At 39.4% G+C, this 66940-nt stretch overlaps 2 protein-coding genes across 2 annotated transcripts; both read left to right on the plus strand.

Annotated features, from left to right (window-relative positions):
* Positions 1 to 19536: 19536 nt before the first annotated feature.
* Positions 19537 to 20408, plus strand: LOC122914259 (olfactory receptor 2D3-like). Its single transcript, XM_044260891.1, is given in 2 exon segments — positions 19537 to 20355; positions 20358 to 20408. Coding segments are annotated over 2 exon segments (870 nt in total).
* A 5566-nt stretch (positions 20409 to 25974) lies between these two features.
* On the plus strand, positions 25975 to 60074 carry ZNF215 (zinc finger protein 215). The gene is made up of 6 exons (XM_044258740.1): positions 25975 to 26200; positions 41015 to 41583; positions 48727 to 48809; positions 50167 to 50299; positions 50613 to 50708; positions 58223 to 60074. Exons 2-6 carry the CDS (start codon positions 41205 to 41207, stop codon positions 59128 to 59130), a joined length of 1599 nt encoding a protein of 532 aa, XP_044114675.1. The 5' UTR covers positions 25975 to 26200; positions 41015 to 41204; the 3' UTR covers positions 59131 to 60074.
* The last annotated feature ends 6866 nt before the right edge of the window (positions 60075 to 66940 follow it).

Here is a 66940-nt window from a genome sequence, read left to right on the forward strand (position 1 = left end):
CTACAAATAAGAAAAGTCAGTAATATCCAATTTTTAAAATGGGCGAAGACTAGAACATAGACTTACAGCGTAGGAAATACAAATAGTTAATAAGAATATAAAAAGTATATTACATAATTAGCCACCAGAATACGTAAATTAAAATCACAGTGAGGGGCGCCTTGGTGGCTCAGCTGGGTAGATGTCTGACTTGATTTTGGTTCAGGTCATCATCTCAGGTTTATGGGATCAAGCCCCATGTGGGGCTTCATGTTCAGGGCAGAGTCTGCTTGTCCCTTTCTTTCTCCTCCTCCCTGTGCTTGTTTTGTCTCTCTCTCTCTTAAATAAAAAAAAAAAACACCTTAAAAAAATAAAACCACAATGAAATACCACTAAGCTTTGTAAAACTGGATTAAAACAACTGAAGATGTGGAGCAATATTCACTGCTCACAGGAGCATAGTTGGTACAATCAATATAAGAAGTCCATTTGGAAGCAACTTTGAAAACTAACCTTAAATATATGCCTACTCATGTGGTCCATATACACTATGGAGTATTATGCCTCCATCAGAAAGGATGAATACCCAACTTTTGTAGCAACATGGACGGGACTGGAAGAGATTATGCTGAGTGAAATAAGTCAAGCAGAGAGAGTCAATTATCATATGGTTTCACTTATTTGTGGAGCATAACAAATAGCATGGAGGACAAGGGGCGTTAGAGAGGAGTAGGGAATTTGGGTAAATTGGAAGGGGAGGTGAACCATGAGAGACTATGGACTCTGAAAAACAATCTGAGGGGTTTGAAGTGGCGGGGGGGGTGGGAGGTTGGGGTACCAGGTGGTGGGTATTATAGAGGGCACGGCTTGCATGGAGCACTGGGTGTGGTGAAAAAATAATGAATAATGTTTTTCTGAAAATAAATAAATTGAAAAAAAATATATGCCTACTCTCCTACAGTCCATTTGTTTCACCTCTCTGTGGTATACACGCCTTATGGAAATAAGTGTTTACTTCCACCACAAGTACATACAAGTATTTTTTTAAACAGCCATACTCAAAATAACCAGAAATGGCAACAATATAAATTCAGATGGACAAGATAAAAGATAAATTGAATGAAGTGGGATACTATTGTTTATTTTTAAAAGAATGAACTACTGCTACTTGCAAACACAGAGACAGAAAATGTCTAGTAAAAGAAGCTACACATATAATAAGTATATTCTATAGGATTCCATTTCTTTGAAGCTCCAGAACAAGCAAGACTAATTTATATTTTTAAAATTCCAAATAATGGTTATCTTTGAGAGACTGATTTGGAGTTGACTGGGAGTATTTTGATGGTTGTGAGGGTTCTGCTTTCTGATCTGTATAATAGTTACACAGACATATACATACATAAGACTTGTTGAGCTGTACTGAAGATTGGTGTACATTCTGTATGCAAGTAATACCTCATTTAAAGAGAAGGAGAGGGCAGGGCGCCTGGGTGGCTCAGTGGGTTAAGCCTCTGCCTTCGACTCAGGTCATGATCTCAGGGTACTGGGATCAAGCCCTGCATCGGGCTCTCTGCTCAGCAGGTATCCTGCTTCCCCCTCTCTCTCTACCTGTCTCTTTGCCTACTTGTGATCTCTTTCTCTATCAAATAAATAAAATCTTAAAAAAACAAAAATAAAAAAAAAATAAAGAGAAGGAGAGAGACTCCTGGGTAGCTCAGTTGGTTAAGTGTCTGCCTTCAGCTCAGGTCATGATCCCAGGGACCTGAGATGGAGTCCCACATCCAGCTCCTTGCTCAGAGGGGAGCCTGCTTGTTCCTCTACTTCTGCCTGCAGTTCCCCTTTTGTGTTCTCTCTCTCTCTCTCTCTGACAAGTAAATAAGTAAAATCTTTTTTAAAAATAGAAAGAGAGAGAAAAGAGGAAAAAAATGAAGTTAAGCATTTAATTCAAACTGCTGGGTCTTTCACAGGGGTGTGAAGTAGTGAAGCAAATCCAAAGGCACAAACAAGTAAATAATAGAAAAGAAGAAATCAGTGAAATAGAAAACAAAATATAAATATAAGATTAACAAAATCCCAAATTTTTCTTTATACTGATTACTAAGATAGCCTAAAGTCAAAAATTATTTGTTAGAGCAAAAATAGTAAAGTAGGGAACTCAAGTGGCCCTCCCTCCAAAGAAATACAAAAAATATCCCAAATGCTGTCAGAGTACACTTTATCGGCTTCTAGAATATAGAAGTTTACAGCACTCAATTGAATGTTTAATCAGGAAAAAGACAACTAAAACCATGTTGGTGTTGTTTAACTTAGTCCAACCATGAAAGTGAAATGACATCTCACAGAATAGGGAAAAATAATTGCAAATCAAATATCTGAGGAGGGTCTAGTATGCAGAATATTTAAGGAACTCATGCAACTCAAAATCAAAACAGATGAACAACACAATTTAAAAATGGATAAAGGACTTGAAAAGGTATATCTCCAAAGGAGATATAGAAATGACTGACAAAAACATGAAAGGATACTGCATATCCCTAGGCAGGCATTTGGGAATTGCAAATTAAAACCACAGTTAGAAATGGAACCTCTCTAGATGTCTGTCATAATCCCTGAGGGAGAAGGGCAAGCATATATTGTCCCAGTTTGGGAAGGGAAGAGGATTTGCAGCATTACCTCCTATTTGCCACATTCTCTTCCTTGTATCAGGAGAACTCTAGCTCACCATCTCTGCCCATTCATCCTATACTCAAATTCAGAAGCACTCTTTGAGTATGTTTTCTAAATTCCGAGCCCCGGATGGTGAGTTTGCCCCCTGCATGCTGGAGGAAAGCTTTTGATTGACGTGTGGTGTTATGAAGCTACTAAGACTACTTGGAGACTTGATGGTGTCCAAGACTAAAGGAGAACACTGATCACCTTTCTCCTTAATCCTTGCCCAGCTAACTCAACAATGGAGGTTGGCTAGAGGTTGGTTAGAAGTGAAGGCATTTAAAAAAAAAAAAAAGAACAAGTGAAGGCATTTAGAAAATACTTGCAACATCAGGTGCTAGAGGAATGGATATGATGTCACTTTTGGTTTAATAGAAAGCTCTCAGATCAGTAAATGAGGCTAGAGGCAATAGCCTTAAGGTATGGATTAGTAGGGTCCAGGGACTGGAGTCTCACCATGGTTCCTCTTCCTTGTCCGACGACTAGACACACCGAGGACAATGTGGCTATAGCAGACAGTCATGGCAGTCAGTGGCAGCAGAAAGAGGTAGTAGAAGGTTAAGAGGTTGTAGGTGATCTTTTGCCATCGAGCCTTGAAACTGCCTTCGGTGACACCCTGAGTGAAGGGGACTGGGCCAGCATGGCAGATGGTATGGAACAGGAACAGCTGGAGAAGTTTGAGGACTGTTAGAGGTGGTCTCCCTTCACCTTCCCACCAGTCACACTATCTCAGTTCATCTTTAATTCTCTGCAGAGCTGCGTATTGCTGAGTTCATCCATAGGACCATATTTAAAAGCTTAAAAACTTGAGAATCCCTATTTTCCCCTTATGCTACAGAGCTAATCATTAAGTTTGTTAAATCCTGGAACTTAAGGAATCTTGCTTTCTCAAGTACTATTCTAATATAGCATTTTATAAAAGGATATTTCTAACACCTCACGAAAATTTTTAGCTGAAATGATTTTTCTGAAGTGTCTAATTCTGAGGTAAAAGAAATTTTGCATAAAATGGTTGCTGCTAAATTTTCAGGCCATTTTGCAATCACTCTGTGAAGTGAGCTTTAGAAAGAGTCTTATGCACAATAATTATAACAGTGAAACAATGTTAAGTAATAAAACTTAACTTTAAAATTAAAAACTTTTTACAAAAAAAAAGAAATAGAACCTTTTCCTTTTCCACTGGTAATATTGTCAAGCCACAAAAATAAAAGCCAGGTTACACTGTGGGGCGGGGGGGAAGGACTACAAAGTGAAACAGAATTGAGAGCTCATATACTGGGTGTTATAGGCAGCTGATGAATTATTGAACCTTGCACTAGAAACTAGTGATGTTCTGTATGCTGGCTAATTGTATTTATATTTAAAAAAAGAATTGAGAGCTCCTAGATAGACATATGTAAAATTGAATGTACAACAGGGTTATAACAAAAATCATTCGGAAGATAACAAATAGTGCAGTAAAAAGTATTGATAAATACTAGTTTGATACTGAGAGAAAATAAAACAGGATTTCTCCCTAACATGACACAAGAAGGTAGACTCTAAATGGGCTAAATAACTAAGTTCAAATAGAACAATGATGTTATAGGAGAAAACATAACAGAATATCTTTTGACCTATAGGAAGGACCCTTCAAAACACAGAGCATAATGAAAAACTTGATGAATTTGATTTCCTCAAAATCTGGAATTTGTCTTCAATGAAGAACATGATGAGTAAAGTTAAAATGTTGAGAGATCACAGACCTGTACTCCTGGGCCTAAAAATACATTATATGTTTATTAAAAAATTAAAATTTTTTTTTAAAAAACCACAGAATGGGAGAAGATATTTGCAAATGACAGTACAGACAAAAGGTTGATATCCAGGATCTATAAAGAACTCCTGAAACTCAACACACACAAAACAGACAATCATATCAAAAAATGGGCAGAAAATATGAACAGACACTTCTCCAAAGAAAACATACAAATGGCTATCAGACACATGAAAAAATGTTCATCATCACTAGCCATCAGGGAGATTCAAATTAAAACTACATTGAAATATCACCTTACACCAGTTAGAATGGCCAAAATTAGCAAGACAGGAAACAACATGTGTTGGAGGGGATGTGGAGAAAGGGGAACCCTCTTCCACTGTTGGTGGGAATGCAAGTTGGTGCAGTCACTTTGGAAAACACTGTGGAGATTCCTCAAGAAATTAAAAATAGAACTTCCCTATGACCCTGCCATTGCACTACTGGGTATTTACCCCAAAGATACAGATGTCGTGAAAAGAAGGGCCATCTGTACCCCAATGTTTATAGCACCAATGGCCACAGTTGCCAAACTGTGGAAAGAACCAAGATGCCCTTCAACAGACGAATGGATAAGGAAGACTCCATATACACTATGGAGTATTATGCCTCCATCAGAAAGGACGAATACCCAACTTTTGTAGCAACATGGACGGGACTGGAAGAGATTATGCTGAGTGAAGTAAGTCAAACAGAGAGAGTCAATTATCATATGGTTTCACTTATTTGTGGAGCATAACAAATAGCATGGAGGACAAGGGGAGATGGAGAGGAGAAGGGAGTTGAGGGAAATTGGAAGGGGAGGTGAACCATGAGAGACTATGGACTATGAACCATAGTCTCTCATGGTTTACCACCCCTTCCAATTTCTGAAAAACAATCTGAGGGTTTTGAAGGGGCGGGGAATGGGAGGTTGGGGGAACCAGGTGGTGAGTATTAGAGAGGGCACAGATTGCATGGAGCACTGGGTGTGGTGCAAAAACAATGAATACTGTTACGCTGAAAAGAAATTTTAAAAAATACCAAAAAAACGTTGATGAGAAAATGGATGAGATATTTGTGCTATGTAAAACAAATAAGAATAAGAACTTAATATCAGGAATTTATAATAAATTCTAAAGATCAAGAAGAAAAGGAAGAAACCCCCAATAAGAAAAACAAAACAAAACAAACAAAAAGAGGATATACAAGGGAATTCACAGAAATTAACTTCTAAGGGTTGCAAAAACAGAAAGCAATACTCAAATTCATTAGTACTGAAAGGTATACAAACTAAAACAACAAAGAGATATCTGTTTACCCCTATTAGGCATGCAGAAATTAGAAAGTCAGATATTATAAAATATTGGCAGATGTAGAAAAGAGAGGAACACACACTTACATTTGGGAAAATGTAGAGAGATACAGCCAGTCTGGGAAGAAACCTGGTATTATTGGGCCACCTTTTGCCTATGCAAAGGATATAGTCATGTCACAGAAAAAGGAAATGAAAATGATCAATAAACATATAAAATTATGCTCATCCTCAAGCATAATTAAAATATCCTATAATAAATTAACAGAGATACCATTTTTTAACCTAATGCATTAACAAAATTGAAGAGTTTCATAATACCAAATGTTAGTAATTGTGTGACTAAATAGGAAATTTTTGTTAATTAAATGCAACTTTTCAATAAGACAGTTGGCAATATATATTGACATTTATCTAAAGGAATGTACTTTTATTTTTTTATTTTTCATTTTTTTCCAATTTATTTATTTTCAGAAAAACATTATTCATTATTTTTTCACCACACCCAGTGCTCCATGCAAGCCGTGCCCTCTATAATACCCACCACCTGGTACCCCAACCTCCCACCCCCCCGCCACTTCAGACCCCTCAGATTGTTTTTCAGAGTCCATAGTCTCTCGTGGTTCACCTCCTCTTCCAATTTACCATACATTTTTATTGAATTTGCTATAAACTCTGGAGGCAGACAGACATGAATTTGAATACCAACTCTTCGCTCTTATTAGATGTGCCACTTTGGACAAACTTTAAGATCCTGCAGTTAAACCTCAGAAAGTTATCCATCAAATATATTTGACAAGGACTCAAAGATATATGTTCCAAGAAGTTCACTGTGGCATTGTTTCAATGTCTAAAGAGTAGAAAAAATCCTTATGTCCATTAATATGGATATGGTTAAGTAAATTACAGCATATTTATTCCTTGGAACATAATCATTTATTTTTAATGAGTTATATTTATAGGTGCTATGAAATCAAAACTAAACTATAAATAATGTGCAGGTAGAACCACAAAAAAAAAGTAAAACAATAAAATTCAAACTACTAGCATATCCTTAAGGTGATAAATGACATTTTGCAGAAACTAAATTACCACCTGAAATATGATTGGGAAATTAACAACTTCAGGCATTTTCTAGAATCCCACATGGCTACACTATCATATAACAGCCTTCCACCTGCTTTTGCTTACATTCTTCGAACCTTAGCTCATATGAATGCACCATTTGGATCTAAAATTTATCTTTGAAAACATGTTTTCACTAGCTTGAGAGAGCTGTGGGAGAAGATCCATTTTCATGTGGTCAAACCAAAGTCTTAATACCTTAAAAATTAATAGGTTAAAAGTCTCCTTCTAGACTGTCCTTTGTGAATTATTTCCACAAAAGAAAAGCTTGGACTTTATGTCCAGTAATTAACAACTTTAATGTAAGAAGCCACCCAGAACCCCTGCTATCATGCTGATATAAAGACCATGCTAACCAAGTTCAGCTCCACCACTTCAGGTGATCATATGGCACCAAAATAATCACAAACCAAAATGAAGGTACAAGGCCTGGAATGCAGCTGTAGTAGAAAGTTGGCATCCAGATAATCCAATATCTGCTTACTTTCACCTCTATTTCATTACTATATAAATGAAAACACATGTTTGATAACTAGTAAACCCCTGAGAAGATAACTGCTGAGCTGTTTGGAATGACATGGGCATAAGGTTTGGAACAGGGATATTAGTGTGGATTGGAAACTTTAGTCTGTGACCTCATGTAGAGCACCGAGTGCCCTAGGATGTCTCAGAGGATGCAAAGGTAATAAAGCTGAGGGCTTTTCAAGCTCCGGGGAATGCCCTGTTTACATACTGTCAGGACCTCACCTCTAAATATATCCTTGAAGGAAAAATGCTCTGTTCAGAACTGGGACCTAGGAGAATTGGCATTTGTACCTTGAAAGAAGAAAGGCAGAAAGGCTGGGGGTGGAGTCAGACTCCTAGGGATGACTCTTGTGCAGGCCCTGGGAGGTATTACTTAGGAGCCAACCCACAACCAGTGCTGTCTTTAGAGACTGATCTGCAGGCTGCAGAAATCATTGCCTCTCCCACTTGATCCTCCATTCCTTCACCAGTGACCCTGCAGCTCTGTTCCTGCCTCCTCTCTGTCCTCAGGTGAGAGTGGACAAGTTGTTGATGAGTCTCAGTCTGGAATCTTCAGTACCATTTGGGGGGTGGGAGGTGATCATGGCATTGAGAAAGGTAAATTTGGTCATTTACTTCTTGCACATCAATATTGTTCCTTGCTAGACTCCCAGAGACAACAATTGTATTCCCACTCTTCTCCAGAATCCCAGCTCCAAAATGCTTTTCATCATCAGGGATGGGGCTCCTTCCAGAGAGATCACAGAGGCTGTGCCTCTTGCTATTGAAAAGCAACTGCCTGATTTTCCCTTTCCTTCCTGTTTTAGCCCTTCAGTCTTCATTGTTTCTCTCCGCTTATATGTGTTCTTCCATGACCCATTGAACAGACAGGTGCTGGAGGGAAAACAGGACTCTTGCTTTGTGGAACCCCATGAAGAACTCCATGCTTTTGAGTGTTCTCTGGTTCTGGGAGATGTGAAGGAATCAGGACTGCATGGTATGCTGTTCTAGGAAGCCCGGCTCTGCTACCCAACCCCCTGGTGAGTTACAACAGACAGCAGAGTGTGGGTCCCATTACAATCAATGTTGGCCTTCTGGTCCCAAAGAAGATACTAGCCCCCACTGCTTGTGCCCACACACACACACTCATATCCTTCACATCCAACTCAGGCATGGTGGGTTCCCAAAACACCCAGCCTTGGCCAGTATCCAATTGGCTCAGTAGATACTCTGTGGCATCTTTTGTTATTGTGAAAGATTTGGTGGTCATGAGGGTACATTTAAGAGAATATGGAATACTCCAGTGAGTATATCTGTGGTGTGTGGATTTCTGTGTGCTTATATAAGATACTATGAAGCTGAGAGCGAGTAGGTATATGCAGCATGTGGCATGTGTCTATGACAAAGAATAACACCATGCATGCAATTGTGTGTGTGTGAGACATGGTAATGAGGAAAGTCCATAGTAGTTACAAAGTTATTAGGGCCTCGAGAATAAAAGATGCATTGCCTGTCCCTTTGCTTGGGGACAGCCAGACTTACAGATCTCTTCATGTCTTCCTTCTTCTACTTTTTCTCCATATCTCTAGATTCCCTCTAACTTGTTTCCATTCCCTGATTTCTTCTAATTTCTACTCTCTCTTCTAATTTCTACTTCTTTCTACTCTCTTTATTGTATTTTCCCACTCTGATTTCTCTTCCTCATTTTTTCTCTGAATTAGATAAAGATACGTCATTGCTTGATTAATTAGTAAACTTGACAGAATCATATGAAATCTTTAGAACATGGAAGAGCTTTTATCCCTGACCTTCTTTGGAATACAAATGATACCACATTTCATCTTATTTACCTCCTTTTTCACAGATTTTTATTATTCTCCTGTTTGGCAGTCTTCCCAGTCAACATATACACATACATATGTAAATGTACAAATCCTACATTTTAGGAATAGATAGTCATTTTTAAAATATAATGTGCAGTCTCTCCCTGGATGTTAAGTTTTTATTGTGCATTAAGAGTTTATCAGTGAGAGTACCTGGGTGGCTCAGTGGGTTAAGCCTCTGTCTTTGGCTCTGGTCATGATCTCCAGGTCTTGGGACCAAGATCAGCATCTGTATTGGGCTCTCTGCTCAGCAGGGAGCCTGCTTCCCCCTCTCTCTCTGCCTGCCTTTCTGCCTACTTATGATCTCTCACTCTCTCTCTCTGTCAAATAAATAAGTAATTTTTAAAAAAGTTTATCAATGACTGTGGACTCTGAGAAACAAACTGAAGGCTTTGGAGGGGTGGGGCCTGGGGGTTAGGTGAGCCTGGTGGTGGGTATTAAGGAGGGCACATATTGCATGGAGCACTAGGTATGGTGCATAAGCTGTGAATCTTGGAACATTGAAAAAATAAAATAATTTGAAAAGAAGACTTTATCAATGAGATAAGGGTATTATTTTTTTATTTTTTTCCATTTATTTATTTTCAGCATAACAGTATCATTATTTTTTTTCACCTCACCCAGTGCTCCATGCAATCCATGCCCTCTATAATACCCCCACCTGGTACCCCGACCTCCCACCCCCCCGCCACTTCAAACCCCTCAGATTGTTTTTCAGAGTCCATAGTCTCTCATGATTCACCTCCCCTTCCAATTTACCCCAACCCCCTTCTCTCTAACTCCCCATGTCCTCCATGCCTTTTGTTATGCTCCACAAATAAGTGAAACCATATGATAATTGACTCTCTCTGCTTGACTGATTTCACTCAGCATCATCTCTTCCAGTCCCATCCATGTTGCTACAAAAGTTGGGTATTCGTCCTTTCTGTTGGAGGCATAATACTCCATAGTGTATATGGACCACATCTTCCTTATCCATTCATCCGTTGAAGGGCATCTTGGTTCTTTCCACAGTTTGGCGACGGTGGCCATTGCTGCTATAAACATTGGGGTACAGATGGCCCTTCTTTTCACGACATCTGTATCTTTGGGGTAAATACCCAGTAGTGCAATGGCAGGGTCATAGGGAAGTTCCGTTTTTAATTTCTTGAGGAATCTCCACACTGTTCTCCAAAGAGTCTGCACCAACTTGCATTCCCACCAACAGTGGAAGAGGGTTCCCCTTTCTCCACATCCCCTCCAACACATGTTGTTTCCTGTCTTGCTAATTTTGGCCATTCTAACTGGTGTAAGGTGATATTTCAATGTAGTTTTAATTTGAATCTCCCTGATGGCTAGTGATGATGAACATTTTTTCATGTGTCTGATAGCCATTTGTATGTCTTTATTGGAGAAGTGTCTGTCCATATCTTCTGCCCATTTTTTGATATGATTGTCTGTTTTGTGTGTGTTGAGTTTCAGGAGTTCATTATAGATCCTGGATAGTGGCTCAGTGGGTTAAGCCGCTGCCTTCGGCTCGGGTCATGATCTCGGGGTCCTGGGATCGAGTCCCGCATCGGGCTCTCTGCTCAGCGGGGAGCCTGCTTCCCTCTCTCTCTCTCTGCCTGCCTCTCTGTCTACTTGTGATCTCTCTCTGTCAAATAAATAAATAAATAAAAATCTTTAAAAAAAAAACAAAGAGGCAACCCACGGAATGGGAGAAGATATTTGCAAATGACAGTACAGACAAGAAATAAGGGTATTATATAATGGACTCATCTCTAGAGAGAAAGATACACAACAATGCATACACACACACACACACACACACGATCTGTAGGAATCATACCCATTCATGTTATTTCGCAACCCTCTTTTGAAACTCAACAGTGTGAGCAACATCTTTCCACAGAAAATACGGATCTACTTCCATTTAATGGCTTAAGGTTAGTACATCATGATCACAGCGGCCATTTCTTGAAATGGAGCTGTCAACATTGTGCAAACTACTTTCCATTAAGTTCTTAATTTAATCTTTACATCCATACTATGAATTTGTGGTTTATATCCATTTCACACAAGGAAACTGAGGCATAAAGGAACTGAATCATAGGCAAAGGCCACAGAGCTAAGAAATAAGAAGAAAGGATTCAATCCATGCTGTATGATTCACACATCTCTACTCTTACCCTTTTCTCTATGTGGTATAGATTATATTATATTGGAAAACAATGTGTTTAACACATCACCAATTGTTAGGCTGTAAGCTGTTTTATTTTGGAAACAATCCTATATGTGAATATCCTTTGAAACCAAGTTTTATGGCTACCCATAATTATTTCCAAAAGTAAAGTCCTAAAAATAGCTTTATTCAGGAAAAAAAAAGCAAACCCATTTTTTAACTTTATATTTTTTATCACGTTCCAGGGAGATTTTATAAATGTTACATGCCTACATTTTTCATATCTGTTTGCCCCATTCTCAAAAATACAGTTGGACATTTCAATCTATTTCAACTTTGCTAATCTAATGAGAGAGAAACATTACGTACTATTTTATTTTCTGTTTCTCTAAGTGAGTGTGAATATTCTTGACATAGGTTTTGGGCATTTGCATTTCTTCTCTGAATTGCCTATATAATGTCCTCTTTGCATCATTTTAACTGGTATTCTTTTTGCTCTTTTTAAATGCTCTTTGATGTCCTAGTTTTCTATTTGTTGTTTATATATTTAAGTGTATCTGTTCTTGTGGTTTGATTTGTAAATTCCTGTTGATTAGTCATATTGAGCATCGTTTTATGTGTCTGTTGGCCATCTGTCTTCTTTGGAGAACTGTCTGTTCAGGTTTTCCACCCATTTTTTTTTTATTGGGTACATTGGGTTTACAGTGTTGAGTTGTATACATTTGTCATATATTTAGATACTTACCTTTTATTGACTATGTCATTTGTAAATATCTTCTCCCATTCAGTAGGTAGTCTTTAGTGTTGTTGTTTCCTTTGCTGTGCAGAAAGCTTTTATTTTGAAGTAGTCCCAATAGTTTATTTTTGCTTCTGTTTCCCTTGCCCCTGGAGATATATCTAGAAAGATGTTCCTAGGGCCAACAGGAGAGACATTCCTGCCTGTGTTCTCTTCTAGTATTTTTATGGTTTGAGGTCTCATATTGAGACCCTTAACACATTTTGAGTTTACTTTTGCATATGGTGTAAGAAAGTCATCTGGTTTCATTCTTTTGCACGCAGCTGTCCAATTTTCCCAACACCGTCTGTGAAAAGACTGTCTTTTTCCCATTGCATATGTTTGTCTCCTCTGTTAAAGATTAATCCACCATATAATGATGGGTTTATTTCTGGGATCTCTGTTCCAATCTATACCTCTGTGCATCGTTTGTTGTGCCAATACTATATTGCTTTGATTACGACAGTTTTGCAGTATATCTGGAAATCTGCAACTGTGGTATCTACAGTTTTTGTTCTTTCTCAGGATTGCTTTGGCTCTTCAGTTTCTTTTGTGGTTAGTTCCATACAAATTTTAGGATTGTTTGAATTAGTCCTGTAAAAAATGATGTTGGTGTTTTGATAAGGATTGCATTGAATCTGTAGAGTGCTTTGGGCACTATGGATATTTTAACAGTATTTTTTTCTTCCAACCCATGAGCATTTGTGTCATCTTTGATTTCTTTCATCAGTGTTTTACAGTATTCACAGTACAAGGCTTTCACCTCCTTGGTTAAGGTAACGCCTAGCTATCCTGTTCTTGTTGGTGCAGTCATAAATGGGATTGTTTCTTAATTTCCCTTTCTGCTGCTTCAGTTATTAGTGTATAGATATGCAACATGTTTCTCCATATTGATTTTGTATCCTGTGACCTTACAGAATTCACTCATCAGATTCTAGCAGTTTTTTTTGGTGGAGTTTTTAGGATTTTCTATACATAGTATCATGTCATCTGCATATAGTCAAAGTTTTACTACTTTGTTACTAATTAGGATGCCTTTATTTCTTTTTCTTATCTGACTGCTGCTGGCTGGGCCTAAGGGGAATAAATGTGGTGAGAGTGACCATCCCCATCTTGCTCCTGATCTTAGGGGAAAACTTTTGGTTTTTCACCATTGAGTGTGATGTTAGCTGTGAGTTTTTCATGGAGGGCCCTTATTAGGTTGAGGTATATTCCCTCTGCACCTACTTTGAGGAGAGTTTTTAATCATGAATCATTGTTATATTTTCTCAAATGCTTTTTCTGCATCGATTGAAACAATCATATGCGTTTTATTCTTTCTCTTGTTGATGTGATGTTTCCTGTATCATGTTGATTGATCACAGTGAAAGATTTTTTTAATGCATTGTTGGCTTCAATTTGCTAGTATTTTATTGAGGATTTGTGCATTTATATTCATCAGAGATACTGGCCTATAGTTCTCTCTCTTTTTGTAGTATCTTTATCTGGTTTTTGTATCTCTGTAATGCTGGCCTCATACAATGAATTTGAAAGCTTTCCTTCCTCTTCTGTTTTTTGGAATAGTTTGAGAAGAATAGGTATTAACTCTCCTTTAAATGTTTGGTAGCATTCACCTGTGAATCCTTCTGGTCCTGGACTTCTGTTTGCTGGGAGTTTTTGATTACTGATTCAGTTTCATGGCTGGTAATCAGTCTGTTCAAATTTTCCATTTATTCCTGACTCAGGTTTGGGAGATGATATGTTTCTAGGAATTTTTCCATTTCTTCTAGGTTGTGTGTAACTCATTGGCATATAATATTCTTTCATAATTGTTTGTATTTCTGTGGTGTTGTTTGTAATTGCTCTTCTCTCATTTGTAATTTTATGTATTTGGGTCCTTTCTCTTTTCTTTTGATAAGCCTGGCTAGGAGTTTATTAATTTTATTAATTTTTTCAAAGAACCAGCTCCTCATTCATTGATCTGTTCTATTTTTTTTGTTTCATTATCATTTATTTCCACATTAATCTTTATTATTTCCCTTCTTCAGCTGGTTTTAAGCCTTGTTTGGTGTTCTTTTTCTAGCTTCTATAGGGGTCAGGTTCGGTTGTTTATTTGATATTTCTCTTGCTTCTTGAGGTAGGCCTATATTGCAGTAGACTTCCCTCTTAGAAAAGCTTTTCTTGCATCCCAAGGATTTTTGACCTTTGTGTGCTCATTTTCATTTGTCTCCATGTATTTTTTATTTCCTCTTTGATAGCTTTCTTTCTTTCTTCCTTTCTTCCTTCCTTCCTCCCCCACTCCCCCCTCCCTTCCTTTCTTCCTTCCTTTCTTTCTCTCCTTCTTTCATATTTTTTGGAGAGAAAGTGCATGGGCTTGAGGAGAGGGGCAGAGAGAGAGGAAGAGAATCTTTTTTTTTTTTTTTTTTTGACAGAGAGAGATCACAAGTAGGCAGAGAGAGAGAGAGGAGGAAACAAGCTCCTGCTGAACAGAGAGCCCGATGTGGGACTCGATCCCAGGACCCTGAGATCATGACCTGAGCCGAAGGCAGCGGCTTAACCCACTGAGCCACCCAGGCGCCCAGGAAGTGAATCTTAAGCAAAATCAAGAGTCAGATGCTAAACCAACTGACCCACCCAGGTGCCCCACATTCCTCTTTCATTTCTTGATTGACCCATTCATTGTTTAGTAGCATGTTCTTTAGCCTCCATGGATTTGTGCTCTTTCTAGATATTTTCTTTTGTTTGATTTCTAGTTTCATAGTATTGTGGTTGGAAGGATTCATGGTATGACTTCAATGTTTTTTAATTTGTTAAGACTTATTTTGTGGCCTAATACTGGATTTATTCTGGAGACTGTTTTATATGACTTGAAAAAACTGTATAGTCTTCTGTTTTAGGATGGATGTTTCTGGCTATATTAGTTAGATCCATCTGGTCCAATGTGTCAATCAAGGCCACTGTATCCTAGTTGAGTTTATGTTTGGATGATCTATCCAATGATCTATCCTTTTTTGATCTCTTGTTACAGTGTTTGTTTTTAAGTCTATTTTGTCTAATGGAAGTATTGCTACCCCAGGTTTCTTTGCCCTTCTATTTGCATATAAGTGTTTTTCTATCTATTCACCTTTGTTTTTTTAAGATTTTATTTGTTTGAGAAAGAAGGAGAAAGCACGTGTGCAAGAGAGCACAAGTTGCAGGGGGGAGGGGCAGGGTAGAGGAAGACACAAGCTCCTGCTGATCAGGGAGCCCAATGCGGGGCTTGATCCCAGGAACCTGGGATCATAACCTGAGCCAAAGGCAGACTTTAACCGACTGGAGCCACCCAGGCATCCCTATTTATGCACTTTCAATCTGCATATATCTTTAGGTCTAAACTGAGTCCCTTGTAGTCAGCATATAGATGAGTATGTTTTCTTTATCCGTTCTGTCACCCTGTGTCCTTTGATCAGAGCGTTTAGTCCATTTACATTCAAAGTAGCTATTGATATATATGTGTTTTGCCATTTTATTACTGGTTTTGTGGTTGTTTTTGTAGTTTTTCTTTGATCCTTCTCTTGCTCACTTTCATGGCTCTTTGCTTTTCTTTAGTGATATACTCAGATTCCTTTCTCTTTATTCTTTGCATATCTATTACTAGTTTTTGATTTATGGTTACCATTCTGTTTATATAATACGTCTTCTGCATACAGCAGTCTATATGAAGTTGATGATTGTTTAAAATTGAACCCATTCTTTACTCCTATCTCCACACCCTCCCCCCACATTCACACATGTTTTAGGTATATGGTGTTATATTTTACATCCTTTTATTTTGTGAATCTCTTGACTAATTTTACAGATATATTTATTTTGACTAGTTTTGTGTTTCCTACTGAATTCTCACTATGGTCTTTCCTTAACACTTAGAGTCTCTTAATGTTTCTTGCAAGAGTGGTTCAGCAGTCATGAACTCATAGGTTTTGTTTGTCTGAGAAAGTTTTTATCTCTCCTTCTATTCTGAATGATGAACTTGCTGGATAAAGTATTCTTGGCTGTGCATTTATCACTTTCAGCACTTTGACTGTATCACTGGCTCCTTTCTGGGCCTGCAAAGTTTCTGTTGATCTGCTGCTGGCCTTATGGGTTTCCCTTATATGTAACTGTCTTTTTCTTCTCTTGCTGTTTAATTTTTTTTTCTTTACTACTACTTTTGTCATTTTAATTACTATGTGTCTTGTTGTGGACATGCTTTGGTTGATTTTATTGGGGGATCTCTGTGCCTCCTGTATCTGGATTTCTGTTTCATTCCCAGATATAGGAAGTTTTCAGATATTACTTCTTCAATAAATACTCTGCCCCCTTTTCTGTCTTTTCTCCTTCTGGAATCCTCACAGTATAAATGTTATTAGACTTGGAGTCGCTGAGTTCCCTATGCCTATTCTCTTTTTGTATAATTCTTTTTTCTCTCATTTGCTCAGCTTGATTACTTTCCATTACTGTGTCTTATGGGTGATTAAATCATTCCATTCCTCCTCTAGCTTGCTATTTATTCCATGAAGTGTATTTTTTTTAAAGATTTTATTTATTTGTTTGACAGACAGAGATCAAAAGCAGGCAGAAAGGCAGGGGCGGGGGAAGCAGGCTCCCTGCTGAGCAGAGAGCCCAATGCGGGGCTCAATCCCAGGACCCTGGGATCATAACTTGAGCCAAAGACAGAGGTTTAACCCACTGAGCCATCCAGACACTCCCATCAACTGTATTTTTTACTTCATTTATTGTGATCTTCCTCTGTGATGGGTTCTTTTCTACCTCTTTCTCAAGGGTCTCACTGATGTCCTCCACTCTTTTCTCAAGTCCAGTGAGTATTTATATGATCATTACTTTAAATTCTCTATCTCTATCAGATAATTAATATCTGTTTTGCTTAGGTCCCTTGCTGTGGTTTGTCTTGTTCTTTCATTTGGAACACATTCTTCTGTCTCTTCATTTTGTCTTACTCTCTGTGTGTGTCTGTGCGTTAGGAATGCCAGTTATATCTCCTGCTCTTAAAAGTAATGGTTTTATGAAAAAGAGGCCCTGTATGTCCTGCAGTACAGTGTCTCCTATTCTTCAGGACTTGGTGCTTCAGGAAGTGCCTTCTATGTTTGTTGCACATGCCTTGCTGTTGAGTTCTGGCCACTTTTTCCTTCAGTCCAGTAGTCTGCAGAGGCTCTCTTTTCATGTTGTGTGCACTGTTTGGTCCCAGATAAGTGGGGCACATTTTAATAAGGTGTGCAGTGGTCTGCTTGTGTAATGAGACCTGCTCCTGCTGCTGCCAGAACTGAGATCCTACAAAATGCATGGGTCGGGAGATGATGTGTTAGTCACACAAGTTCAGAACTCTGATAAGCCTGAGTTGGAGTACTTGCTCTAGTCCAAAGTCTTTCAAAGTCTTTCTTAGAGCTTGACTGGAATTTTACCCAATTTATCAGTCCAGTTCTATGAAGAACTGGGGAAGTAGAACATTCATGACCATTTTTTTAAAGATGTTATTTATTTGTTTGACAGAGAGGTAGAGATTACAAGTAAATAGAGAGGCAGATGGAGGAAGAGGGAGAAGCAGGCTCCCTGGTGTGCAAGGAGCCCAATGCAGAGCTCGATCCCAGGACCCTGATACCATGACCTGAGCTGAAGGCAGAGGCTTAACCCCTGAGCCACCCAGTCACCCCTGTGCATGACCTTTTAAATCGCAGTAACTCTAGAGAGCAGTTATATGGACCATGCAACATCCTAGAATGTCAAAAATCAGATTCTTCCTCACAGGGAAGAAAGGACTGGTAAAAACAGAATCTCTCCCTCCCCCATATTATTGAGAACTGGGCCAAAGTATGACTATTTAAATATTTAAATATATTTGACATAATTATTTTCCAAAAGGATTGGATTGATTTTCCTACTCACTTGCATTGCACGAAAATGTGTTTTTTCTGCACCCTCGTTTTACAGAATACTGTCATTATTAAGTGTGTGATTTGGGGAAGGTGGATGAACTTTTTTGTGCCTCAGTTTTCTCATCTGCAAAGTAAGATTAATATTGTCTACCTTATAATGTTATTGGACAATGTGATTATATAAAACTTTCAATGCCTGTCTTGGGTTAAATTTTCAATAAAATACTAATTACTATTTTGTGGTATAGTTGTTTGTTAAAATTTTAGCTAATTACACAGGTAAAAAATGTATCTCTCATTCTTGCGTTCTATTTATTTATAAGTACTTACAATTACATCAAGTATTTTTCTTAAATTTAATAGTTATTTGCATTTATTCTTAGTAAATAATTCTTGGGCCATTATGTTTTTTAAAGCTGTAGAATATAATTTTATATATTTTATAAGAGGTGACTATATGTAAGGAACAAAATTCATTATAAAATAAAACAATAAACAAAATAAATCACAGAGATGAAAAGTACAGCATAAATAATATGGTAACTAATATTGTGATAATGTTTTATGGTGACAGGTGGTAACTACATTTATTGTGTTGGGCATTGTGTAAAGAATTGTTAAATCCCACTATGTTGTACACTTGAAACTAATAAAGCATTGTATGTCAACTATACTTCAGTTAAAGAATCAAATACGTATTACATCTTAATATTTACATTTTTTCTAAGTTATCTCATTTGTTAGTATATAATTGTTTATACTAACCTGACACTATGTGTTTTCTTTTATGTTCAGTTATCTCCTGTACACTAAAGTACATCATTAGTTTTTGATGTAGTGTTCGATGATTCATTACTTGCCTGTAACACCCAGTACTCATCACATCATATGCCCTCCTTAATTTTAAAGCAAGAAAACATTTGTGGTATTTTAAGAGGTCAAATTAAGTTTGATGCCAGAAAGCTATTTCTCGTTTTTCAAGCGTATGTATTATGATTAAATATGTAATATTTTGAGCAGTTATTTGTGCAGTTTTATACATGGTAACAGTGTTAACAATATACACATCACTTTGTAACAATGTGCATATAGTCATTTAGTAAAATCCACATAAAGTCTAATATCCTCATATCAGAACTAGCCAAGAAGGCTTTAATAGCGTCATACTCTATAAATAAGTGGAAATGGGAAGAAAATATTTGGGAAACAATGAAATGAACTAACATTACAACCAACTAATAAGAAATAAAACATTCTATTTTGTATTACTTAGAATGATACAAATAGCAACAAGCTAGAAATATCCAATTTGGTTTTAAACTGGGTTTTAAGTGATACTCTTCTATGGGACTTGATGTCACCATTCCAAAGTCTGTTCTTTTTATTTGTGCAAACAGGTAAAGAGGCATAAATCCCAATGGGAGAGGAAAACCAAACCTTTGTGACTGAGTTTATTTTCCTTGGCCTTTCCCAGGACTTGCAGACCCAGATCCTGCTATTTGTTCTTTTTCTCGTCATTTATCTTTTGACTGTGCTTGGAAACCTGCTCATCATCCTTCTCATCTTCATGGATTCTCGACTTCACACTCCCATGTACTTTTTTCTTAGAAACCTCTCTTTCGCAGATCTCTGCTTCTCTACTAGCATTGTCCCTCAAGTGTTGGTCCACTTCCTTGTGAAGAGGAAAACTATTTCTTTTTTTGGGTGTGTGACACAGATAATTGTCTTTCTTCTGGTGGGGTGTACAGAGTGTGCACTGCTGGCGGTGATGTCCTATGACCGGTATGTGGCTGTCTGCAAGCCCCTGCACTACTCTACCATCATGACCCAAAAGGTGTGTCTCCAGTTGACCATAGGATCCTGGGCCAGTGGGGCACTAGTGTCTCTGGTGGATACCATCTTTACTTTCCAACTACCCTATCAAGGACAGAACATTATTAATCACTACTTTTGTGAACCTCCTGCCCTCCTGAAGCTGGCTTCAGCAGATACTTATGGCACAGAAATGGCCATCTTTGCCATGGGTGTGGTCATCCTCTTAGCTCCTGTCTGCCTGATCCTTGTGTCCTACTGGAATATTATCTCCACTGTGATCCAGATGCAGTCCGGGGAGGGGAGGCTCAAGGCTTTCTCTACTTGTGGTTCGCATCTCATTGTTGTTGTCCTCTTCTATGGCTCGGGAATATTCACCTACATGCGGCCAAACTCCAAGACCACAAAAGAGCAGGATAAGATGATATCTGTGTTCTATACAGTGGTGACTCCAATGTTGAACCCCATAATTTATAGCCTGAGAAACAAGGATGTCAAAGGGGCTCTCAGAAAACTAGCTGAAAGAAAGTTCTTTTCTCAAGGCGGTGATCTCTGGGTCTGACTCCTAGTTTAGTTTAGTTTTAGATTTTTAGAGAGAGAGCGAGTGAGCAAAAGAGTGCATGCACCTGAGGGAGAGTAGAGGAGGAGGGAGAGAGAATCTTAAACAGGTTCCATGCCACTGCAGAGCTGACTCAGGGCTCCATCGCAGCAACCCTGAGAACATAAACTGAGCTGATCAAGAATCAGACCCTCAACTCACTGAACCACCCAGACACCCCTCTGGGTCTGACTTTTAGAACAATGGTAACATTCTTAAAAGAGATACAGTATCTTGCTAGACAGTTATGGATTAGTTCAGGAAGCATAAACATGAAGGACGCATTCTAAAAACCATGAATACTCCACACTAAGATAGAACACAGAGGAGTAATAAAAGGTTAAAAGGTTAGGTTTTCTTGAGTATCAATGCATCAAATACTGTTTTGAAGTTTGTGATTAATTCAGTTAATATGGTTATGTTTTAAGCATGATCACAACTGAATTTAAGAGGCTTAAATGGATTATCTTGAAATAACATCTAATATGAATCGCATATATGATTCTAACACCAAAGACATTTCAGGTGTAGATGTCCCAGTCATACAAACCTAGGAATAGGCACTGATAGAAACAATCAATATATCTGGAAGAGTCCTTAATACTGGAATCATTAATGGCTCAGAGAATTTCAGCTTGCAAAATGGTACAAAAGCAAAATAATGTTCTTTCCTGAAAGCTTCAAAGAAATTAGTATTTCAATACACAATGGAATACTATGCAGCCATCAAAAGAAACGAAATCTTGCCATTTGCGACAACATGGATGGAATTAGAGCATATCATGCTTAGCGAAATAAGTCAAGTGGAGAAAGACAACTATCATATGATCTCCCTGATATGAGGAAGTGGTGATGCAACATGGTGGCTTAAGTGGGTAGGAGAAGAATCCATGAAACAAGATGGGATAGGGAGGGAGACAAACCATAAGTGACTCTTAATCTCACGAAACAAACTGTGGGTTGCTGGGGGGAGTGGGGTTGGGAGAAGGGGGGTAGGGTTATGGACATTGGGGAGGGTATGTGCTTTTGGGTAAATTGAAAGAGGAGGTGAACCATGAGAGACTATGGACTCTGAAAAACAATCTGAGGGGTTTGAAGTGGCAGGGGGGTGGGAGGTTGGGGTACCAGGTGGTGGGTATTATAGAGGGCACAGCTTGCATGGAGCACTGGGTGTGGTGAAAAAATAATGAATACTGTTTTTCTGAAAATAAATAAATTGGAAAAAAATTTTTTTCATAACTTTAAAAAAAAAGAAATTAGTATTTCATCATCCCACATTTCATAGAAACTTAGACTATTGGTCAAAAGGGGAATTAACGGCCAATTAGTCCAAATATTGGTCTGAGGCTTAAATCATAATATTTCTATTGAGCCTAACATTGGCCAAACAAGCCAAACAGCATTGGCCTAAACAAGAATAGATAGCTCCTTACTCTCTTACATCATTCCCTTTCATTTATAAGTTGATCCTTGCACAACATGTGTGAACTCCCACATATTGGAATATCCTGATACAACTTTCGACTCCCCCAAATCTCAACATCTAATAGCCTCCTGTTGATTGGAATCTTTCCCAATAACATAGTAAATTAACACCTAATTTGTATGCCATATGTATTATATACTGTATTCTTACAGTAAGGTAAGCTAGAGAAAAGCAAATGTTCTTAAGAAGATTGTAAGAGAAAACGCATTCACATTTGTGTTCAAAAAATCCACATGTAAGCAGACCCATTCAGTCCAAACCTGCAATGCTCAAAGGTCAACTATAGATAGTTCTTTGCTGTTAGAGAGATCTTCCTATGATCAGTCAAAATCAGTTTTCCTGTATCTTCAACCCACTTTCTCTAGTTTTAGTCCTAGAACAATTTTCAGTGTCCTATACCACGACTCACTGAAGTCAGTTTCTGTATTGGCCCAAATTCAGTTCTCACAGCCAACCAGCCACTTGTTTCATTAAAGTTCCCTCATCTAACATTCTTTGGCTCCCAGTATTCATTCTGGTCATCCTCCTTTGCAGGAGCCCACTTCACCCAATCAATACCTCTTCCAAAACCAAAAAAGAAATAAAGATTTTTAAAATTGGAGTTTACCAGTCTGAGGCTGACCTCTCCATAGGCTTAGAGGCCTGTGACCACATCTCAGTGTGGCTCAATGTCACCAGAATAGTCGATTCTGGGCTCCACTTCAGGTTTCATAAATCCTTAGTCCAAACAATCTGGCTAACAGCCACTTGCCTGTTTTACCCAAACCTTTACTCAGTCACATGTTTGGAGGGGATTCCATGATAACCATTCTTTATTCTTTTTAAAGATTTTGTTTATTTGAGAGAGAGAGAGCCACAGCAAGAGAGGGAACACAAGTAGGGAGGGGGAAGCAGGCTTCCTGATGAGCAGAGAGCCAGGTGGAGGGCTCCATTCTAGGGTCCCAGGACCATGAACCAAGCCAAAGGCAGACCCTTAACCAAAAGAGCCACCCAGGCATCCCTGGACAATAACCATTCTATAGTCGCCATGGATTTGAGTCCTATTCATTCCACCAAAATAGATGCTAATGTGACTTTTCTCACTAACAAAAGTTGCTCTCTCTCGCACTCAAAACAAAACAAAACCCCAAAACATGCCATCTCTCCTGCTATGGAGGGAGAGAGGGAATAAAATGGCCAGAAAGCTTCTAAAGAAAAAATTTCAGAGCAGCTGGGTGGCTCAGTCAGTTAAGCAGCTGCCTTTGACTGAAGTCATGATTCCAGGCTTCTGGGATCCAGTCCCACACCAGGCTCTCTGCTCAGTGGGGAGTCTGTTCCTGCCTATCCCTCTGCCTGCCACTCCCCTTGCTTGTGCTCTCTCTCTCTTGCAATATCTCCCTACCTGTCAAATAAACAAATAAAAATCTTTAAAAAAGAGAAAAAAGAATTTTGAGTATACTCCCCAAATAATAATGAAGATTATGTATAGGTTAGGATTCTTAGATGCAAGTTAACAGAGACAGAGAAACTCATAGCCAAGAGGAGCCTAAAGATACATAACAGCTAAATGTACTGTGGTTTCCTGGATGGGATCCTCGGACAGAAAAGATATAAGGGAAAAGAGAACAAAAGAAAAGAAAAAAACAGCAAAGGAAATCTAAATAAGGTATGTATTCTAGTTAATAATGAGGAATCAACGAGGAACCTGGGTGGCTCAGTTTCTTGGACATCTGACTTGTGGTTTTGGCTCAGGTTATGGTCTTCAGGTTGTGGAATCCAGCCCTATGTGGAAATCCATTGCTCAGCATGGAGTCAGTTTCTGATAATCTCTCTCCCTCATCCTCTGCTCCTCCCGCCCCTGCTCATGCTCATTGTCTCTCACTCTCTTTATCTCTCTCTCACACACAAATAAATAAATAAAATCGTTAAAAATAATAGCGGATCAAGTTGATTTTCTTTTTGTAACAAATACCGTAATTATAATGTAAGGTGTTAATAAAGGGAAAAGTGGGTGTATGAGGACTCAGGGTACTTCTCAGTTTCTCTGTAAGTCTACAACAAATCTGCAAAATAAAGTCTATTTCTAAAAAAGAAAAGAAACTGTTTGCTCTCCTTGCTTTTTCATCTCACTACTTCCCAATTCAAACACTAGACTGATGGAATCCAAGTTACATGCTACACCTTAACTGCAGTGAAGACAAAGAAAGTGAATTTTAAATGGATTCAGCTTGTGTGGAGGATACAGGTTGTAACTAGTCCAAGACTCCCAGATGACTATACATATGGAAAGGGTACTCAAATGATCAGAAGCCAAAAATTGACAAATGTTCACTACACATGGCCTATGACACCAAACCACCCCCACTAATGTCCTGACTACCTACAGATTCAGACTGACCAGTGTAACTAATAATCAATGTAACACAATATTCTAAGGATGTGTAGGACACAGAATGTTGAGTGGAGAGATACAATAGCATCGCACAGGGAATGCTTCTGTTGGGCATTAGGATATTCTCATCTGATTGTGTTACTAATGTATTCCCTACTGCTACTGCAGTATCTGCCCCGTATTAGCTCATCAACAAAAACTTGCCACATCAGTAATATGTGGTCTAGGAAACATTGGCTCAAGTAAGTTTTCTCTGTATTTTTTCTTAAAGAAATACAGATAGCTTTTAATTCAGAATATCTGGATGTCATGATGCTACATGGAAATGGAGTTGTAGCAAACGATCTCGTGCATCTCAAGGATCAAGTCCCAGAAAGCTTCAGAGTCCTTTATCTTTTCAGTGAAAGTCATACATTGAGAGAAACCTTACAAGTTGTTCTGTTAAAAAATATCTGGAGCGTTGGTGAAGCGACTGCAACTTGACAATTACCCTGTTCGGTTACACAGCAGTCAGTGCTTCAGTGCACCTGTGAAGGCATATGGTCAGAAACATTGAATCTATAAGGTTTGAGAGAAAGGCTGCTCATCCTCCTTCCTACTTTGTGCCTTTTCCATTTCTCTGCTCTTTAATTGGCCGTAGAACATGTTTGAGACTAATTTACTGGCAACCTTACAAGTTAAAGTTTTGATTTTGTCTGGCTTTAGTATGACTCGTATAAAGGTCATCCTCATCACATACAATTCATAGCACACACCCTATCCCCAGTCTTGGAAAATATCATCCATAATTCTGTAATAACTTACTAATGGCCCTCTGAATATTGAAGCATAAGAAGAGGAGGTCAGCAAAAAAACATCTACTTCCCTTATTGTTTTAGCTTGTTTAACTCGTCCTCTAGATTTAAAGCTCTGTTCCAGGGAGGCTCTTCCTGATTTACTAGACTGAGCTCTTCCTCTGGGGCTCAATCCTGGACCCTTTCCTTTTAGTATTTTCTCTTTTTCTCTTTCCTTCTGCAACGTTGTCCTCACCCATAACCTCAGCTGTCATTTACCCAGAAATAACACAAATTTTACACCGCTGGCCCGAGACACCTCGAGGCTCCAGACACCTCTATCTATATATCTACTTGATAACGCTTCTTGGATGGCACAAAGTATTTCATCCTCAACAAGCCAAAACTGAACTCATGGCCTTCCGCGAGACGTTTTACTTGGCTGCAAAACAGAAGCAATGAATGAGTGCATCAATCAGTGAAAACCACGTTTTCAACAAACCGGTATCTTTTCAAAGTTCTGCCTTGTTTTTTGGTTCCATGCAAATGGGGTGGTGGTGGCACCGAGAAGGTGGGGGAAGATGTTGGCCCGTTCTCCCTGATGGGATGGGGGAAGCTAAGCCTGTTTGATAGTCCATTCTCCCTGCCCCTCACCCTCACCTCTACCCTGACCAAGGCCCCCAACCTAGGCGTTCCTGGCACTAGGGGTGGACGCCAGTCTCCGGAGTGGGCGGGGTCTGGAGCAGGGGGCGGGACTGGAAGAAGCCCCCAGCCAGGACCGCGGACTGGAGCCGCGGGGGCTGATGGGGGTTCCTTCCATGGCGTTTGCGCGTGCGTGCCTCGGAGCCGCGCCTTGGCCTTTCTGAGACGCCGGTCGCCTGACGGCGTGTAAGGGCCGGGTGTGGCCACGGCTTTCTGGCTGTGGTGCGACTATCCACGCCGGCTTCCTCCGCCCGCGACGCCCGCGGCCCCCGCGGGTCCTGGCGGAACCGGCGCCCGGCTGTGACTGAACAGAGCCCCTGCTGCGAGCGGTGCCCGCAGGTATCACCGGGTCAGCGGGCGGTGAGGACGCGGGTGTGGGGAATGGGAAATTCCGCCGGGGTACGACGGCTGGCTCGCAGCTGGGGCGGCGCTCCGCAGTCTCTGGGGGCCCACCTGGCGGGGGGCTCGGGAGCGGGGCGGGCGCGGACTGCCGAAGGAAGTCAGGGCTCGGGAGAGCGGCGATCGACAGAGTTTAGCCGGCCCCTCTTCCATTCGGTGACGGGGCTTCCGCCTCCAGGCGCTCGACCTGGGCCCAGTGGCTTCGTCAATGGGTTAGGGAATAACTGGTATTGATCCGTCTCGGACATAAGAAGGCTGGATCGATCAGCTGGAAAAGAAAATGGAGAAGACGTCCTTCCAGCTTGCTTTCTTTCCTTACCGTTCCTACCAGTCCTCGAAACAGTGAAACTTCGCGGCATCTTTCTTACTTTCCAGACGCTTCCTTAGCAGACTGTTTTCTGTGCCCCTTAACTGCGCCAATTTCGACAGGTTCTTTTTACCACAAGCTGCCTCTCCGCGGTTTGGTGTGAACGACCCTGTCTGCCCACAGGTACTGCCGGCGCACAGCTGGCACGTGTGCAGTTTCCTCAGCGCTCTAAAGCGCTTGAACCTGTGTCACGTGGGTGGTTAACGCTCCGGATTCCAGTCACGGGCGCCTTCTGAGCCCTCCCTTCCCGCGGTCCTGGCTCCCACTCTCAGCTCTTCGTTTTCGGACCGCCACCATCGTCCTGAAGGGCGTCCTCAGTACTTCAGAGTCTAAACTCGAACCGTTCTTGACTTCATTTATTCCAGTGTGCGTCGCTCACAGACCACTGGAGCTTCTCGCAGTCACAGCCATTCCTTGGACCTTCTATCATCCAGACTGTCCCTTTTGGAAATCCTCCTCAGAGATGTCCTCCTGAACATCTCTGTCCTCCTAGTACTATAATTACTGATACCGAGTGAGGTATTAATTTATATTTTAAGGTATAAATTCCCAGTATATTTTCTTGCTTTTTCTCACTTTGAGTTGAATGTTTAATTCATTTCATTCTTGCTTAAATATGGTTGTAAGTCTTTGACATTGCCTAACGGTGGAACTTAAGCTGTGCTCTATGGATTTTGATGTCCAATGTTTTTATTGGTTTTCATTTGAGTTGTACTTTGATGCAAAGTTTAAGTTTCAAATTAGTTGAGAATGTTTTTTACTTGTGTTAAATTCTAGGTTTCGTTCTGATAGTAAGTGTGGTTCGTAGCACTGGTAGATACTTTGTATTTGAGGGTTTTTGTAAGTGATATAGTAACTTTTGTAAACATTTTCATAGCTGCTGAAATAGAAACTGCATTGTCGTGTTTTACATATCACTAAGCACATTTCATGTATACCATATTATTACTTAATTTTAGTTTATGTGTTTAGGATTTAGAAAGTTGCCTTAGTCTGTCCCATTTCCTGGGGGTGGGGGAGAGTGTTGATTTCATCTTTTGTTTTCTGAGGATTTTGCAATAAATACATTCTAATTATGTTATTGGTACATTTAACAAGTTTATTTGATTATAAGTTGTACCTTCAGTCATTTAAAGTTTCCTTTTCATCTACTTTCATGCGTTTGTGCTTTTAAATCATTATATGCCTGCATAATTGTTTATTTTTTTTAAGATTTTATTTATTTATGTGACAGAGAGAGAGATCACAAGTAGGCGGAGAGGCTGGCAGAGAGAGAAGGGGAAGCAGGCTCCCTGCTGATCAGAGAGCCAGATAATGTGGCCATACCATCGCAGGACGCGGGAATCATGACCTGTGCTGAAGGCAGAGCCTTTAACTCACTGAGCCATCCAGGCGCCCCTATATATTATGTTTTAAATCATCCCTTAATTTTCCTCTTTCCAGTTCTTTTGTTTTGTATGGCAAATTTCTGTGTTTATACAGTGAAATTATTTGTCCAGTACATTGACTATTACAGTGGATATCATTGTTACTATTTCTACCTTTAATTTTTTAAGTTTCTGTGCTTCCTTGGTGTTTCATTTTATTTTTATCATTTGCCTGTGAGCTTTTTTTCCTTCTTTCTCCCTTGAGAGTAATTTAAAAAGTGGGCATATAGTTTATTCTTTGGTGGGACCCCATGATACCTCTGTAGCACTTTGAAACTTTTTTTTTCTTTTTTCTTTTTTAATGAACCATGCTTTCCATAGGCTTAGAGAAGATTTGTGTTGAATCTCAAAATCTTCCTTCACTTGATACACTTAGTTCTATGTCTGGTGGAGATATAATGGGGGTACTAATGAGTGTATAAATGGTGCCAATACATCTGTACAAGATGGCGAATGGAGAGAAACAGTTTTTAAGAAATTGTAGAAAACAATTTTAATTTGCTTTTCACCATAAGATTTTGTTCTCCCTTATCTCAGCATTTTGGAAGAGGCTTTTAGATTTGTCTAGCATATCACTGGTTCAATGAAGTATCCCTTTTTGTTCTTTACTCCTTCCAATCAAGATTGCCAGTCTCTTTTTTTTTTTTTTAAGATTTTATTTATTTACTTGACAGAGAGAAAGAGAAAGATCACAAGTAGGCAGAGAGAGGGGGAAGTAGGCTCCCCGCCAAGCAGAGAGCCCGGCATGGGGCTTGATCCCAGAACCCTAAGATCGTGACCCGAGCTGAAGGCAGAGGCTTAACCCACTGAGCCACCCAGGTGCCCCAAGATTGCCTGTCTCTTAAACCATTTTAGAATTTACCTTAATCTCATCCTATTTTACTAAATGGCTCCCTAATTCTGTTTCACAAATTTACCACACATCCTTTTGAATCTCTATACATCAGGCAAGTGTCTTTTAATTTTTTTATAAAAATTTTATTTTACAACAATTTCAGACTTAAAGAAAAATTGAGAATATAGTACAAAGTGTTTGCATATACCACATACCCATTTCCCTGATTAGTAACAAATCAGTATGTTAATTAGATCTAATTAACAGATATAATTAACATACTGAATTAGATAACAAGTCCATACTTAAATCATACTTCTTTGATTTTTGCCTAATGTCCTTTTTCTGATTCAGCATCCCACCCAGGATGTCATATTACATTTAGTTGTCATATCTCTTTAGGGTCGACTTTGCTGTGACAGTTTCTGAGACTTGTTTTTAATGACCTTTATAGTTTTGAGGAGTACTGGTCAGGTATACTGTAGGAAACCCATCTATTAGAATTTGTTAGAATTTCTCATGATTAGACTGGGGTTGTGGGTTTGGGGAAGGCAAATCTTTCTACCACATCGTCTCAGAGGGGCACACTGTAACATGACCTGTCATTATTGATGTTAACTTTGATCACATGGCTGACGTATATTTTTTAGGTTTCTCCACTATAAATTTATTCTTTTTCCTTCTTCCCATATTTACTCTGGAAGGGATTCACTATGCAGAGCCCAATCTCAAGGGATGGAGAGTTAGGCTCCTCCTCCTGGAGGGCTGAGTATCTACACAAATTATTTGGAATTCTGCATGAGAGATTGGTCTTTTTTTTCCCCCATTTATTTATTGGTTGAGTCAGTCATGTATATTAGTGTAGCTTATGGGTATTAATGTTTATAGTTTCAGTTATTGCTCATATTGTTTCAGCTTTGGCCATTGATGGCTCTTTCCTTTGGCTCCTCTTTACCTTGTACATTCCCCAGTAAGTGGTTTTTGAGCTCTTATCTATTTTCAAGCACTTCAAGATGCTCCAAGCCCACCATATGTGTGTGTGTGTGTGTGTGTATTTTTTTTTTTTTTTTTTTTTTGAGAGAATGAGAAGGCAGAAGGCAGGGAGAGGGACAGAGGGAGAGGCAGAGGGAGAAGGATTCCCCTCCCCCCCAAGCCAGGAACCTGGTGTGGAGCTCTATTCTAGGACCCGGAGATCATGACCTGAGCCAAATGCAGACACCTAACCAACTGAACCACCGAGGCACCCTCATCTTGTATATTTCTTGCTCCAGTTCTAGAATAAGTCATTTCTCCATGGAGCCACGGTTCCTTGTATTGAAGAATGGTATTAAAATCTGAGATCTGGGAAACCCTTGACCCCCTTTACCCATTCCTCCCACCTACCACTCTTCTCTCCAACTACCAGGTTGTTCTCTGAACTTCTATTTTTGTTTAAGATTACACATATAAGAAAAATCATACAGTATTTTTCTTTCTCTGACTTTATTCCACATCATAATTCCCTTAAAGTATATCATGTTGTTGCAAATCATAAGATTTTATTCTTTTTATAGCTGAATAATATTCCTCTGTGTGTGTGTGTGTGTTTATCCATTCATCTATTGATGGACATTTAGGTTGTTTTCATATCTTGGCTATTGTAAACAGTGCTGCAGTGAACATGAGGGTGTGTATATCTTTCCCAGTTAGTGTTTTCATTTTCTTTGGATAAATACCCAGAAGTGGAGTTGCTGGATATAGGGTAGTTCTATTTTACTGTTGTTTTTTTTTTTTTTTTTTTTTCCCAATTTATTTATTTTCAGAAAAACAGTATTCATTATTTTTTCACCACACCCAGTGCTCCATGCAAGCTGTGCCCTCTATAATACCCACCACCTGGTACCCCAACCTCCCACCCCCCCGCCACTTCAAACCCCTCAGACTGTTTTTCAGAGTCCATAGTCTCTCATGGTTCACCTCCCCTTCCAATTTACCCAAATTCCCTACTACTCTCTAACGCCCCTTGTCCTCCATGCTATTGGTTATGCTCCACAAATGAGTGAAACCATATGATAATTGACTCTCTCTGCTTGACTGATTTCACTCAGCAGAATCTCTTCCAGTCCCGTCCATGTTGCTACAAAAGTTGGATATTCGTCCTTTCTGATGGAGGCATAATACTCCATAGTGTATATGGACCACATCTTCCTTATCCATTCATCCGTTGAAGGGCATCTTGGTTCTTTCCATAGTTTGGCGACTGTGGCCATTGCTGCTATAAACATTGGGGTACAGATGGCCCTTCTTTTCACGACATCTGTATCTTTGGGGTAAATACCCAGGAGTGCAATTGCAGGGTCGTAGGGAAGCTCTATTTTTAATTTCTTGAGGAATCTCCACACTGTTCTCCAAAGAGGCTGCACCAACTTGCATTCCCACCAACAGTGTAAGAGGGTTCCCCTTTCTCCACATCCTCTCCAACACATGTTGTTTCCTGTTTTGTTAATTTTGGCCATTCTAACTGGTGTAAGGTGATATCTCAATGTGGTTTTAATTTGAATCTCCCTGAGGGCTAATGATGATGAGCATTTTTTCATGTGTCTGATAGCCATTTGTATTTCTTGATTGGAGAAGTGTCTGTTCATATCTTCTGCCCATTTTTTGATGTGTTTGTCTGTTTCGTGTGGGTTGAGTTTGAGGAGTTCATTATAGATCCTGGATATCAACCTTTTGTCTGTACTGTCATTTGCAAATATCTTCTCCCATTCCGTGGGTTGCCTCTTTGTTTTTTTGACTGTTTCCTTTGCTGTGCAGAAGCTTTTGATTTTGATGAAGTCCCAGAAGTCTATTTTCGCTTTTGTTTCCTTTGCCTTTGGAGACGTATCTTGAAAGAAGTTGCTGTGGCTGATATCGAAGAGATTACTGCCTATGTTCTCCTCTAAGATTCTGATAGATTCCTGTCTCACGTTGAGGTCTTTTATCCATTTTGAGTTGATCTTTGTGTACGGTGTAAGAGAATGGTCGAGTTTCATTCTTCTACATATAGCTGTCCAGTTTTCCCAGCACCATTTATTGAAGAGACTGTCTTTTTTCCACTGTATATTTTTTCCTGTTTTGTCGAAGATTAATTGACCATAGAGTTGAGGGTCCATATCAGGGCTCTCTACTCTGTTCCACTGGTCTATGTGTCTGTTTTTATGCCAGTACCATGCTGTCTTGGTGATCACAGCTTTGTAATAAAGCTTGAAATCAGGTAAGGTGATGCCGCCAGCTTTATTTTTGTTTTTCAACGTTTCCTTAGCGATTCGGGGTCTCTTCTGATTCCATACAAATTTTTGGATTATTTGCTCCAGCTCTTTGAAGAATGCCGGTGGAATTTTGATCGGAATGGCATTAAAAGTATAGATTGCTCTAGGCAGTATAGACATTTTAACAATGTTTATTCTTCCGATCCAAGAGCATGGAATGGTCTTCCATCTTTTTGTGTCTTCTTCAATTTCTTTCATGAGTGTTCTATAGTTCCTCAAGTATAGATCCTTTACCTCTTTAGTTAGGTTTATTCCCAGGTATCTTATGGTTCTTGGTGCTATAGTAAATGGAATCGATTCTCTAATTTCCCTTTCTGTATTTTCCTTGTTAGTGTATAAGAAAGCCACTGATTTCTGCACATTGACTTTGTATCCTGCCACGCTGCTGAATTGCTGTATGAGTTCTAGTAGTTTGGGGGTGGAGTCTTTTGGGTTTTCCATATAAAGAATCATGTCATCTGCGAAGAGAGAGAGTTTGACTTCTTCATTACCAATTTGGATACCTTTTATTTCTCTCTGTTGTCTGATTGCTGTTGCTAGGACTTCTAATACTATGTTGAACAAGAGTGGTGAAAGTGGGCATCCTTGTCTTGTTCCTGATCTCAACGGGAAGGCTGCAAGCTTTTTCCCATTGAGGATGATATTTGCTGTGGGTCTTTCATAGATAGATTTGATGAGGTTCAGGAATGTTCCCTCTATCCCTATACTTTGAAGCGTTTTAATCAGGAACGGATGTTGGATTTTGTCAAATGCTTTTTCTGCATCAATTGAGAGGACCATGTGGTTCTTCTCTCTTCTCCTATTAATTTGTTGTATCACATTGATTGATTTACGAATGTTGAACCATCCTTGTAGCCCAGGGATGAATCCCACCTGATCATGGTGGATAATCTTTTTAATGTGTTGTTGGATCCTGTTGGCTAGGATCTTGTTGAGAATCTTAGCATCCATATTCATCAGTGATATTGGTCTGAAATTCTCCTTTTTGGTATGGTCCTTGCCTGGTTTGGGGATCAGGGTAATGCTGGCTTCATAGAAAGAGTCTGGAAGTTTTCCTTCTGCTTCAATTTTTTGAAACAGCTTCAGGAGAATAGGTGTTATTTCTTCTTGGAAGGTTTGGTAGAATTCCCCAGGGAATCCGTCAGGTCCTGGGCTCTTGTTTTTTGGGAGATTTTTGATCACTGCTTCAATCTCGTTATTAGATATCGGTCTATTCAGGTTGTCGATTTCTTCCTGGTTCAATTTTGGTAGTTTATATTTTTCCAGGAATGCATCCATTTCATCAAGGTTGCTAAGCTTATTGGCATATAACTGTTCGTAGTAACTTCTGATGATTGTTTCTACTTCCTTGGTGTTAGTTGTGATCTCTCCCCTTTCATTCATAATTTTATGAATTTGGGATTTCTCTCTTTTCTTTTGGATTAGTGTAGCCAGTGGCTTATCGATCTTATTGATTCTTTCAAAAAACCAGCTTCTAGTTTCATTGATACGTTCTACTGTATCTCTGGTTTCTCCCTCATTGATCTCAGCTCTAATCTTGATGATTTTCTTCTTATGTGTGGAGTTGGTTTGATTTGTTGTTGATCCTCCAGTTCTTTAAGGTGTAGAGACAGCTGGTGTGTTCTGGATTTTTCAATTTTTTTGAGCAAGGCTTGGATGGCTATATATTTTCCCCTTAGGACCGCCTTTGCTGTATCCCATAGGTTTTGGACCGAAGTGTCTTCATTCTCATTGGTTTCCATGAATTGTTTCAGTTCTTCTTTGATCTCCTGGTTGATCCAAGCATTCTTAAGCAAGGTGGTCTTTAGCTTCCAGGTGTTTGAGTTCCTTCGGAACTTTTCCTTGTGATTGAGCTCCAGTTTCAAAGCATTGTGATCTGAGAATATGCAGGGAATAATCTCAGTCTTTTGGTATCGGCTGAGTCCTGATTTGTGACCCAGTATGTGGTCTATTCTGGAGAAGGTTCCGTGTGCACTTGAGAAGAATGAGTATTCTGCTGTTTTAGGGTGGAATGTTCTGTATATATCTATGAGGTCCATCTGGTCCAATGTGTCGTTCAATGCTCTTGTTTCTTTATTGATTTTCTGCTTCGATGATCTGTCTAATTCTGAAAGAGGCGTGTTAAGATCACCTACGATTAGTGTATTCATATCAATATGACTCTTTATCTTGATTAACAGTTTTCTTAAGTAATTGGCTGCTCCCATATTGGGAGCATAGATATTTACAATTGTTAGATCATCTTGGTGGATAGTCCCTTTAAGGATTATGTAGTGTCCTTCTGTATCTCTGACTACAGTCTTTAGTTTGAAGTCTAATTTATCTGATATGAGAATCGCTACCCCAGCCTTCTTTTGAGTCCCATTGGCATGAAAGATGCTTCTCCACCCCTTCACTTTCAGTCTGCGTGTATCTTTAGGTTCAAAATGGGTCTCTTGTAGACAGCATATGGATGGGTCCTGTCGTTTTATCCAATCTGCAACCCTGTGCCGTTTTATGGGTGCATTGAGGCCATTCACATTGAGAGTGATTATTGATAGATACGTTTTTATTGACATCGAGTTACCTTTGAAGTCTTTCTTTCTGTAGACTGTCTCTATATTTCTGTTCAATGCTATTCTTGGGATTTTTCCTCTTTTATAGAACCCCCCTTAATATTTCCTGCAGTATCGGCTTGGTGGTTGCATAGTCTTTTAAGTCTTGCCGGTCTTGGAAACTCTTTATCTCTCCATCCATTTTGAATGTCAGTCTTGCTGGATAAAGTATTCTTGGCTGCATGTTCTTCTCATTTAGTGCCCTGAATATATCTTGCCAGCCTCTTCTGGCTTGCCAAGTCTCTGTGGACAGGTCTGACGTTATTCTGATGGGCTTCCCTCTGTAAGTAAGGAGCCTCTTTGCCCTGGCGGCTTTCAAGAGATTATACCTACAATTATAATTTCTCAATTTGACTATCAGGTGTCGTGATGTTTTTTTGGAGTGTATAATCTTGGGTGGAGACCGTTCAGCCTCTAGTACATGAACGCTGGTTTCATTCGCGAGATTCGGAAAGTTTTCATGAAGGACTTGTTCCACGACATCTTCTAGACTTCTTTCTTTCTCCTCCCCTTCAGGAATTCCAATAATTCTGACGTTGGAACGCTTCATGGCATCACTTATTTCCCTAATTCTGCTTTCGTGGGATCTAAGCTGTTTGTTCCAGGCTTCCTCCTGATCCTTTCTCTCTATCTGTTTGTCTTCCAGATCACTAATTCTATCTTCTGTCTCAGTTACCCTAGCTTTGAGAGAGTTTAGATTGGATTGGAACTCATTGAGAGCATTGTGGACCTCCTCCCTGGTAGCTTTAAGCTCCGCCCTAACATTGTGAACATCCTGTCTGGTCGCTTTCAGTTCGGCTCTAATCAATTCTGTTTGGTCATCCATGGCTTTCTCCAACCTAGCTATTGCCTGGATAATTGTTAGCCTGAATTCTCTTTCCGACATATTGTCTATGTTGATAGCCGTTAGCTCTGTTGCGGAAGGTCCATCCTCTGTATTTTTCTTCTGTTGGGCATTCCTCCTCCTAGTCATTTTGGTGGGAGAAGACTGAACAGATGTAGCTGGATGTATCAACTCTGGTGCAGTCAAGGTGCACCCTGGAACACTTCCTGATCTCCGTCTCAGAAGCCTCAGTCTGGGTGCAGAAGCTGAATAAATTCCCCCTTGGATGCTGGCAGTGCAGGTTCCAAGTTAAAGACCCTGGGGGCGCAGGATCTTTTGCTCGTCCCCAAAGCCAAGGCAGTGGCGGCTGTCTGGGAGCTCCTGACCGCCAGAGAGGTTCCAAGCAGAGATCGCACACTGAGATTTTGCCGCCGGCCGGGGCTGGGAGTGCCCGGCTTGCGCGCACCTCTTTTCAGAGGCGGCTGTGGGTCGGGCGCGCGTCTGGGGCACTGAGAACGGGGCGCTGGTCCGTAAGCTGCAGGCTGGGCTTTTGTGGGCCTCTGTCCGGGGAAGAGTTTCGCGGGCGCGAGGCTTAGACTTTGAAACAATGGCCCGGGTCAAGAAGCGCCCCAGGGCCTTAGAAACCCAGGAGAGCTGGAGCGACGTGCATGCGCATCTCAAGCTTTGTGGTAGGGCTAGCGCGCGTTCTGCAGACCGGCTCCCATCCCCTCACAGGAGCCGGAACCCCGCGCTCCTGGGCACGCTGGCGGCTTAGGGACCAGGAGCCGGTTTCTCCGCCGCACTCTCTCTGCCTCCGCGCCGGGGAGGCTGTCTGGGACCGGGGACTCAAGCCCCTGTCCCTAGCCGCCCCGATTCCCACAGTTTGCCCCCGCGATCCTTTGCTCTTTTGGAGTGCTTTCAACCAGTCTCCGAGTTAATGCTGGTCCCCAGACGCAGGGCACTCTCGCTCGTATCGGGGTATTACTTTTGCACCGGTCGCCTCTGGTGGCTCCCTCCCCCTTTTGTTTATCTTCCGATATCAGTCCGCCGTTCCCATTCCGCTTTACCTGCTCACTGGCGTCTTCTGCCCCTGTAGAGATCCAGACGTGTATAATTCTGATCTCAGGCTGATTTCATGGGTGATCAGAGTTCTTTGGTAGGTAATCAGCTCACTTTGGGGTACCAGCTGAAAAGACGCCTCTTCCTAGTACCCCGCCATCTTGTCCCCCCCCCTCTATTTTACTGTTTTAAGGAACCTCCACACTGTTCCAGAGTGGTTGTACCAATTGACACCGCCATCAACAGTGTACAAGGGTTCCTTTTTCTCCGTATCCTCAGCAACACTTATTATGTCTTGTCTTTTTCATAATAATCATTCTTGCAGGTGTGGGGTGATGCCTTATTTTGGTCTTGATTTGGTTTTGCTTGATGATCATGATGTTGAGCATATTTTATGTATCTGTTGGCCATCTGTATGTTTTCTTTGGAAAAATGTTCAAATGTCTTCTCTGGAAAAATATTAAAATCTTTTGCCTATTTTTAAATCAGGTTTCTTTTTTGTTATTAAGTTGTAGGAGTTCTTTATATATTTTGGATATTAATCTCTTACCAGATATGATTTGCAAATATATCTGCAAATCAGTCAATGCGATACACAACATTAAGAAAACGAAAAATAAAATCATATAATTTCAATAGATGCAGAAAAATGATTTGACAAAATTCAACATCCATTTATGATTTTTAAAAACTCAATAAAATGGATATTGATTGCATATTATCTGCCAAGAAGTGGATGAGTGTTCTTTTAATCCCTATAATTCAATCAGATAGGTATTTTTATATCCATGTTACAGTTGAGAAAACTCAGGTTTGGTTAGATAATTTGCTTAAATTCATATATGCAGTAACTAGTATAGCTGGGATTTAACCTCCTGTCAGTATGACTCCCAAGTATGTACTCTTAGTCACTGTGTATCCTCTATAGCAGGGTTTCTTTACTTTGGAATTACTGACACTTTGGGCTGGATAATTCTCCATTGTAGAGCACTGTCTTGTGCATTGTAAGATGTTTAGCAGGCTCCCTGGGCTTCTCTCAGTGGATGCCTATAAGAGCCCCTAGTTGTGACAGCTAAAACTGTCTCCAGACATTGTCAGATTTCCTCGGTATCAAATTGCTCATGAAAACCCCTGGCTTAGAGAGGCCTGATAAAATGAACGCTGAAAATTGAATTGCATCCATACTTGGAGAATTGTAAATTGGGTAAAAAGCTGTATCTGAACTTCCCTGAGTGTAATGACTCTTGTAATTTGACAAGCTCTTTGGGGAACAATGAGTGCTCTGTTCAGAGTTGTTAAAAGAGATACTGGCTCAGGGGCATCTGGGTGGCTCAGTGGGTTAAAGCCTCTACATTCTGCTCAGGTCATGATCCCAGGGTCCTGGGATCGAGTCCCACATCGGGTTTCCTCCTCTCTCTCTCTCTGCCTGCCTCTTTGCCTACTTGTGATCTCTGTCAAATAAATGAATAAAATCTTAAAAAAAAAAAAAGATACTGGCTTTTTTGGGAAGGCTTTTCAGTCCATATGCTTTTTGCACAACCTCTGTGGATCTCTTGACTTGGCTGTACCCTATAAGGACTCCCACTGAAGAACAATGCCAGTTACTCTGCTAGCAAGCTGTATTTTCTCTCCAGTGGCCTTCTGAATGAATTAGTACCAAATATGGCCATGTAGTCTTCTGAGCCTAAATGTTTAGTTGAGCCTATAACTTCCTTAGTGAACATTGCAGACTCTCCTATAGTGAGTCCTAACAAATGAAAACTCCTAATCATATTCTTGGAATGTACTTTTTTTAATTGAAGTAAAATTAGCATACAATATTAGTTTCAGGTATACAACATATTCTACAGTTCTATACAGTACTTAAAATGCTGACCACTATAAGTGTTGTTACCATCTGTCATCATAGGTTATTACAGTTTACTACCTATATTCTTTATGCTGTACTTCTCATCACTGTGACTAATTTTGTAACTGAAATTTATACTTCTTAATTCCCTTTATTTTTCATATCTCCCCACTCACCTCCACTCTGGCAACCACCATATTTAAGAGTCTTTTTGGTTTGTTTGTTCGTTCATTTGTTTTGGTTTTTAGATTCCACATGTAAGTGAAATTGTATGGTATTTATTTTTCTCTCTTATTTCACTTAGCGTAATATCCTCTAGATCCATCCCTGTTGTTGCACACAGCAAGATCTCATCCTTTTTTTTAATGGCTGAGTGATATCCCATTGTATATGTATACTACCTCTTCTTTATCCATTCATCTTGGGTTGCTTTCATATCTTAGCTATTGTAAATTCAATAAACATAGGGGTACATATATCTTTTTAAATTACTGTCTTCATTTTGTTCAGTTAAATACCCAGTGGTGAAATTACTGGATCATGTCCTATTTCTGTTTTTAATTTTTTGGAAAACCTCTGTATTGTTTTCCACAGTGGTTCCACCAGTTGACATTCCCACCAGCAGTATACAAGATTCCTTTTTCTCCACATTCTTACCAACACTTGTTATTTCTTGTCTTTTTGATACATTTTCTGACAGGTCTGAAATGATAGCTCATTGTGGTTTTGATTTGCATTTCCTGATGATTGGTGATGTTGAGCATCTTTTCATGTAGCTATCGGCCATTCATATATCTTCTTTGGGAAAATGTCTATTCAGGTCCTCTGCCCATTTTTTTGATTGAATGTGTGTGTGTGTGTGTGTGTGTGTGTGTGTGTTTCAAGTTGTATATATTCGTTATATATTTCGGATATTAACTGCCTATCAGATATGTGATTTTCAAATATATTCTCCCATTCAGTAGGTTGCCTTTTTGTTTTGTTAATGGTTTCCTTTACCATGCAAAAGTTTTTATTTTGATGTAGTCCCAATAGTTTATTTTTGTGTTTGTTTTTCTTGTTTAAGGAGACATATCCATAAATGTGTTGCTAAGGTCTCGGACATGTTGCTAATGTCCGAGAAATTACTGCCTTTATTTCTGTTATGAGTTTTATGGTTTCTGGTCTCTTATTTTATCATTTTGAGATTATTTTTGTGTATGGTGTAAGAAAGTGGTCCAGTTTCATTCTTTTGCATGTAGCTGTCCAGTTTTCCAGCACCACTTATTACAGAGACTGTCCTTTCCCCATCATGTATGCTTGCCTCACTTATTATAGATTAATTAACCATATAGGTATGGAGTTTTTTCCTGGCTCTCTAACCATTTCTTTTATTTATTTATTTATTTATTTGACAGACAGAAATCATAAGTAGGCAGAGAGAGGAAGGGAAGCAGGCTCCCCACTGAGCAGAGAGCCCAATGAGGGGCTTGATCCCAGGACCCTGGGATCATGACCTGAGCAGAAGGCAGAGGCTTTAACCAACTGAGCCACCCAGGCGCCCCTCTTTAACCATTTCTGTGTCATTGAAATGTACGTTTAGATTTTTCTCTGGCAATGAAATGACTCATATTTATTCTTTTACTTTTTTAAATAATTGTTTCTTAACTTAATTTCTAGTGGTATTCCAATTTTATTCATTTTATATAATCTTATTGATATTTTAGTGAGAATTTGTTTTTTAGGCATCACTAGTGTAAAGCCTTAATAACTTGAATATCCTTCTGAAGATGTGTTTTGCTTAGTTTTAAAGCAAAAATGTGTTGGAGCACATAGGTGGCTCTGTTGGTTAAGTGTCTGCCTTTGGCTCAGGTCATGATCCCAGGGTCCTGGGATCCAGCTCCATGTTGGGCTCCCTGATCAGCAGGGCGTCTACTTCTCCCTCTCCCTCCCACGTCCTCTGCTTGTGTTCTCTCTCTTTCTATTAAATAGACAAATAAAATTTAAAAAAAAAAAAGCAAAAATATGTTGTCACCTGGTGCAGGAAAAACCTAATTGCAATTAAATTATGAGGTTTCTTTTAAAAGGACTGTTTCATTTATCACTTTTTGTGTGATATTTGTGTTTTCTGTCTTTTTGGTGGGTGATAAGGGGAAAGAGATAGTATATTTTCTTGTTATAAAAACGGGAAACAAGGGGTATCTGTGTGGCTCAGTGGGTTAAGCCTCTGCCTTTGGCTCCGGTTTTGATCTCAGGATCCTGGGATCGGGCCCACATGGGGCTCTCTGCTCGGCAGGGAGCCTGCTTCCCTCTTCCCTTCTGCCTGCCTCTCTGTCTACTTGTGATCTCTCTCTCTGTGTCAAATAAATAGATAAAATCTTTTTAAAAAATGGGAAACAAGAATAGAATGATAACTTATAATATTTATTATACAATTTTTAAGAATATTATTTGTATTATAATATCTTTTAACACTATGCTAATATGTGTTCATTAAATATAGGTCATATTGGTGTCTTTTTTCATTCTCTCAGGTACCTGATTGTTGGCTGAAGCTCCTGGAATTTTTCTCTTATTGAGGTAGAACTTGGCTGAAATCACATTGCACATATATTGTACACAAATGCTTAGCCTAAGCCCAAGAATTACTAGAATCCTCCAGTTAGACAAATTCAAACTACAGTGGGAGTTCTGTCTAGGAAGGTGCAGCCTCTGAACAAGTTGATGGCTATCTCAAAACCTCAAAACCTGATTCAACGTGAACAAAGTGAAGTCCTGAAAGCAGAAGTGTCCTGGCAGCAGGAATCCATTCCAATCATGGAAACATACGACTCTGAGGCCTCTCGTCAAAAGTTCAGACATTTCCAGTATTTGGCAGTGTCTGGGCCTCATGAAGCCCTGTGTCAGCTCTGGGAGCTCTGTCTTCAGTGGCTAAGACCAGACGTTCATACAAAGCAGCAGATCCTAGAGCTGTTGGTGCTAGAACAGTTTCTGACAATTCTCCCTGAAGACCTCAGGACTTGGGTGAATTTACAGCATCCAAAGAACAGCAAAGAAGTGGTGTCCCTCATAGAGGAAGTGTTTGAAATGCTTAAAGATGAAGGTGAGAATGTAGAAAATTGGCAATAGAATTATTACTGTTATTATTGTATTAATATTGACCCTTATGTGAAATCAAAAAAAAAAAAAAAAAGGAAAAATTAGCTTGTACATACAGAGAACAGATTGGTTGCTGGAGGTGAAGGATGGGCAAAATGGGTGGAGGGTCACAAGTATAGAAACTTCCAGGTATAAAATAAATAAGTCATGGGGATGTAATGTACAGGATAGTGACTGTAGTCGATAATACTGTATTGCATATTTGAAAGTTGTTAAGACATTAGATCTTAAGGGGCACCTGGGTGGCTCAGTGGGTTAAAGCCTCTGCCTTCAGCTCAGATCATGATTCCAGGGCCCTGGGATCGAGCCCCACATCAGGCTCTCTGCTCCGAGGGGAGCCTGCTTCCTTCTCTCTCTGCCAGCCTCTTTGCCTACTTGTGATCCCTGTCTGTCAAATAAATAAACAAAATCTTTTTTTTTTTTTTTAAGATTTTATTTATTTATTTGACAGACAGGGATCACAAGTAGGCAGAGAGGCAAGCAGAGAGAGGGGGGGGGAAGCAGGCTCCCCGCTGAGCAGAGAGCCCGATGCAGGGCTCGATCCCAGGACCCTGGGATCACGACCTGAGCCGAAGGCAAAGGCTTTAGCCCACTGAGTCACCCAGGCGCCCCAAATAAACAAAATCTTAAAAAAAAAAAAAAAGACATTAGATCTTAAGAGCACTCATTACAAAAAAATAATTTTTATAACTATATGTGGTGACAGATGTTAACAGACTTACTTTGGTGATCATTTTGTAATATACATTAAATATTGAATCATTATGTTGTTCACCTGAAGCTAATAGAGTTGACCCATGAACAACATGGTTTTAAACTGTGTGGGTCCAATTATACATGGGTGTTTTTCAATAAATACAGCACAGTACAGTAAATGTATTTTCTCTTATGATTTCTTAACATTTTCTTTTCTCTGCCTCACTTTATGTAATACATATAAAAATATGCATTAGACTGCTCATGTTATTGGTATGGCTTCTGGTCAGTGGTAGGCTATTAGTAGTTAAGTTTTGGGGGAGTCAGAAGTTATATGCCGATTTCCAACTACTCAGGAGGTTGGTGTCCCTGACCACTCTTGTTCAAGGGTCAACTGTAGGATGTTATATGTCAATTATACGTCAGTTAAAAAGAAAAAAAAAGAACCTTAAGAAAAGAGTAACTGACACTTTCCATATGAAAAGAAATTATCTTTTTCTGAAGCTAGAGCGTGTCAAGGGCCAGATCATGAAGGACTTTACTATATCAGGATGCACAGATTTTCTTTTGTAGGAAATGAAAGTAGAGAATGAGATCTCACAGCATGGGTAGGGGAGTAAAACGATTTGATTTGCCTTTTAAAATATCATTTTGATATCAATATGGAGTAGGTGGTTGGCAAACTATGGCCACCAAACCAAAAGTTTTTGGAGATGGTGCTTTTGGAACACAGCCATGCCCACTGATTTACTTTTAGTCTATAGTTGATTTCATGCCATGAGCAGAGTTGATTGGCTGTAGCAGAGACAATATTGCCTGCAAAACCCAGAATAGTTGCTATCTGGATCTTCACAGAAAAAGTTTATCAGCGTCTTGTTTAAGGGATAGACCTGATGACTCTGAAAACAGGAAAATGAGTGAGATAGATGAGGTGTTAAAGAATGTGGGAGTATTGGGAAAACAGGAATTTGAACCTGAAGGAATTATGGGCTGCATATAAGATGTGAGTAGGGGTAAGATTTGATGTAAATGTGCATGCTCTGCCACACATGAATAGGGCACAAGTAGCAGATGTTATGGGAGGGGATTTATACAGTAGTTATGTGGCATGTTGAATTTGAGATCTCTATAGGTTTGGAAATTTACAGGTATGAATAGAAGTAGGAAAAATACATATCGTTAGGGAGCATCAGTATTTAAGGTCTGTTATAGATCTAACTGCCCATTACAGGAAATACAGAGGATGGAGGAACATGTTAAATCATATCATGGGAATGCCATTAGTAAAATCTAAACTCTGGGAAACTACAAGACAATCTAGTTTCTAAAACAATGATTTGATTTATTTATTTTTTAAAGATTTATTTATCTGACAGAGAGAGACACAGTGAAAGAGGGAACAGAAGCAGGGAGCATGAGAGAGGGAGAAGCAGGCTTCCTGCCAAGCAGGGAGCCTCATGCGGGGCTCGATCCCAGGACCCTGGGATCATGACCTGAGCCGAAGGCAGAGGCTTAAATGACTGAGCCACCCAGGCGCCCCTAATTTTATTTTTTTTTTTTAAAAGATTTTGCTTATTTAGAGAGAGCACACATGCGCAAGCAGGCAGAAAGGAAAAGAATCTCCAGCAGAGTCCATACTGAGCAGGAGCCCAACATGGGGCTCCATCTCATGAGCCTAACATGAGCCTGGGGTCATGACCTGAGCCGAAACCAAAGGTTGGACGTTTAACCAGATGAGCCACCCAGGCACCTCTCTACAACAAAATAATTTTAAGGGAGAAGTGGTGATATGGACAAGAGATTTAGAAATTAAATGTAAAAGATGTGTAACAAATCAAGAGAGTGTGTGAACCTTATAAGTCATGAGGCAGTTGATTGGATATTTGACAAGGAATTATTGGCTGAGGAGAATGATGATATTATTGCTATATTTAGTCCTTATTTGAAAAAGAAATAAAAGATTAAACAGAAGAAGAAAAGCCAGGTAAGCAGGCTAGAAAGCATAATCTGGGACATTAGAGAACCAGGAAATGTTAGCATCTTGAGCTAGGAAAAGAGAAATATTCAAGAAGGGAGTGTCAACACTGGTATGACAAAAAGGTTCTCTTATTACGATGAGTATTGAGGGTGCCTGGGTGGCTCAGTTGGTTAAGTGATTGCGTTCAGCTCAGTTCATGATCCTGGAGTCCCAGTATCAAGTCCCACATCACGCTCCCTGCTGGGCAGGTAGTCTCCTTCTCCCTCTGACCCTCCCTCTTCTCATGCTCTCTCTCTCTTTCTCTCTCAAATAAATAAATAAAATCTTATCTAAAAAAGCTTAAAAAAGATGAGTATTGAAAGCAGTTTAATGAAATTGTTGATTATGAAGTAATTGTTAAGCTTTAGAATAGTTTCAGAGAAGGAGTTGAGGTGGTGCTTGGTAGTTAGTTATATTAGTTTTCTATTGCTGCCATAACAAAGGACCACAAAGTTAGTGAATGTATTATTCTATAGGTCTGTAGATCAGTAGTCCAAAATGGCTCTCCCTGAACAAAAATCAAGGCATCAATAGGACTGCATTCCTTTTTGGACCTCATGATTCCTTTCACCCATCTTCAAAGCTTGCAATGGTGAGCCATGTGCTTTCCACACTGCTTCCTCTTACCCTCCTTTCTGTTGTCACAGTACATGCACTTGCTCAGTAGAGCATGGTTGCTTTCTCTCCCTTTCTCACTTACCCTGACCATAGCTGGGAAACTGTGAAAATCCTGTTTTTTAGGATTCATGTGATTAGATTGTGATCACCCAAATAATAAAGGGTGATTCCTCATCTCTCAAGATCCTTAACTTTAATCATATCTGCTGAATCCCTTTTGCCAGTGTATCCAAGGATTAGGCTTGTGTATCTCTGGGGTCTCTTATTCTCCCTATCACATACATACTCCCCACCACCACCACCACCAAAAAGAGATGGATCGCTAAGGTGTGAATGTGATAATGATTATAGACTATTCTTGAAGTCTGGTTGAGAAGGAAAGGAGAGGTTGCCAGGTAATAGAGGAGTGAGGAAGGTTTTTAATTTGTTTTAACCTGTCTTGGCTCTCTAAAGAACCCACCCAAAGGGCTTGCCCTTGTTTTATCTGAGTCAGAACTCTCCCAGGGCAGAGGTGGCCACCTGGGCAGCATTTGTCAAAGCATTTAATGGGAAATGTATTAGCCTCTCCCACCTAAGATAGTGAACACAAAAAGATTGGGAGGAAAGGTTGAGGGGTATGAGATGCTTTGGGGAATAAGGTTTTTGAAAAGTTCTTACATACTCCCAGAGATCTAGAAGGCAGGGTACATGTTCAGAAGGACCTGAATAAGGCCTTACTTAACTCTCACCTCTGGCTGACCTTCAAGCTTTGCATAAACAGAAACTAAAGACTAAGGTAATGTTGAAAAATTATCTGGCTAAGTGTTGAAGGCAAGCCTCAACACCTGCAGCCCATCTGCAAAGACTAGGAAATGACTTGTTTGTGGTTGTTTTGTTTTGTTCTGTTCTGTTCTGTTCTGTTTTGATTCCAGGTAGCTAAGGAAGTCTCTTAGGAATCATTAGCTGACCACTAAGCTAAGGGAATAGACTTAAGTGGGTACACACAACAAAGAATATAGATGTTACAAATTAGTTAAAAAAAAGTAAGTCAGTGATGAACAAGAATTAAAACAGTCAGGCCCACAAAAATTGACAAAAATGAGGGAGAAATAGATCAAGAATAATAGCTGGAGACTTAAGCACCCCACTTTCATTAGTGGATAGAACAACAGGAACAAAGATGAAAAAGGAAATAGAAGACTTTAACTACTCTATAACCAAGTTATATAACAAATATATACGCACTCTACCCAACAACAGTAGAATGTATATTCTTTTCAAATGCACATGGAATATTTTCCAGGGTAGACCAAATGTTAGACAAAAAAAGTGACAATTTAAACATTTAAATCATACAAAGGATCTTTTTTGACCACAAGAGAATGAAATTAGAAATCAATAATAGAAGGAACTCTAAAGGGACGTCTGAGTGGCTCAGTTGGTTAAGGGTCTGCCTTTGGCTCAGGTCATGATCCCAGGGTCCTAGAATGGAGCTTCACATTGGGCTCCCTGTTCAGTGGGGAGCCTGCTTCTCCCTCTCCTTCTGCTGCTCCCCCTGCTTGTGTTCTTTTGCACGCTCTGTCAAATAAATAAAATATTTTTTAAAAAAAGAAGGAAATCTGGAAAATTCATAAATATGTAGAAATTTTTTTTTAAATTTTATTTATTTATTTGACAGATAGAGATCACAAGTAGGTAGAGAGGCAGGCAGAGAGAGAGGAGGAAACAGGCTCCCTGCTGAGCAGAGAGCCCCATGCAGGGTTCGATCCCAGAACCCTGAGATCATGACCTGAGCCAAAGGCAGAGGCTTAACCCACTGAGGCACACAGGCGCCTCAATATGTAAAAATTTTTAAAAAGATTAGGCAGAGATAAATGAAATAGAGGATAGAAAAACAACAGGATCAATGAAACAAAGTGGGTCATTTGAAAAAATAAAATTGACAAAGACTTAACTACACCGACCAAGAAAAAAAAGAAGACTTCCTAACTTATTGATGATGAGTTTTAACCTAATGCCAAAGCCAGGCGGAGACCTCACAAGAAAAGAAAACCAGCAAGCCACATCCAGCAGCATATTAAGAGGATAATACACCATGACCAAATGGGATTTTTCCCAGGAATACAGGATGGTTCAACACATGGAAATAAATATTATACACCATTCTAATCGGGGAAAATCATAAGGTCCTCTTTTTTTTTAAAAAAAAGATTTTATTTATTAGAGTACATGCGTGCCCAAGTTGGGAAGAGGGGCAGAGGGAGAAGCAGACTCCCCATTAAGCAAGGAGCCTGTTGTGGGACTCAGTCCCAGGACCCCGAGACCATGACCTGAGCTGAAGGTAGACACTTAACAGACTGAGTCACCTAGGTGCCCACAAGGTCCTCTTGATACAGAAAAAGCATTTGACAGAATCCAATGCCCTTTCATGATAAAAGCACTTACATACTAGGATTCGAAGGGAATTTCTTTTACCTGATAAAGGGCATCTATGAAAAACCTATAGGAAGCATCTTACCTAATGGTTAAAGACTGAAAGCTTTGCCCTTAGAATAAGGAGCAAGACAAGGATGCCCACTGTGGCCACTTCTGTTCAACATTATACTGGAGGTACTAGCTAGTACAACTAAAAAATATCCTAATTGGAAAGGAAGAAGTAAAGCTATCTTTACTGTCATGTGATCTATTCTTAAGCAGTTTATCCTTGAACAACATGGGTTTAAAATGCCTAGGTCTGGGGCGCCTGGGTGGCTCAGTGGGTTAAAGCCTCTGCCTTCGGCTCAGGTCATGATCCCGAGGTCCTGGGATCGAGCCCCACGTCCAGCTCTCTGCTCAGCGGGGAACCTGCTTCCTCCTCTCTCTCTGCCTGCCTCTTTCTCTCTGCCTACTTGTGATCTCTGTCTGTCAAATAAAGAAATAAAATCTTTATAAAAAAAATAAAATGCCTAGGTCACTTTTATGTGATTTTTTTTTTTAAGATTTCATAGCAAAAGCCATAAGACATTTATTTACAACGGCCTATCCTAGTATCCACAGGTCGAAAGGAAGATGACTGGTTCAGAGTTCACACCTACTGCCGTTTGAGTACCCAGAGAGACCTGCAGAGCCCATCAGCAGCCCTTGATATCCCTGGAACTGGGTTACCTATCTTTTTTTTTTTTTTTTTTCATTAAAAAATAATTTAAAAATAATAATTTTAAAAAGACAGCCTGTGTTCATGTATTGGGTGACTTAATGTTGTTAAGATGATAATACTCCATAAAGCACTCTGCAGGTTCGAATGCAATTCATAGCAAAACTCCAGTTACCTTTTTTTGTAGAAACGGACAAGCTGGTCCTAAAGTTCATATGAAAATACAAAGGACTCCAAATACTCACAACAGCCTTGACAAAGAATAAAAGTTAAGGATGCATACTTTCAATGCCAAAACTTACTGCAAAGCTGTAGACTTTAGTTAGGACAGAATTCAAGTTATTTTTTGGAATCTGCTATAACCATAGATGAAGCCTCAAAATATTAGTTTGGCCTTCTTCACCCTGATCCAATATTTCTCAACCTCTGGTAGAGTATCAGAATCATTTTTAGAGTTTTTAAAAACTATAATATCTGAGCCCCACCGTTGAAGATTCTGATTGCTGGTAGGGCCTGACATCGTTATTTTTCCAAAGCTCTGAAGATGATTCCTATGAAGAGCATGTTAGAACTACTACTATAATCATTAAATGTTTCTCCAGGACAAATCTTGTCTCCCTAATGTTTTCTTTCATCTTTTTCAGAGCTACTCTGCAAGGATTCTGTCCTCCAGGAGGGGAGCATCAAGGAGAAAATGGAATATGACTCACTAACTGGCAATTCCCAGGTGAATTTGGATCCTACTCTTTACTGAAATGATCTGCTTTTTCTTTTTCAGCTTTTGAGCTTTTGCTAAATATAGTCCATCTAAGGATGTAAGACTGTTATTTCTCCCATAGGACATTGGATCTGTTTTATTTTAGTTAATGATACACTCTGAAAAATATTTAATCCTTGTATTTTTCTGTGCATCTGTTCCTTCTAGTTTAATAGACAATAATCAAAGCCACAGAAATAGAGCCCACCAGAGAATGTTTAGAATTAAATGTGAGGGGAGCCAAGGGCAGAGTCCTGAGTAATGTCATTGAATAGGAGGAGCAGGAGAAATCCCAAAGGATACTAAAATAAAAGCATCAAAGTGGTAGAGGAAAACCAGGAAGATACGATGTCACTGAAAGCCAAGGAGGAGAATTTTGCAAGGATAAATCCTTTAAAAAATTCAGGAAAATCCAGCCTGAGTGGTGCTTATTCCCTTACTATCATTGAAGATACTAATAGAAGTCAGGTTGAGGGAAGAAGGTGAGGAAGTGGGCAAACTAATGTAGATGATTTTCTCACGTCATCTGATGTTGTGGAGTCATCTGGCTCTGAGGCATAGAGAGGGAAGAGATTTGTGTATTTCACTGTGACTGAAGGTGCCCATTATGACAAGCTCAGGAATGCTAGAGAGGGAAGTGCAACAGGTGATGGTGTGAAGGCCCTCATGAGAAATACCTATGCAGGGTCTGATAACCACTGCTAAGGGCCAGGAATATGATGGTAAACGAAAGGAAATCCTTTGTGGAAATGACAGTCGAGGCAGACAGGCACACCCAGGGAAGTAAGATAATTGCAGATAGTAATAATTATTACAAAGAAAAGAAACATTGCAGTAGAGACTGATGAGGAGGGTGGCTACTTCATCTTGGGTAGTCAGGAAAGGACTGGCTGACCGGCCTGGGAAGGAGTTAGTAGGCTGCCTTTCTCAGTGAGAGAAAATGCCCTACCTCTTCTGCTAGCAGAGTCTCCATCTTCATTACAAATTCCCCTCACATCTATTCGAAACTCTTTTTGTTCTGAACTCCTCCTATGGCAGGTATTTTTACTCTATAGTAATTTTTTGTTCCAGATTTTTGCAACTTTTTTTTTTCTTAACCAAAATAAAAGTTAATTGAGGGTTAGGACTGCACTTGATTTCCTTCTGTAGCCCTCACAGAATACCAAGTTGATAGGCCTCTAGTATAACTTGATTTTCATCACTTAGAACCCCAAACATTTGTCAGTTTCTTACATATTCTGATGATCTACCCTATTCTTTCCTAATTCATTTCTCTGGTAATATTTTTGGGAGTGACCTTTGGTTACAAAGGAATTTAATGTTTTAGGAACCAGTAACATTCAAAGATGTGATTGTGGAATTCAACAAGGAAGAGTGGGGACAACTGGACCCTGCTATAAAGACTCTGCACAGGGATGTGATGCTGGAGAACTATAGGAACCTGAATTCGTTGCATCAAGGTGGTTTCTGTGTATTTACCTCCTCTGCCTATCAGTAGTCTCTTTATCTGCTGCTAAAAACCAGAGGACGACTGCAGTGGAAAGGGTACTTGGGTTTGGGTTCAGGTTTCCTAATATCCTTTGGGCATAATAACATGCTTTCCTGTTGTGTATCTGAGTGGAAGTCCTTCCTAATGGAAAGCTAGACATTCACAAATCCGTGGTGACTGCTAGCCTTTCAGAGGCTCTTAGACTGCAGATGAATGGAATCTCTTCCCTTTAAAAATGGCTGAAGTGTCTGTTTTGTTGTTTTTTTCATTTTCCCCATGAACAGAACATCTGTTTTCCAAGCCAGTTGAGATCTCCAAGTTGGAGAGTAAGGAAAGAAGATGGACAGTGGAGCACAAAATCCCAAGCACATCTGTTTTGGGTAAGAACCAGGCAGATACAAGGCAGCTGTAAGAAGCTTCTGTTTGTCATATACACAGTGTACTGTTTAACAGCCTTAGAGTAAGAGTCAGGGAGATGACGACAAAACCGCCCAGGCTTTGAAGGGGAGAAGTCACCATTGCCTTTAATTCACAGATTCTTTTCCTTTGGTGGATAGGCAAAAGAATGTTGCAGGTGAGGAACACAGACGCATTTAAAGCTGTGTGGTCCAGAGCAACCTACCTGCCAGTGTCCTCATCTGTAACGTGCAGTTAATTACAGTACTTACCTCCACGTTCCTGTGAGGCTTAAGTGAGTCCTATGGGTAGCACAATTAGAACAGTGCCTAGCACGTGGTAAGTGCTATGTAAACAAACATTAGCTAACCCAACAGGAAATCATATTTTCTTTTAAAGAAAACAGAATGTTCTGCTTTATACTAGAGTGACTTTAGTAATCTTCGATTTTTCCTTCGTTTACTATAGAACTTCTTGTGCCCTAACTTTCTACCTTCATGTAATGTCATAATTCTTACTAACATTTTGTTTGTGGGAGATTGTTGATTATTGTATGCTTAATGTAAATTTTAGTACATGTAGAAAAGTTTAAAGAGGAGTAGAGCTCACCCCACTACCTCACTCCCCAGAGCTGTGCAGTATTAACATTTTATTTTCTTAGACTTTTTTCTTTGTGATGATGTGTCTCTGTGGGTTGTGAAGATTTGTTTTTTTCCAAAATTAGGATCATCAGGGATATGTGACTTTATATTCTGCTCTTCTCACCTAATATGATACCATGGGGAATTACCTGTGTCACTAAGTAGTCTGTGAAAGCATGGTTTCTAAATCACATGTAATGTTCTATCATATACATGTATTATAATATATTTAACTGTTCCTCCTAGCTGTTGGACATTCAGATTGTTGCCAAGTTTTTGGGCACATCTGATAAGTCTCTTAGGATATACATATTACAAGAGAAGCTCCAGCATCAAGGGGCATGAATTTATTTAAGTCCTGTTACATTGTGCTGTATTGTCTGTAGAAAGGTTATACCAATCCGTACTGCCACTAATAATGTATTATCTATTTATTATTATCACCCTAGCACCCTCTTGTTTACCTAAAATGTTTATTGATTTGAAAGGCAAATTATTCAATTTCTTCCTTTCTAAGGTAAATTTCCCTGCTCCCCCCTTTTCTTTTGGACCCCATTTCTCGCTGCCTTCTTTCACTTACATTTTTACCCTTTCTACTTCATCCTCACATTAGCTTTTCAACATTTTTAAATCATTACTGATTTGAAAATTTTTTCTCTCAACCTGTTACTCTATTTCTCACCTCTTTATAGCCAGTCTTCTCAAAATATTTTGTTCTTTTCTCATTTCCTCACCCTCTGTTCCTCACACCATTCCAGTTTAGCTCTTATTCTACATCTCCGTCTGAAATAGACCTTACTAAAGGTCATAGAAGACTTTCTTGTAGCTAACTCCAGTGATATTTTTTTATTCCTTATCTTACATTACCTGCTCCTTGCTCTTAAAAACACTCGTAGGTTCTTACAATGCTTCTGATTTTCCTCCTCTCTTTCTGGCCTTTCTTTCTCTGTCCAGTGGAGACTTCTCTTTCTCTAAGTCTAATTTCAGAGTTTCTCGACATAGGGTCTCATTTTGTCATCTTTTCTTAGTCTGTGTTTTCTTTTCTAGGTTATCACATTCACAACTGCAGCTTTACTTACAAATTTGTGTCCCCAGCCCAGGCTTCCTTTCTGAATTGAAAATCTGCAGACACATGACATTTCTCTTGGATATCTTCTTTTTTTTAAAGATTTTATTTATTTATTTGACAGAGAGAGAGATCGCAGAGAGGCAGGCAGAGAAAGAGAGAGGAGGAAGCAGGCTCACCATTGAGCAGAGAGCCTGATGCAGGGCTTGATCCCAGGACCCTGAGATCATGACCTGAGCCGAAGGCAGAGGCCTAACACACTGAGCCACCCAGGTGCCCTCTCTTGGATATCTTAAAGATGACTCCAGTTCTATAAAACCAAAGTCATAACTTTTTGTTTTCCAGTCTTCTTCCATTGTTCCCTGAGCAAATGGCACTGCCATCCATCCAGTTACACAAGTATAGTGATTATCCTTGACACAACTTCATCTCCTTCACCTCTCTAATACTTGGTTTTATCTCTCTAAATATCCCTTGAATGTCTCCACTTATCTTCATCTGTAGTGCCACAACCTTAGTCCATGTACCATCACCATCTCTCATCTCAACTATCCTTGCAGTCTCTCAATTCATCATACAGGAAGATCTTGCCATGCCTCTTTGCTTTTTTCCCCCAACTCCAGTGTTTGAGCCACATTGCAGTCAGAGAGATCAAGTTCTGTCATATGCTTGCTTAAATCACTGTGCTAACTGCAGTTTTGTCTGCTTCAGAACACAGTAGTACCCACCTGTTTCTCCAGCCACGCCTCAGCCTGCGTCCTCCCCTCACTCTTTGCACCCAGACCATACTGCTCTGCTTTCAGTCAGCATCAAATATGTATTAGCATCTCCTGTGTCCTCAGCACTCTGATAGGTGTTGGAGGACTGCAGAGAAAAGAATTCCACAGGACATATATTCCAGATGTCCCTCAAGTGGGGCTTGCCCTCCATCTCAGGGTCTCTGTTCATGTGGTGTCCTTACATAAAATGCTCATTCTCTTGTTCTTTGCCTAGTTGACTCCTTGTCTTCCTTCAGATCTCAGATACACATTTCCTCAGGGAAGCCTGTCTTGGTTCGTTTTTTTTCTGTTACATAATCCCATAAGACGATGGGAGTATCTCTTTTTAGCATTTGTCACAATTATATTTTAGCATTTGTCTAATCATCTCTTTTTAGCATTTGTCACAGTTATATTTTACTTTTATCTGTATAGGTCTTTGTCTCCCACATTAGGCTTTATGTTCCCTGAGGGTAGAGACCGTGTCTCTTTTTATTTTTTTTTTAAAGATTTTATTTATTTGAGAGAGAATGAGTAAGAGAGAGCATGAGAGAGGAGAAGGTCAGAGGGAGAAAGAAACTGCCCAAGGAGCTGAGAGCCCAATGCGGGACTCGATCCTGGAAGTCCGGGATCATGACCTGAACCGAAGGCAGTCACTCAACCAACTGAGCCACCCAGGCACTGGAGACAGGTCTCTTTTTGCCCTACCTTTATATCTCAAGCTTTTGCACATCTGTAGGAACTAAAGGGAAAAACTGGTATGATTAGGAGAAAGGTAAAATTAGTTTGTTTTGGTCATTTTCAGTGAATGGCTTTATGTCCTCTATCTATTAAGACTTTGGAGGTTTTTATGTAAGATCTCATGGAAATTCCCACTGTTGATCATATTTATGGCAAATGAAATATTGCTGAGTTTTTTTATTATTTTTTATGGTGTCTGCCAAACATATTTTTAAATTTATGTTATCACATATCTTCCCCCTACACCCCCATGCTTTATATCTCTATATTTAGGCATAAGAATTTTTCCATCCCCAAATTAGAAATATATTTCCTGATTTTATTCTCATTTCATCTATTTCATCCTTTAAATATAATACTTCAATCAATCTGGAATTTACCTTGGTAAATGTTATTTATTTTCCAAAACAGTTAATGGACTACAGTGGATTAAAGATGGCTCCAGAATCTTTGTCACTCTTTCCATCAAGATGCAACCTTTGTATTTCTGAAACTAATGTCATATTGTGTGTCAACTATACTTCAGTTAGAGGGAAAAAAAAGGATACAGATTTTGTTTCCCCAAACAAAATCTCAGCTAGCACTGGACTGTTTAATCAAATACAGTGCAGCAGAGGGGACACTGCTGGTTCCAGGTCTAGCCTGTAATAGGATTTGTAGCTGCCACTTCTTTCTCTTGGAAGTTAGCACCCACTACTTCAGCTAGCTTGACATTGCTCTTTGTGAGAAGCCCAGCATAGCCACATGGAATGTACATACATGCACACACACTTAAAGGCTCATCAGATGATCAGAGGCACATCTAGATTTAAGTGCTAATGATCCAAGTTTAATTATAAACAGTTTAAGGTAAATTTGGATAAAGAATATAAAACCAAATTTTGGACAGCTTAATTAAGTAGTCAGAACCTTGAAAAGAGAATCCTGTGGATTTTAATCTGTAAACACAGATCGGTCATTGGAATGATTTGAGAAGTTGGGGGAAACACTGAGATAGGTCAAAGAAAGGCAGAGGTGGTTTGGCATGGGCTGGTGTCCAAATACCCAGGATTGGGATGATAGGCTAAGGTTTAAAGTGTTCATTTTTGTTTCAGATTAGAGACAAGAACAAAGTCTTATAGGTAAAGCATAGTTTGTGAGTTTGGGATTAATAGGAATAAGACATTTACTCAAAATCTATTAAGCACAAAAGGCAAACAAATCATGGGTGTAAAAATAAACAGTAGTGTTTCCTCTAAAATCAATAGATGACGGTGTTGCTATAATTATTTTATGTTGACCTGAAAGACATAACTAATGAATTTTTAAAAAATGAGAAATTTAATTAGTAGAAAAGAGGGAAAGGGGCTATTATTTGTAAATGGTAACTTTCTACTTAGAAAATCCAAGAAACTCATTGTGAAAACTATTACATCTGTTAAGAGTTTTGTAAGGTGGCCAGATATAAAATAAAAATATTGGTAGCTTTCCTATATGTTAGAACTAAGTGATTTGAAAATAAAAAAATATATGACAGTGATTTTTAAAATAGGAGTAATGAAGTTATGTGAAAAATGAGCTATAGAAATATGAGAACATCAAAGATTTGCTTAGAGAAATACATTTAGGAATTTTGCCATTCAGTAAATACTGCCAGAACAGCTTCTGTTTCAGTTACCTGTTTTTTCTAACAAATTGCCCCAAAATTTACTGACGGGAAATAGCAATCATTTTATTAAGTCTCACAGTTTTGTGAGTTGACTTAGGAGTTCTCAGGATCCACATGATGTTGGCTGAGGATACAGTGTTGTGCTGGGATGGAATGGTCAAGATGGCTCATCACATGGGTGGAAGTTGATGCTGGCTGTCACTGGGAACTTCAGCCCTATGGACCAGAGCACCTCCGTGTGGCCTCTCCTTGAGGCATGGGTTTCTCATAGCATGCCAGCCAAGTCTTGGGTATTTCCTGAGAGGAACTGGAAATTGTCAGTCTCCCTAAAGGCCAAGCCCAGCATGGTATCACTTCTACTGTACTCTGTTGGCTAAGCAGTCATAGGAGTAGCCCATTCTCAAGGGGAAGAAAAATACACTCCACTTCTCTATGGGAGGGTGTCCAAGAATGTGCATGTATTTCTTATTACTCAAGCATAATTAATACATGGTATTATATTTTCAGCTGTACAATATAATGATTCAACAATTCTGCATATTACTCAGTGCTCATCAGGACAAGTGTACTCTTAATCCTCTTCTCCTATCCTCACCTATCCCCCCCCCACCTCCCCTTTGGCAAGCACCACTTTGTTCATTATATTTAAGACTCTTGTTTTTTGTGTATACATACACACACACACACACACACACACACACACACACCCCTATATATATCTTCTTTATCCATTCCTCTTTTAAATGATATATATATTTTTGAAAGCAATTTATTTATTTTTTTTTCATTTATTTATTTTCAGCATAACAGTATCATTATTTTTTCACCACACCCAGTGCTCCATGCAATTTGTGCTCTCTATAATACCCACCACCTGGTACCCCGATCTCCCACCCCCCCCCGCCACTTCAGACCCCTCAGATTGTTTTTCAGAGTCCGTAGTCTCTCATGATTCACCTCCCCTTCCAATTTACCCCAGCCCCCTTCTCTCTAACTCCCCATGTCCTCCATAAATGATATTTTGGTTGCCTCTGTTATCTTGGCTTTTGCAAATAATTGTGCAGTAAACATCATAATTCTGCATATATCTTTTTGAATTAGTGTTTTCATTTTCTTTCGCTAAAAACCCACTAGTAGAATTACTGGATCATGTAGGATTTCTATTTTTAAGTTTTTGAGGAACCTCCATACCGTTTTCTATAGTGGCTATACCAGCTGGCATTCCCCCAGCAGTGCACAAGAATTCCTTTTTCTCTACATCTTTGCCAGCACTGTTATTTTTTGTGTTTCTGATTAACCATTCTGACCAGTGTGAGAAGATATCTCATTGTGGTTTTGATTTACATTTCTCTGATCATGAGTAATGCTGAACATCTTTCCATGTGTCTGTTGGCCATCTATTGTCTTTTCTGGAAGAATGTCTATTCAAGTCCTCTGTGCAATTATTAATTGGATTATTGTTAGTTTTTGTCATGTTGAGTTGTATAAGTTCCTATATATTTTGGATTCTAATGCTTTATTGAATATGTCATTTGAAAATATCTTTCCCATTCAGTAGGTTGCTCTTAATTTTGTTGATGGCTTCCTTCACTGTGCAAAAGATTTTTACCTTGCTGTAGTCTCAATTGTTTATTTCTGCTTTTATTTTCCTTGCCAAAGGAGACATATCAAGAAAAATATTGTTATGGCTGATGTCAGAGAAATTTCTGCCTATGTTTTCTGTTAGGAATTTTATGGTTTCAGGCCTCACATTTAGATCTTTAATCCATTTTGAGTTTATTTTTGTATGTAGTATAAGAAAAGGGTCCGGTGTCATTCTTTTGCATGTAGCTGTTTAGTTTTCCCAACACCATTTGTTGAAGAGACTGTCTTTTTCCCAATTTATATTCTTACTAACTTTATCATAGATCAATTGATTATAAAGTATGGGTTTATTTCTGGCTCTCTGTTTTGTTCCATTGAGTACCATTCTGTTTTGATTACTACAACTTTGCACAGTATGTTTTGATACCACCAGTTTTGTTTTTCTTTTTCAAGATTGGTTTGGTGCAAGAAAAAGGATGGTTTCTCTGCTACTTTTGATTATATTTTGTTTTTTTTTCCTGTCTTTGTTAAATATGGGGATAATTGCAGCTTGTATGGAAAATAGAAGCACTGATTACAAGTTTGTTGTAGCTGGTTAAGATGTGGTACCTATAAACGTAGACATGTTTTTAAAGATATGATTAAATTTCTATTTTAGAAGGGTGTATTTATTATTGATGAACAGTGTAGGTTAAGAGAGGCAAAAACAAGATGCTAGAGAAAGGAAGGCTAGATATAACACACACAGACTAGTTATGAACCAGTAATAATAAAATAATTTGAACTATGATGTTTCATATGCTTGATATTTTCCCAAGCCCTGTGTATTCTCTGTAATATTCCTGAATAGCTCTCCTCATATTTTATGATCTCCTAACCTCCCTTTTAATACTTTTATCCCTTTTATTTCTTCTACATTTCTTTTTCTAATCTCATCTTACATTTCCATTGTGTATTGAAGGCCTGTAAAATACGCATATCCCTTATGTGTTTTAGCATCCCTTTCCTAATTAAACAATTTCCCTTCTTCTAATTCATGGAATTTTTAATTTCTTTTTAGACAGAGAGATAATTTCAGAAAACCAAGATTCAATTCCAAAGCAGAGAATTAATGGAAAAAAATCCTCTCCTGGAGTAATTATGACAAGACTGACCAAAAGTAGATCCCCTTCTTTAGATGCTTGGATGAGTGATGATTGGTTATATAGGAACCAGGAACACTGGGACATAAATTTGCCAGAAGAAGCTTTTGTTCATAAAACAGTCTACACTGAGGTGGGAAACTTTGAAGTTAGTGAGAATAAGAAAAGCTTAGATGTTAAGTCAGTTGATTCAATTTTGGGTATACAACAAGGAAATCCTATGAGAAAGGGGTCCTCAGACTGTGGTAAGTTTAAAACTAACTTCAAATTTAACTTAGACTCAGGTAAGCAATATTCAGAATATAATGAATGTGGGAATGCCTTGAGCCTGAGTATAGATATTCAAGACCCAGAAAGTCATACCTCAGTGAATTCCTATGAATGCTATCAATGTGGGAGAGCCTTCAGCCGGAGTTCATCCCTCATTCGACATCAGATCATTCACACAGGAGAGAAACCCTATAAATGCAGTGAATGTGGGAGATTCTTCAACAGACGTACAAACCTTACTAAGCATCAAAAAATTCATACTGATGCAAAGGTCTGTGAAGGCAGTAAATGTAGAAAAGCTTTCAGTGAGAGTGAAGACAGTAATAAAAATTCAAGACTTCATTCTGGAGATAATCCCTATGAATGTGTTAACTGTGGAAAATCCTTCAGCCGGAGCTCGTCCCTTATTCGACATCAAATGATTCATACAGGAGAGAAACCATTCAAATGTAAGGAATGTGAGAAAACCTTCAACAGGAGTTCAAACCTTAAAAAACACCAAAAACTTCATACTCAAGAGAAATCCTGTAAAAGGAAGACACACAGACATCAATGAATTTATACTAGAGGGAATCCTGTGAATAGAGTAAATGCAAGAAAACATTTGTCAGGGATTCTTTCTCATATCCCTTCCTCATAATAGGGATTCATAACTCATATGGCAGAATTAATATTGGAGAGAAATCTGTTATTGCATAGGAATCTATTCCCAAATGAAGCCACAAGGGTTTAGAGTAAAATGTTTCACCATACAAGTCTTTGCCTGTCATTATTCTGATAATCCATTTACCATCATCATTCCTAGTTCATAAATGGAACTTGTGGCATCCTTATATTCACATGACTTATTGAAGTAGATATTAGGGAGGAGCCAAGCAATCAATATCCTTGGAATTGATATTTAATAAAACTCAAACTTTTAGTCCTTACGAGAAGGTCATGAGAAACCAGGAGCTCACGGGAATATAGGAATACTCCTAAAGACTGAACTCTCTGAATTAATGTTAGAGACCACAGGAATGACAAATTACTCCTTGATAATATCTTGGCTCTCTTGATGCTGAGTGGGGACTAGAATTGGAAGAGGATTATCAACTGCAGTGGCAAGTGGATTCTGTATATGGTTGTCACATCTTCATTTTTAAAAGTACTCTTTGGAATGTAGGCTGGAGGGACATCCATATTCTTGGGTCTGTCATTTATTCCAAATATTAAGAGGTCAATAAAGTGTCATAGTACCCTGTTCACTAGTTTCCTTGTTCTGCTGTAAGTTATTTCTGTAAGTTACCTTTAGGATCTTGAGCCAAGAAACTTATCATTAATATGCCCCCAAATATTCATATTGGAGAGATTCCCAATGAATGATGATGGTAGTATTTTGTAAAAGCTCATATCTTATTCAAAAATAGAAAAGGTATACTGGAGTATGAACACTTAACGATGAGTTAATGTGCAAAATTATTCTCTGTTCATTTGTTCTATGGTTTCAGGTCTTTAATCCACTTTTTATTTAACTTTTGTGTGTGGTGTAATGGTGGTCCATTTTCATCCTTTTTTCCATATGACTGTCCAGTTTTCCTAGCATTGTTGATTGAGGAGACTATCCTTTCGCCATTGTATATTCTTGGCTTCTTTGTAGCAAATCAACTGACCACATATATATGAGCGCTTATTTCTGGGCACTTGTTCTCTTTTAATGATATTTATGTCTGTGTTTATGCTAATACCATACTGTTTTGGTTACTATAGCTTTGTAATATAGCTTGAAGTCAGGAAATGTAATACCTACAGCTTTGCTCTTCTTTCTCAAGATTACTTTTACTGTTCAGAGTCTCTTGTGGTTCCATACAAATTTTAGAATTTTTTTTTCTATTTCTGTGAAAAATGCCATTGGGATTTTGATAGGGGTTGGTTGCACCGAATCTGTAGATTCTTTGGGTGATATGGACATTTTAATAGTATTAATTCTTCTAAGCCATGAGCATGGAAGATCTTCCCATTTGTTTTGCCTTCTCAAATTTACCCATAGGTATTTTATTGTTTTCATGGGGTTATAAATAGGATCCCATTAACAACTGCATGAAAAGAATAAAATATCTATGGATAAATTTAACCAAGGAGATGAAAGATCTGTACATTGGAAACTATCAGACATTGATGAAAGAAATTGAAGAAGACACAAATAAATGGGAAGATCTTTGTGCCACTCAGCCTCAGTGCAGGGAATCTCAAAAACCTGCCCCCTCTCTCTGTGCCCATATGCTATATCCCATGACTTACTAAGGGATTCTTCTAGTTGTTATCCATTATATTTATTCATTCTCATTGTTATAGAAGTTTAGCTGGACACATAGCCACCCAACTGTAAATTTCTGTTAATAAGTACTCATCAATGGGATGTGAACAGAAATGATGTTTCTCACTTCCAAGTCTTGCCCGTCAAGCAGCTAGGCATCATTCTATTCTCCTGACAGGTTTTCCTCTCTCTGCTGGTTGGAGAACCGTGAAAACTGTAGTGACAGCAGTGGACTACAAGTGGAATCTAGTATTAGGAGTGGAATCCTGGGCCACCCATCTACCTCCAGACAGTTAGAAATAAACTTCAGTCACGTAGAAGCTCCTTGTTTTGTTGTTTTGTTTCTTTTGTACCACAGGTTGCCCTGTACCTTAGTTAAAATGCTCACCAAATCTTTCAGACTAAAAAAAAAAAAATCTTTCAGACTCTTCTTTGTATCTATCTGCATATATCCCTACTGGTACTATATTTATGTTTCTGGTTACTATCCTCTCTCTTACATTACTTCACCTAGTCTCTCTGCCTTGAAATTCTGTAAAATGCAGGCAGAGGATCTTTTTGAAATACAAATTTTGATTATTGCACACAAATGCTTTAAACTTTCAAAGACTCCCCATAAACTTTTAAGTGAAATCTAAACTCTGAAACAGCTTGTCTTGCATGAAAGTTCTAATGTTCTCTTGCACTGCAACCTTTGAATTCCATATGTCAGCTATGCAGCAGCTTCCAGCTTCCCATCTACCCATCTACCACGTGTGCTTAGCTCATCTCCATATGATATTTCCTATTCATGGAGACCTCTTTCTCTTCATCTAGCTAATTTTCACTCCTTCAACTAGAAAGAGTTCTTTCTCTAGAAAGCCACCTCTGACAAGACTGAGAAAATCTATGTACTAAATTCCACATACTTAGACGTTTGCAACACTTACAGGATTTACTGGACCATATCCCCTAACTACTCAGTATGCTTGGGGGGACAAGTAGTCTGTAAAAAGTAGCATACTGTATGCTGGCAACAAATGGTATTGAATGTGAGTAGGAAATAGACCTGACCACTTGTTTTTTACACCTCATTGTAAAACAATGTAACCAAAGACATTTTAAATATATATTTTGAGAGAGTGTGCATGAGCGAGGGTAAGGCGCAGAGGGTGAGAGAGAATCCCAAGCCTATTGCACAGAGCGTGGAGACCTAGGAGGGACTTGATCTCACAACCCTGAGATCATGACCTGAGCCAAAATCAAGAATCTCATGCTATCAGGCAACAAAGAGAAATAAAAGGTATCCAAATTGGCAATGAAGAAGTCAAACTCTCTCTCTTCACAGATGACATGATTCTTTATATGGAAAACCCAAAAGACTCCATCCCCAAACTACTAGAACTCATACAGCAATTCAGCAACGTGGCAAGATACAAAGTCAATGTACAGAAATCAGTGGATTTCTTCTTTACTAACAATGAAAATATAGAAAGGGAAATTAGAGAATTGATTCCATTTATGATAGCACCAAGAACCATAAGATACCTGGGAATAAACCTAACCAAAGAGGTAAAGGAACTGTACTCAAGGAACTACATAACACTCATGAAAGAAATTGAAGAAGACACAAATAGATGGAAGACCATTCCATGCTCTTGGATCGGAAGAATAAACATTGTTAAAATGTCTATACTGCCTAGAGCAATCTATACTTTTAATGCCATTCCGATCAAAATTCCACCGGTATTCTTCAAAGAGCTGGAGCAAATAATCCTAAAATTTGTATGGAATCAGAAGAGACCCCGAATTGCTAAGGAAATGTTGAAAAACAAAAATAAAACTGGGGGCATCACGTTACCTGATTTCAAGTTTTACTGCAAAGCTGTGATCACCAAGACAGCATGGTACTGGCATAAAAACAGACACATAGACCAGTGGAACAGAGTAGAGAGCCCAGATATGGACCCTCAACTCTATGGTCAATTAATCTTCGACAAAACAGGAAAAAATCTGCAGTGGAAAAAAGACAGTCTCGGGGCGCCTGGGTGGCTCAGTGGTTTAGGCCTCTGCCTTTGGCTCAGGTCATGATCTCAGGGTCCTGGGATCGAGCCCCACGTCGGGCTCTCTGCTCAGCAGGGAGCCTGCTTCCCCCTCTCTCTCTGCCTGCCTCTCTGCCTGCTTGTGATCTCTCTCTATCAAATAAATAAATTAAAAAAAAAAAAAAAGAGTCTCTTCAATAAATGGTGCTGGGAAAACTGGACAGCTATATGTAGAAGAATGAAACTCAATCATTCTCTTGCACCGTACACAAAGATAAACTCAAAACGGATAAAAGACCTCAACATGAGACAGGAATCCATCAGAATCCTAGAGGATAATATAGGCAGTAACCTCTTCGATATTAGCCACAGCAACTTCTTTCAAAATATGTCTCCAAAGGCAAAGGAAACAAAAGCGAAGATGAACTTTTGGGACTTCATCAAGATCAAAAGCTTCTGCACAAGCAAACAGTCAACAAAACAAAGACGCAACCCACGGAATGGGAGAAGATATTTGCAAACGACAGTACAGAAAAAAGGTTGATATCCAGGATCTATAAAGAACTCAAACTCAACACACACAAAACAATCATGTCAAAAAAATGGGCAGAAGATATGAACAGACCCTTCTCCAATGAAGACATACAAATGGCTATCAGACACATGAAAAAATGTTCATCATCACTAGCCATCAGGGAGATTCAAATTAAAACCACATTGAGATACCGCCTTATACCAGTTAGAATGGCCCAAATTAGCAAGACAGGAAACATGTGTTGGAGAGGATGTGGAGAATGGGGAACCCTCTTACACTAATGGTGGGAAAGCAAGTTGGTGCAGCCTCTTTGGAGAACAGTGTGGAGATTCCTCAAGAAATTAAAAATAGAGCTTCCCTATGACCCTGCAATTGCACTCCTGGGTATTTACCCCAAAGATACAGATGTCGTGAAAAGAAGGGCCATCTGTACCCCGATGTTCATAGCAGTAATGGCCACGGTCGCCAAACTGTGGAAAGAACCAAGATGCCCTTCAACGGATGAATGGATAAGGAAGATGTGGTCCATATACACTATGGAGTATTATGCCTCCATCAGAAAGGACGAATACCCAACATTTGTAGCAACATGGATGGGACTGGAAGAGATTATGCTGAGTGAAATAAGTCAAGCAGAGAGAGTCAATTATCATATGGTTTCACTTATTTTTGGAGCACAACAAATAGCATGGAGGACAAGGGGAGATGGAGAGGAGAAGGGAGTTGAGGGAAATTGGAAGGGGAGGTAAACCATGAGACACTATGGACCCTGAAAAACAATCTGAGGGTTTTAAAGGGGCGGGGGGTGGGAGGTTGGGGGAACCAGGTGGTGGGTATTAGAGAGGGCACGGATTGCATGGAGAACTGGGTGTGGTGCAAAAACAATGAATACTGTTATGCTGAAAAGAAATAAAAAATTTAACCAAACAAAAAAGAAAAAAATAATCTCATGCTTAACAGACTGAGCTAGCCAGGTGCCCCTCTCCAAAGACATTTTTAAATGAATACTGATGATCCCACTACTATAACATTAATACTTTTTTTTCTAAGTTTTGTATTCCTTTGAATAAAATATGTTGTTCACACTGAATTAGGATTGATTTATGTTTAATGGCCCTGATTGGGCTATTTTGCTATCATCTTTATAGATGTTGAGCTTGGAATTTAGAAATTTACCAATACCAGTTCTGCTCTATCAATCTTCTCCAAGTACTCCTTGATATTCAAGTAGTTTATTCTTGCCATTACTTCATTTTGATTTTGTAATGGCTGAAATACGTTATTTTTTTTTAAAGATCCACAGTTGTCATAGACATTAAACTATGTACCAGTCCAGCAAATGAGGAAAATCATATTAGTTACAGAATTTTCCTTTACATCTTCATTGAGGCAAAATGCTAGCATCTCAGTGGGTTTGACTTCTGAATGAAAATGTGTAAGAGGGGGCCAGTAAAGACAGTTTTGTGGGGTTTTTGTTTTGTTTTTTTGTTTTTGCAGTCTTATAAGATAACTTCTATAGGAGAGACACTATAAAGTGATCCAAGCTCCCACATCCTTAAGGAATTTGATTCCAAGCCCCTCCCGTCATTTCCAGAATAAAATCTGCCTGGCTCAGCCCCTAGTTTTGAGACCTTACTGTAGGCAGTACCAAGAGCTGCAAGAGGTTCCGTTTGAGACCTGTGAGATCTCCAGTAAATGCATCTATAATTCGTAGCTTCAGCCTATCAATAAAAACAAATCAAGCCTAAACCTCTGCTTGCCCTGGAAGTGCCTCTAGTGTGACAGGGCAGAGCAGGCTGGAAGGTTTGGATGCTCAGCCCACCACAACTGGCAATAGTACCCAACTCCATTCCTAAGGACTCTCAACCCAAGGTAGCCTTAAGGATTTACCCCGGCTGGAAACCACTGCCCCGGAAGGCCTGGGCGGGGCAGGGAAGCCGGAAGTGGAACAGCGCGGAGCCTGCGTGGTAGTAGGAAGCTTCGTCCGTCGTCCTGCGCAAGTGCGATGGGGTTCAATGGGCTGGGTCTGTTTTCCACCCGTAGAATCGTGTCCGCTCTGTGGTTCTGGAATTCACAAGCATTCCCATGAAAACCGGGTAACAGTACTGACTTTTGGACTTCTCTTCTCTTGGACTTGTCATTGGAAGTATACCATGACCTCTGGTCGCCAGTGCCATGAAAGCCTTTGCCATTTGGTGTCTGCAGACTTAGTGGTTTCTGGCTGGCTGGGCCTTTCCCTTTCTACTTGGGTAGAGGTTCGTGAACCTTTTCAAGTCACGATTTCTTTTGACTACAGCGTGCTCTTTCTAGGACCTTTCTTGAAGTGGTGAAATTAAAATGACATTAAACTGTTACGATTTAGCAGAATGTGCTGTGAAAATATTACATGGTTTGCACTGTTCTAGAGTTCATTAGAGGACTTTAAGACTCGTTAATTCAACCTCTGTAATTTACATCTAAGGTTATTTAAACTCAGAGAAGTCAAATGATTGTCCCAATACCATGCCATTGATAAAAGACCCTAGGTTAAACTTGAGAGTCCTTCAGATCTTTCAGCCACTGTGCTTTTCACTGTTCACCAGGAAACTTTAAAAAAAAAAAAAAAGTTCGAATTTATTTGACAGTTAACGTTAATGTTTAGTGGAAGACACCTGTACACATGACTCATAGTGGTCTGTATTATAAGTTCCAGAACATGAACATGGGAAGACGAACAAAATCACTTGCTAGTGGTAAAGTAACTACCTTTTGGAGTGGGTCACAGAAGCCTAGTGCAGTACTCAAGTAGGTTTGGCCGGATGACGTTCTGCATAACTCCTAGTTCACACTGACCCAATGGTTATAAATTTGACATTAGGCGGAAGTATACCTTTTTTTCATAGCAACTGATGTGAGCTTGGGCAACCTAGCTCTTAACCACCAGGCTATACTTGTTCCTAAGACTACATGTTTTGCTCAGTCTCCTTGAAATAACCAACTCCCTTCCCCTGCCCTCCCCTCAGGTTATTTACTCGGACTAAGATTGGAACCTAACTCCTACCCAAGGTTGCGCTGGACTAATCCTTTGGCACAATTTGAACTTCTTATTATCCAGATGAAAAAACCCTACATCTGTAGGAATAGCTCAAACTCCAAAATGAAATCATTAATCTAGACAGAATGATTTCACTCTTCCTAAAACCATATGTGCTCAACCACAAGTTTTTGCATGCAGTTCCTCCTGTCTGTAAATGATTTTAGTCTTCTTTTTACATATTAAAATACTATCCAAAGCCCAATTTTAAAACTACCTTCTGATATATTCATCTTACTCGAAATCTATAAAAAATTGGATTATTTCTCTCACCTCCCCTGTTAATATTAGGTTAATACCTTATCTCTTGTAGACATTATTGCAATACCTCCTAAGTGGAACACTTGCTTTGCCTCTAGCCCCTACCTTTGGTAAATTCTTCATAGCCTTAGAGTGACCCTGTCAAAATTTAAATCATACCCCTTAAAACCTTTCAATGGT

Source organism: Neovison vison, chromosome 7 (genome assembly GCF_020171115.1).
Source record: "Neovison vison isolate M4711 chromosome 7, ASM_NN_V1, whole genome shotgun sequence".
NCBI classification, from domain to species: domain Eukaryota; kingdom Metazoa; phylum Chordata; class Mammalia; order Carnivora; family Mustelidae; genus Neogale; species Neogale vison.

Bases quoted from the DNA above. Each gene is read 5' to 3' on its own strand.
- ZNF215 (XM_044258740.1), top strand. From the start codon at position 41,205: ATGGCTATCTCAAAACCTCAAAACCTGATTCAACGTGAACAAAGTGAA. The intron at 48,810-50,166 runs GTGAATTTGGAT...TTAATGTTTTAG, and splicing joins CACTAACTGGCAATTCCCAG to GAACCAGTAACATTCAAAGA. The intron at 50,709-58,222 runs GTAAGAACCAGG...ATTTCTTTTTAG, and splicing joins CCCAAGCACATCTGTTTTGG to ACAGAGAGATAATTTCAGAA.